We start from the raw sequence: 72,089 nt of genomic DNA on the forward strand, positions 1-72,089 counted from the left end.
TCGTGCTAAAGTAATTAACGCATATTTTCAGATGGCAGAAAGTTGATGTTTTACTTTGGCCATCAAGAAGACCAGACTTCAACCCAATTGAAAATATATGGGACATCTTCTCAAGAAGTGTTTACAGTCGTCGGAAAGTGTGAATCAGAAAATATTTTAAACTTACGTAAAAGAAGAGGTGCTTGCGTGCCTTCAAGTTCTGAAGATGAAAACGAAAGTATTCAAGATATATCAAAATGAGATTGCCGCAGCCGGAATAAGTTGGGAACAAAATAAATGAAGGGTTTTTTAAAAATCGTATTCGTCCCCATATTCCTTTTCCAAGATAGTAATAAATCGATAAATATAAAAATATTCTATATTGTTACGTATTTTTTAAAGACCAATCATTTCGACTGGTTTTGGTAGAAATACATAGCTTCGTCTTAACTGTCGGTAGTTCTACTGTCGATTGTTAATTCTGTTTTGTTAATTGTTGGTAGTTTTACTGTAATCTGGAAAGGGTTAATACATACGCTGAATCGAATACACCGATGCTCTTAAGTTCTTTTAATCTGACTGCTGCTTCACATGTGTTCTCACTGTTCTCATAAAATTTCATTCTCCGAGTTGAAGGAAGGTTCTCTAGATGAGAATTACATTGAAGTCTAATGCCATGAAGTTTCTTGAAAATCTGATGCCGCAAATTTTCTTCGTCTTCCTCTTCGTAAGAAGAAAAAAATGCCGATTGGTATCTCGGTTCTTCTCCACCCTTTCTTCAAGAACTTCTTTTTCTTCCTTCCTTCCTTCCTTCGTTTTAGATCGCCCGGACTTGGCCTCTTCTCACTTCTCTTCCTATAGATTATCCTCTTCTTCCTCTTCCTCTTCTTCTGTTCTCTCGGGCGCCGTCAGATTTACTCGCCTTCGCAACTTGCTTCTTTCATTCTCCGGATCAGTGTAGTACTCACTCGAGGCAACGTATTCACGACTGCATTCTACACGCGTCCCTTTCCGTTGTTCCCCATCCACGATGAGATATCTGCGTCTTCACTAGAAGGCTTCGTACAGCTTCAAACTGTTCTCCAAACATGTATCGAGACTCCCACTGGAAATTTTCCTCACTCATTTGTCTCGCGAAAATGTACGAAGTACAAACAGAGTGTGTTTACAATCACTTCGTACACGTTACAAGTTTGTAAAATATCACTTGTTTACGAGTGGGAACTAGGGCTGTTACTTTCCCAAAGCTTCTTCGACTCTTCGAAGATTCGAAGGATTCGAACGAACGAAGGGAACTTCGAAGTGTCCGAAGTTTCGAAATCGTCGGAGTGCACGAAGCTTTGAAGCCTCCGAATCGTATGAAGTTCTACCGATATAAACATTAGGTATGTGTCATAAAATATTCGGGTATTTGTTTAAAATGCCCGACTTGAACCTTTTAGCTATGGTGGCGTATTTTTTTCGAAATGTAAGCGCGTCCAATCACTGTAATTGTATCAATTGTACTGTAATTGTATCAGTTGTACTTTGTAATGGAATAAAAATATAATCAATCACTTTTCAAATAAATAATGTGTTTAATTCAAAAACTAAATCCGGCGCTCTTATTGGGACACCGTTTATAATAAACAAAGGACAGCATTTTTCCTTGCACCTAATACAGGTGGAGTCTAAGAAAATGGAGGTCCACCCTGCGTAGAGGGGAACGTGTCCCCGAGTATTATTATAATTTCTATCGGAGAAACGTCGCGTCGTGTTGTCGCGTTTCTCCAGAAAGTGGAGTGAAATGAAAGAGGCCGGTCGACCCAAAACCGTAGAAGACGCCGAAAAGAGGGACGGACGGCGCGCGGCGCGGCGCGGCGGCACGCGCGTTACAGCATTCTCTGTCGGGATCGCAAAAAAGTATCGAGGAAAGGCTACCGTACTTGGCGGCGGACTCGAAACGAGTCGCTTACTCGTACTTACAACGATTACAACGGTACCAAGAGTACTACGACTCCTGTACATCGGGCTCGTGGCTACTTCGAAACCATTGGAACGTGGTGAAAACGAAGAAGAACCGGTGTATACCGTGTTCGGTAGGTAACTGTTACCTTCTCGTGGCACGATTTATCGGCTAATCGTCACCTACGTGTCACACAGTGCGACGAATCAACTTGACGCCGATCAAAAATCGATTTTCCTATACATGTATTGGGAAATGGACAAAACCGGGGCTAATTCATGTCATACGATGCTGTAATATCACCTCATGTGTGGAATTGAGAAGTGAAAATTATTCGACCAAGTTTTAAATAATTTCTATCGGATAAACAATGTGTTTCAGACTTGCTTTTACACCTAATCTTATTTATTACCTCGTTACAGCCATACTGATAATATCATATTGTATAACAAGATACTAACACAATTTATGCACACTTCAAGAAAGAACTCGATATTTTGATGTTATCATTTGTAGCAATTGACTAACGCAGAGAAAGAAAATGTGGTTACTGGAATGTTGACAGTCTTGCCAACAATAATACGGTGATATGTGATTTACTAATTTTGCTTTTGTTATTGTAGTATACATATCAAACTATTATACAATTATAAATTTTAACAGATTTACGTTAGTTGGTATTTTTAATTTATACACACACGTGTATAAAATTATTAATATACGAAATGTGTTATGTACCAGTATTTATCATCATAAATAAGTTACCGATCCTAAATCGTTCACAATGTTGACACCTTACGATTCTTCCAAGATATAAATCATCACTGGAAACTTTATTAAAAGGAGAACATATTTTATGATTCATATACAATATAAGAATCTACAAAAAATTAATTTCCAAACAGATGATCGACGAATGGAAACCATTTTAAGAGAAGATCGCGAAGATTACCCACTTTCACAAGATCCAGCCCAAGCACGGACATTACTCTGAAACGGTTATAACGATATCCCCTTTTTTCGTAGAAAAGAGAAAAAATCATTGTTACCACTACAAGGTGTCTTTAAAAGGATGAGCTCTCTATGGAATCCAGTGAAACAGATGGAACTGATTAAAAATTATAAAATTAATAACCTCATGGATTTCAGTCACTCCTTATGCTACAAACAATATAGTATTTTGCTGATTTTTATTTGAAAAATGTAATAAGAGGGTAGATTTTGCAAATTGTAGCCAACTGTGTGATGAAATAGCAAATTGTAGCGAACAGTAAACTTAAATTATTCACAAGGAAAAATAGTAAACATATATGTACCATTGATTAAGGCAATAATGCAATAATGCCACAAAAAAAGTGTGCTTTATTTATACATTTTGCTCCTCTCTTGTAACTGGACAGCGGATCTTTATGCAAAATAAAATGTTTATACATACATCGTTTATATGGAAACGAAACTAAATAAAGATTTATTCGTTGCGTAAATAAGTTTAATTGATTGAAAATAATGTGATCGTATTTGTGCATTTCATAAATGTTTTCACTGATTAAGTTTCTCGCCTATTGATTTTTGTCATAAATGGATAAAATCCGCTGTCTACTTATAGCTGAGACAAAAAATTTTTATTGGTATTTGTTTTTCCAAAGAAATCGAAAGAATCTGGCCGTGAATAAGTCTGATTATTGGCCAGGATTCGGCGTTTTGTGGTAGATGTGACGACGCCCTCTGTGGTTAGGGTCCTTGTTACAGGATCACCGAAGGTATTGTTTATTATCACACGTGCTCGGAGCTCGGCCGCACGATGGCAATCACGAGGTAAAAAGAGAACAGGGTACGGGTATATATTCGAGTTGATCACGGTTCGGTTTGATCTGGTCAGGCCCAAAAGGACCGAGAACGCTGGAATCGGTTTGTAGGTTCGTATGCCACGGGGCCAGTGGGCCCGCTCGCTGGAAAGTGTATCTACCATGTGCGCGCACGCGCATATACGCGCGCCGCGCCGGTCCACGCGTAAATTCACACGCGCGAATCGCATGCGCCCGAACCTGTAGTTTCGTTTGTAATTTCGTCCGGTTTCGTGAACGCATTCGAAAAAGATTATACATACAATCTTTTTCGTCGGCCTTTACGAGTACTTTGAGCTACGATCATCCGTGCGCTCGGTCGTTCACGTATTTTGGGACTCATTCCCTCTCCCGAAAAAGTTAACTGCTCTCTGTCAGTAACCCCGGACACACGCACGACCTTCGACCAGTGTTTCCCAAAGTTTCGAGACATCTGTGCACCCCTTCTACAACTGTCGCGACACTGCGTATCCCCCGTTAAGAACAATCAGTATTAAGTAGCAGGCGTGTATAATGTATATCCTTTGTACACAACAGTAGACTCTTGCTGCACTAAGATTGTTGCACTAGAATCAGTAAGTACCCCCTCGAACTTCTTCCTGTACTCCCAGGAGTACGCGTACCACACTTTGGGAAACACTGCCTTAAGAGGCACCTTCTCATTTCTCGATAATACAAACACGGAGTTTTTCAGTAGTCAAAAACGCTAGATAAAAAATCGATCTAGGGCGCTATCTCCCTGAAAGTAATTTGCATTATTCGGAAGCATACAGCTTCGCAGTTCGCTATTTTCATATCAAAAACTATCTAAAATAATAGTATTAACGATACTTAAATTTTGATTTGTTCATACATATCTACTGTAGTGAATCAGATGATGATTTGTAGGCAAATTAGTCAACTAGCCCCGCGGTCTCCCCTACCATAGATATAAATTTTCTCCTTTTTTAAGGAAATTACGATCTACAAGAAAGTTCTACTTACTGAAACGGTAAAAGAAATCGTAGGGCGAGGGGTTAGGTTAAATGAATGTTCGTTGATGGTATTCGCTAAATATTTGTAACTAACTCTGCGTATACATAAGCGCAAATTCTACTCGCGATGAAGAGGATTAAGAAAAAGTGCCTGTGCCCTTCCAGCAGCGGGGACCACCTCCAGCTTCTTCTCTCTCTTTCTTATATTAATAATTGCGCCGCCGAAACCTGTCCGGATTATATACTCGTGCAGAGGAGCAACTGGCTGCTCGTTGCTGCTCGTTCAGGTACTCGTAATTGTCGGAGCCTCTCTTTCGATCCACTCGCTGAATACCACGCACAAATACATTGCAACTTTATCAGTAGACTTTGCTTTTCATCCGAATATCATACACATTGCACAACTATCGCGAAAGGTTAATCAGTTCAATTAATTTGAAACGTTAATTATACGCATCTTCTATCGACCTTGAACGATTGAAAATTATTTAAATAAAAATAAACTTTTAAAAAATACCACGTTTTTAAAACGAATTAAAAAATATAAAATAATTTTTTCTAGTCCCATACAGATAGTCCCGAAAATTTGTGATTGTGAATTTTGAATAGCTATGGAAATACCTGTAAGATTTAAAACGAAAAACGTGGGGCGTATGCAATAGATGAACACCTGAATCACTAACAATTTGATTGTACTGCAAATTATATGAACTGTTGTGCGAGTTTTCTCAACGGCAGCTACTCTCTACACTCCTTACTATGTATTATCTCGCGCCCCACGTTTTTCGTTTTAAATCTTATGGATATTGAAATTTTATGAATATGAAATTGCATACAATACCTAAATGTGTAATAACTGTTTAGATAATGGTACAGCAATTTTTAATGGTGCTTCTCAGAGTCACCATTCGAGTGTGTGTGCTAAGGGTTAAACAATTGTAGAAAATTCAACCTTATTCAAATTCAAATTCAACCTTATTCAAATTCAAATTTAACCTTATTTTCAATTTGAATTTGAAGTGTAAAACCTGTACCAAATTGATCGAAATGCGCAATCGCATTGCGACGGAACCTCTTCACCCCGGGTGTACACGCAAGACCAAAACAAGATTCTGCTAAAGGAGAATTTAACGAGACCGGGTAATCCGTCGCGTAATATGGTTTTCCCGCAACAAAAAGGTCTAGGCTGCACAGAGAGAGAGAGAGAGAGAGAGAGAGAGAGAGAGAGAGAGAGAGAGAGAGAGAGAGGAGCGAAAGAAAAAACGAGGGAAAAGAGAAGAAAGACAAGACAGACAGAACACATTCATACCGTGTCCCCACTACCCAGACCTTACTAGCAACGAAATGAAAGGGAAACCATAGTAATTGAAGTTAAACGAGATAGCCAGCCATTCATGGTTACGGGGATCGTGACAATGAAACTTGCTCTTCGTTGAACGGTCGCCTCGGGCGACAGACAATGGCTCTGCTGGAGTTTATACCGTGTCGAGGAGTTATGCCGTAACATGCTGGTCATCCTGCTAGTTTTCTACGAGTAGCATGCAGAGAGTCTGCGCGAACTACGCTTCCGTTCGTTCACGAAATCCGTCGCCTTTCTCCGATCCATCCCCTTGTTCCACAAAGGTCAATTGTTCCGACTTCCTCGCCCCTCTCTGCCTCCCCCTCAATCCTCTCACCAACTTCTGGGGAACTTGGTGTACCGCACTCCTTGTCGACTATTTAACAATGACAATCGGACTCCTGCGAGTTCTAGGCCTGTCATTTCTGATCCAAACTGATATCTCACTATTTGTTAGATAGCTTTGAATTAGACGGGGATGAACTATAGGTAGGTATTAGAAATTTTTGAAAAAAATGTTATAAAAGGCTACATCAACATTGAAGACAAACAAGTCCCTAATTAGCAACTTTCAGAGAGTTAAGATAAAATGTTGAATTCTGCCCAGAAAAAGCAGGTTCCCAGACCACATCAACTAGTAAACTAATGTAACAGAGTAAGAGTATTAATCGTTTTTTCAAGCTAAAAAACTGGGTGTAAAATGAGTGCTGTATGTCTTGATAAATTTTGGGAAAACAGTTTCATTGGTTCAATGTCGCTGCACACCTGATGCGTCGCATAACTCGCATACCGTCATCCGAGTTAATAAAATCGTCGGCTGGACGGCCGGAAGTGGTCGTGTGAAGCATCCCTTGGAGAAAGAAGTAGAAGAAGGATCGTGACACAGAGGACGTTTTATAAGCGATCATCGCGGGCGGTCGTCGTTCCTTTGCAGTTCGATTCTATTTAACGGAGTTTTCCAGCGAGACGACGATGAAAGGGGGCGTGAAACGATGGGGAGGGGGAGGAAGAAGAGGGGGGAGGACAGATAGAAGGTAAGGTAAGGGAAGGGATTGTGAGCTCGTGCTCGTACGTTTTAGAAATTCGCCACGAGTATCGTGGGTGGTCGCAGCTTCCTCGCTTCTGGGGAACACGCCGAGATACTTCTTCTTTCGGGAGGAATCGGACGCGCGACGAACAACCATGCAGGTACCAGATACGATCGCGACGCTGACGATCACCGGGTCCGCCGTCGGCGAACTTGACCGGTCGTTTCACTGCCACGAAGACGTTTACGGTCTTATAGTTAGACGCTGTTGTGTAGACCTACGGATTAACCCCTCAGCGACGGGCTGGCTGGCTCTATACGTCGTCGTACGGACCACTACGCCGCGCCGTTTCATCACTCGCCGCCGATCTCCATGCGTGCCACGGACAATCGTTCTCTCACATGCCACACGGCCTACATGCGTGCTATCAGCTTTTTCCTCTTGCCTGTAGATCTACGCCTAACCCACCGAGAACACTAAAAGCTACTATCCAACAAAAATTAACACTAAACCTACCATCACCGGTCAAAATTACGGTCTATTGGTATCAATGCGATGTTGCAATCTTCTTATCATGAAGGGTTAGCGACTTAAAATTTTAGGGGGTTATCTATCAACCTGAAACCATTGTTTTCCACACAATATCAATAAAAATTGTGGGTGGGGCCGCTGGACCATTCTTAGGCCTGTGGTACTCGCTAATCACATTTTAAGGGCAGCTGTATTATAATTTTACGAAAAATATAGGACATTGCAGTAGTGGCGAGGCGCCTCGAATAGCTCGCGAGCTACAAATTGTCACTACCTGTTGTAAGTAATTAATGCAGTATGGTGATTGAAAGATTTGAATTCATAATTAAATTACAGTTCAGTATCTGCGAGGGCCACGAATTAATTTCTACACCTACTCGTTAATAAGTTAATAATTATAACTAGACAGCGGACATTCATGCAAAATAAAAATTTTGTACCTGAATTGCAACAAACTGGAGTGAAACAGGAGTTTATCTTCTTTCTTGATATGTTTAATAGGTTTGAAAAGAATATAATGGTATTTTCAAATTCTTCTAATGTATTTACAGTTTTAAATTACACCTGCTCGTTTCTGTCATAAAAAATACATCAAATCCGCTGTCTAATTATAACCTTAATACCCAGTTACTTTTAACCCACACCTATTTATGTTTCCTACAGAAAACAGTATCTGGCAGTGATCGCATTCTATCTATGACAATAAAATTAGTAAAAAGTATAAATAAATAAATAGATATTGTATATGTATGGTAGGAGGAGTAGAAGTTACGAAGTGGAACATATGTTTCCACGTGTTTCGTGTTGCAGTATATGTATTATCGAAAAGGTTTTTCTAATCATAGACTCATCTCCTTTTGTGTAAAGATAGGATCGGTTTACAGCCACGGTCATGAGAAAGCTGAGAGAAAACAATAGAGTATCCGGTGGAAGATGAGTAGCCTCCATAGGGGGTCCAATTCGAGGATCAACGAGGTATCGAGGCGTTAAATACTTTCTAATCGTTTGTCGACGTCTGCACGAGAAAAAAGAGAAGGAACAAAGGGGAGAAGCAGCCTAACTCCGCCGAAACTGCTCTTTTTATCATGCCTTTCCTCGTTTTATCGGACGTTCGATCTCGATTATCATTTTTGCCGATGTAAAACCGGCATATCACTGTACGGGATTGAAGAAAGTCAGCCTCGACACTCGGACCACCTGGTTCCCTCCTGGGCGGTCGCAAAAACTGAATATATGAACCATTCGAAAGAGAAGACTCCTCTCGAAGTGAAAAGTTTGATAGTCCTCCGAGTCATTAAACTGAAAATTAAACAAAATTTCCGGACTAAATGGTAGAACGACGGTTTTCTGTGCCTCTTGGCTATGCAAAATTCGTTGAGAGCAGAGTTATCGAAAGAGTTATGGAACTACGTTAATCGGTTCTACTTGAGACGTGGACCCTAGAACTTTTTTAAAAAACGTTTTTATGGCAGAACTTCCAATGAAAACAGCTGAAGAAAAGTACTTGGAAGTAGATGCTTCGAATAGAACGTGTAGACTATAAAAATAAAAATTTTATTGTAACAGCGACTGACGTTTTACTTGTCAATGTCGACAAAGAGTTCCGAATTATTTATGTACAATAGATAATACATAATTAAGAAATTCTTCGAGTTCTCTTACGATTCTATTTTTGATAAACGCTCTAAAATAACTTATTCTTCTAATCATTTAACAACGAATACTTTTTAGAAGAGTTTCTAATGCCAACACTTGTTGCCATAAAATACAAGAGGTATATGTACAGTGGACGAAATTTCTGTAAGAACTGCGAATATTTTGGATCGAGAATGGAATAATATAGCAACACAAGCTTCTGGATAATGCAAATTCCGCCTGGTAAACATAGAAATAAGAGACGCCCCATTTTTTTATTATCGAGAAATGAGAACGCTCATCCCGCACCCTTGCAATCCTGGAGAAACGAGTCTGCTCCCTCAAGAAACTCCCTCTAACTAATGTAACAGAATACACCGTCCGAAATGCAATTAATTGGAAGGGTTGGCCCAAACATGTGTGAGCGGGGATCCCGATCTTAATTTTATTTCGTGAAATTCAGTTATGCTGCTTGTATAATTGCATTCCAAGTACGGAAAGTTGGAAACTGGCCCGCGAGTGAGACGTCACACCTGGTCACACCGTGATGTACCGGAGACCTTCCCGTAGAAGTTGTCGTAAAGCGAGATTACGATGCAGAGTGGGAAGATAACGAGATCGATATACTCTAGTTTCGACCGCATGGATAGAGAGAATCTCCCGCAGTGACCTGGCTACGAGGGTAACTCCTTTCGAAGATGAGATCGAGGCAGGCAACTGGCCTCGCCCGACCATTTTCTCTCGAAACGGAAGACAAAGCTGAAACTTTGTAAACAACGTCCCACTGTGGCCGATCGAATTTCAGAAGATGACCGATCACCCACCCGGTTCGCCATCAGCTATGCCCCGCGCCGAGAGGATTCTCAGGAATCATGACAGAAGTTGGATAACATCTCTAGAATAATGTCCTCAGCCACCCTATGAGCGAAGCGGCCGCCGCGCCGGCTGATGTTTAGATATCAGGATGTTGGTGATTTAGGTAACCAAGATGATGATTATCGTGAATACATATGTCCCGAGTGACAATAAACGTCGTGTTCGCAACGTTATAGTCCTCTGTCGCTACCTAGATGTATGTCTAACAAATGTGTCCACATGAACAGCTTCATCTCAGACTTGTCTCTCATTATCGGTACTTCCTATCAATCATGATCTTCACGTTCTTTCACATTGTTGCGTTTCATAAGCGGTGTTTTCTCGGTCGTTCTCATCAGTAGACAGAGCGGATCTTTATGCAAAATAACAATTTTCCACCTGAATTGTTACAAACTTGAGTGAAATAGAAATTGATTTTCTTTCTTAACCCTCGGACAACGGACGATTTTTATAGCTATTATAATTGGCAATGCTTAGGACCGTTTACAGCTCTAATTAATAATTTTTTTCATTAGTCTTTACGATATCTTCAATGAAACAGCTATTCGGTTAGTTTAATTGCCACAAATTGAGTGGTTAAATAACAATTTGGATGTTCCCGGTCAAAATAGACTCCGGCACAGTATACCGAGGAGGGGTTAATATGTTTAGTGGGTTGAAGAGAATATAATATAGTAGTCTTAAATTTTCTCTCTTCGAATGTGTGTGTACTATTTTAAATTAGAACTACTCATTTTCATCGTAAACGCATAAAATGATTTGATGGGAATCCTATGTTCGATAAAGCCGTGCACTGTTTTTCTTGAAATTTGCGACGACGCGACGGCTTCTTCAAATATTGATTTTTTCGGAATTAGCACGGTACTGCGAACAGCCAGAGCGATGAGAGGGGTTTAATCCGGCTGGGGAAGAATCGTGAAATCCCGGGGATACGTGAAAAACGAGATCGGAAAGCGAATCGGGCGGCTCGAGGCGGGCATATCGAGTTTTCGTAGGCTCCTAGGAAAATATTATCGCAGCTCGAGGAACGAAGGGGAGCGCAGCGCGACTTCCCTGGGGCAGGAACGTTTTTACGAGGTCCCGGAGTCGGGACTGTCGGGACTCCCGACTTCATCCCCGGCGAACATGTCCCCGTTCCCTCCTACAGGTATTCCTAAGGTCGACTAACTTTGCCTCGTTTGGTGCCCATTCTTCCACCCATTCAGTTCTACGTCGTTTTCTCTCGAGGACAATATCCTCGATGTCCTGGGGTCTCACGCCTCGGCATTGACCGCTACCATTCACTGCTTCATTCTCTTGCTTCGACAGCGACGCTTTGTCACCCCACAGTCAGAGATATAGAGGGAGGAGGTGGAGGTACGAGAGAAAACCGTGAAAAATAAAGGTGAGGCGAGTTTTGCGGTGGAAAAATCAGGAGAAAGATGGCTCGAGCCGCGGAATTATGGACCAAGTCTGCCATTGTGTCCGCGCAGAATACGATTCCGGCCGTTCTACCATCATTTTGCTCGGATCACGCCCTCCCGTTGACCTAGACACCGATGATCATTCAGAAACGGACCGTTCGAACTACAGGCGAATTCTTTCGAATTTGATGCATCGAGTTTATCAGTAGGAGTTCGTGCCATCGTGCCATCGGGCCACCCCTAACATGCTCCGTGCAGAGTCATTATCGCCCGACTTCTCATCGAGGCTATTTAACCTTCAGTTTTTTTTACTCGCACTCCGCTTACTTATTATTCAATGAAATAGTAAAAAGCTACAACTAGGTTCATCCAAAGTGATTTTCAAAATTAAATCTGTATACCCAAGTCAGCGTGGAAACTTTTGGTGTACAATAAGTCAGCAAAATACTAATGGTTCATTGGTAAAAATTAAATATGTTAAAAGTTAGTCAACTGGGGCCCCGGTCTCCCCTACTTTCCAGTAGAATACTTTCTAAAATGTCGATTTTTCCGACCCGAGGAGGTGTAATGTCCCCTTAAGAGAATTTATTGCACGAATCGATCTGATATATCAAGCGTTCAATTGTCAACTTATTTCATTTTAAAAATCGACGTTTCTCTGAATCGTTTTAACTGTACATTGCACGGCACAAAGCACGGCACAAAGTACCGGCGCCGCTGAATTTATGCTCGTTTTCGCGCGTATGTTGTCAAGAAAACGTCACTGTCCTTCGACGGGAGACGTCCAACGACTTTGTGAAACGGCCAAAAGTATTCATAACTGAAATACCGTAACTACAATGCTACACTATTATCGAGCAGATGTAAACGAGTTTAACAATGAATATGCGAATATAAAAGTTCGGGGACAGTATCAGATTTTAAGGATTTCATGCAACGACAGGCTCAACATAGCCACCTTCTTCACTATCATCGTACGACCAAATACAACAGGAAGCTTATTCATTTTTGTATACTGTGCGATTGAAGATTTATAATGCTAATGTGCCTTCGAATATTGGTTAGATGATCTAACTTATTAGATATGTCGAATAGTTCATATTAACTTATAGTACATTAATAAATACAAACACAAAAGAAGAGTGTCATGCAGAATGGAATTGTACTACGGCGGAAGAAATGTTTAATTTTCGAGTTAAAATATCTCCAAGTGCAAAGGTTTAATCAAATACTTTCCACGGTATTTTTTCATAATTCACGGTGAAATTTCTCCGTCGGGTTTAACGAAAACCTGCTGCTACTAAAAGTTTAATGAAACTTGATTATGCAAAGATCCCCTCTGATGATTTTGCGCGTGTCTGGCGGTTAGCAGAAAAGGAATAATAAGAGGGAAAAACGATATAAAGGATAGCTTTTGTTACGATACGGGGATCTTCTTAATTCTCGTAGGCAGATTGGCGGGCTTTCGTGTTTTTTTTAATCCACGTGGCCTTTTTAAGGCCTCTCTCAATCTTCCATGCCCGTCGACGTGTATATTTAGGCTGGTATTAGGCTCTGGCTACTTCTATGCGGCTGCTTATTAACTCTGTTCGGGCATAAATTGCCCTTCGTAATGCAACCGATTCGATTGCCTACGTTCTACCACTCTTTTCGCGTCCTCCTTTTCTTTTTCTCGTCGCCTTTAATGGTTTAGGAAGCATGACTAATTCCTGTATATCGGGCCCGATTGATAGAGTAATTACAGCTCGGAATATTAATATTGAATTCGTACCGCGTGCCACACGTACGTTAATTTCGTAAAAGAATTCGTGTTGTTTGTATCATCGTGTAATACTTTATGAAATTGTGTTATAAAGAATCGTCCTTCATAACATAATAATTAAATAACATAATTAAATAACATAAAAGCGTTTTCACTATTGTTTTAGAAAATTGTGAACGGTTCAATTTACTATATACTATACATATATGTACCTTATACACATAGTGAGGATGGAAAAAAAAAAAAAGAGTGACAACAGCACGTGGTGTTCCCAAGCGGTCACCCATCCAAGTACTAACCACGCTCAGCACTGTTTAACTTCGATGATCGGACGAGAATCGGTTTTTTTCAATGCGATGTGGCCGTTGTCCCTGGAATTGCTCCAGCAATGAATGATGTAAGTCGTAAGTACATACAACTTAATTAAAAGCATGTAGAAAAATGTTTAATATTTTCTTTGTAATATGATTGACCATTATCATGAAGTACACAGGATTTTCATTGTTTATTTAAATGTTTAATGATTTTCTTGTACTTTCCTGATAAAAGTAGACACATAAATATGCAACATTAAAACTAATAACCCTTTGAAAGAGAAATATAAATAAAACAGGTTTTTATATGTACTTGGATCATCCTTTACTTATTTAATTGTCTTATTTTCTAATCGAAAACTCGATTAAATAAGTTCCACAAATATAAATTACAACAAAATTGGAGTAATATTTAATATAATTGGTAAACATAATTGTTTGAAATAAGCAGCGGGGTCACGGAACTGTCCTTTGAGGTAAATTTCAAATAAAACACTTGAAATAGTAGGGAGTTCTTGGCAAGAAAATTGAATAATAATTCGGAGTGCAAAGGGTCAATAAAGATTGTAAATACAAAGTTACTTGGATGACCAGAAAATCCATTTTCTACCACAATGAGAAATCGAAAAATTTATAATTATTCGACAAAGTGTGTTGATTAGAAGTTATTTGAGGTAATGAATTTTATTTGGAAAAAAAATCATGTTTGGTTAAAGACACTACAATCAGAAATTTCATATACATATAACAACCCATAATATTTTTAATTAAAGATTTGAATTATCTACGTTGGTAAATATATTTTTTTTTACTTAAAATTGCAGCACTCCCAACGTATATAATACGACTCTTTTGAAAAGAAAGCTAAATATTACTTTTGTTCATTTTTTTTTCATTTCGAGCCACATCCATTACACAGAGGCCTTAGCAAGCACTTTTATGCAAGCGCGTATATCATTTATCATTCAAGAGAGTAAGCGTTCTACATTCATATTAAGTTACGCAAGTGTATTCACGTAATTGAACGCTGTTTAAGTATTCTTCTGCAGGCAAAAGTTATATCGTACTGATTATAGTGAGAAAGAGAAAAGAATATGATTGATACTTATTCTTCCATTACAGTGGATACACTGTTGACGATCTTCTCTTCTCAGATATGTACATACACGTATTTATATTCTACAGTATCTAAGTGGGTTAAGTAACCGAATATTTCCTGTGGACATAGCAACAGCCTGTAATAAATGACAGCAGCCGAAGAAAGTCTTCCGATTTAATAAAGAAAAAGAACATTTGCTATAATCTCGATTTCATTTATTCCTTCATCTCGAGAATTTCCAGTTTTTCCAGTCTGATTTTATCAAATTAATCGAAAAGGCCCGGAAATTTTATATTTCTACAAAGTGTCATTTTTGTTTGGCATACAGGGTGTTCCAGAAATGTTCTACCTCCTTGAAGGGGGTGATTCCGGAGGTTATTTGAAGTTTTTCCTTTGCAAAAATGTTCTCCGCGGCTTTGTTTGAATTTCAAGGTCGAAGTTAATTTTGCGGTTTTAGAGTTTAAGTTTTAAAAAATGCCTTTTTTATTTTTGCACATGTTACCTTGTAAATTGTAATTTCTGGAAAATTCCAAGGTCGTTTGGTACAATTACATAAAATAATTATTCTGTTTTAAAGGGCGTTCGAATACTTTCTCGGACAAAATATACATAACATTAATCTTGTTATTTTTATAATACTGTACACATCACACGCGTCGCTTTTGATGGTCGCTAGGCTTAGTATTTATGGGAGTGAGTGTATATAATATTATTGCGCGAAAATGCATTAAGCTGGTGATAATCGTGCGAACGCATTAGTCGTCGGCGTAACGCGGGCACTGGGCACGCGTTACTCGGAATCCAAGGGGTGGATTGTTTTTCAGGTAGTGAAGTAAATCGTCTTATCCCCATCGATGGAGCCGAACTTGTACAAGGAACAAGAAGAGGAACACGAGTCCGAGAGCATACGAAGACGTACGCAGTGCGCGCGGACCGATCGAATCGCGCTCGAACCAACGAGTTAAAAGGACGAGGGAACATTAACCATACAAACGCAGAGCTCTGTCTTGCCGGTAAGGATCCTTGGAAGGAACAGGCCAGCGACACTCGTTGCATCTTGTTACAAACCATCTCGTCCTCTTAAATTGGATTTAAATTTCAAGATTTATAACACGAGCGCGCGCCCACTTCGGAGAAGTCCGCCAAGCGACGCTTTTAATCTCTTCATCTGCCACGCTTGAAGGACCTGCGCTACGCTTAACCTCTTTAAATTACAACCAATCATATAGGTGCACGACAAAGTGATAGAACATTTTATGCAAAGTGCTTCATTCCTCTCGTAAACCTCAACACGTTCCCACATATTTATAAGTTGATTGTCGACACTTATGCAAATTCATTTGCTATTTGTGTCTTCTTTTGACACATACCAGGCCGCCATTTTTACTGTGCTCATCTTTCCTATGTTTCGATTGTGATTTATATTTAGCTAGACTGCGGATCTTTATGCATTTATGGCTTGTGAAAATTTTCAAGCAGATATTCCTTAATAAAAAACGGTCCCCTGTGAGCCGATCTTCCTGAGATCATTTTCCTGCATATGTACACTCGAATCTCAGACCTATGAGAAAGTTTCAAGGCAGGAAGTGACTACAAATATTTGCCTAGCTAGCCGTCTAACACGATTACACCGCGATCCGACTGGACTGAAGCTCGATTGTATTCATGCGCCGCGATACATATTCAGATATGCTGCCTGCTCGAGGTTAATTCAAGTCGCACCAGAACGATTTGAAATATGGAATTATCAAATCCACTTTACCAAAAAATTCCTGACAAATACCATATCAGCCTTAATAGCGCATGACCACCTGGGAAACACGATAATGGATTGTATGCATTTTCGACAAAAATAACGAGTAGGTGCAACTTAAAACAGTGAAAATATTAAAACACTTTGAAAGTATTGGTATGTTATTTTTACTACATTAAAATTATTAGTGAAACCTATAAATGTGTATTTAGCTCCTTGCAATTAGTACACAAAGTACGAAAGCTACCGCAAAATTAACTTCGACCTTAAATTTCAAGGTCAACAATATTTCACTGCATCGTATTCTATTTGCCACAAGTATAAAATGTGAAGCGAAAAGAAACCAATCGGTCAAAACTCAATCGTTGTCTTAAACAATTATGGTGAAGTTATTAACATTATCAAACTGATTTTATTTATATTATATTTACATTCGTCAGTCGGATGAAGTTTATATGTAACCTATAGCGTGCTATTGATGAAGTTATTGGAAATTCTTTGTACGTGAAATAGTATATGGAAAATGTAATATAAATAACAACCTAATAAATGAGGAAGGTGTACCGCTAAAAAATTTAATTTCTTACCGTAGTATATTCAGAAAACTCATTTTTCGACAGAATATTACAACGATCCTTACTTTAATCAATAATTTTGATATCGAGAAAATAATGTTTGTTTAAACTTACGGTTATGGACATTTCAAATGCAACGACCTAATATGTGAAAAGATTTTGATTTTCCCATTAGCTCATCTCATTTTCCAGGTCTCTGATGGTTAATGGAAATAAAAATTGAATGGGGTTCGTGGTAAGAAAATTCATTTCTGGGAGGAAAAAGGAAATAAATATTTTCGACTAACAAGCTCTTTTCCTTCGGACTGGTATTATCGTGATGGCGTAATGATGGTCGCTGAGCGAAGACCTTTAAAAATTAGAACGATTTTCGTAAACCCGACCTGTGTTTTCCTCGGCGCGAGGGGATATCTGAAAAGCGTTCCGCGAAAGGGCGGAGTCATCCCTCCATTATCCTTGTCAATGTTCTTGCGGTTTCGAGTAAATCGCCGCGCCGCGCCGCGCCGGCGGAATTACAGTAATTTTTCTGTCGAAAGTCTCGATTGCTAATTCTTCGATATTCGTAACCACAATACACACATAAACCAGAAATTGGTCCATCGTAATCATAGGGTGAACGCGTTTATGTGTACGATATGTCGTTAACGATACTCTGTCACTTTGACGCTTCTACTCGTCTGTATCCAGTATAATTTTGACATACCATGGCTCGAATAAGTCATCGCACGCATGCAGCAACTCTTCTTTATACCTCGTAATCACAAATAAACGATTTGTACGACTGCAAGAATAATACAATGTGAGTAAACATATTATCAAGTGAATTTTATTGCAAATTTTTAGTTAGAAATGTTTAAATTCGTAGTATTGGTACATTTCTAATCTGCAGCGGATTAGATTATAAAAATACAAACTTGCATGAATATCAACAGGCCCATATGCTAAACGCAACTGTTCGTATTAGTGGAATACAGAAACTGTTCGTAAAACTGTAATTAAAGGATTTTACCTACCGGAATTAACCCCTTGCCATACAATGTCAAGGCGGACTCGTGACGAAGATTCTGAACAGACTCTCATAAATATAAGTATGTTATTAATTTCTTTTAAACCGAAATAAAATTCTATTTTGTCGTAGTCGATATATGTATATCGGCTTTGAGAAGGAAACATAGGCACATAATAAATATAAACTTTCCGTTTTCTCTTCTATGAAATTCTGAACGATGAAGAATTTCTAATAACTTCAAAATAAATGTAACTTGTGTGACTTATTGTAAATATTATTATTTATTTCTTGTTTGGGCTATATAGAGAGAGCCTGCAAGTAAAATATGTTTCTACAACTCGAAACTTTTGTCGCTTTCGTCGGTTTACGATTCGAACGTACCTGGAAGTGAGATTGGACCTCTGCCTAAGCCAACTAAGACTATCAGGCCCGTTAGGGCAGGTTGGATATTTACCTGGAGATGAGATGACGCTAGTTGAAATTTCATTTGTTAAGGGATCGATTCTACCATCGAGATGCGCTGCAAATCTACCGTTATATACCTACAACAATAACCATTCCTCGAGAACTCTGTCCGGCAAGTAATTACTCTGTACCTGGTTCTAACCGTGAAGTCAGGTGTCTCGAAAATATTTTCCTTTTAGCCCCAGCAGAACCATCCCTCGAGAACGCTAGTACCAATATATCACAATTCGTCCTCTCGTAAATTGAATTGTACGCAATTTGTTTCCGCATCGGCACAGCGAGAATACTTTTTATAATTTTCAGGTAGCGAGGGGCAGTGGAAGGTAACACAAATAAGATCCTTCTATTGTTCATAACGTCGCCCAATATATTTAACGAATTATTTTTCAATATTTACAAAAAAGGCACTGTGTCTCGGTATAAATGTACATTGTTTCATAATTTAACCACTTCCGTTCAACATATATCATTTACAATATCATTACAATCTTTACAATTATATTACAATCAGACGTTTCTTAATTCGCGAGAACAGTATTCGAATACCTCTCCGAATTTACATAAATATTTTCGCGTATATATTGTTCGTAACATTCTTAAAATTTGTAACGATCGATATCTAAACAAATCCGTTAAAAAACTGACAATGGGTTAAGATGTCGGGATGGTCTTTTGTTAACTTTTAAGAGAGAAAAAACCTGCTGCTACTTATTGCGGAGGGTATAGAAGGTTCATAACTGCGGACTGCTGATCTTTGTGCATTTATAACAAAATTGAGTAGATGATATATTGAAAATTGTAAAATTTAAAAACATTCAAGATGTCAATATATGTATATCATTTCTCCTCTGTTAAGATCATCGAGGGAAGAAATAACACTCGATTTAGTTTCTATTTCTTGCAATCGATACATCGATACATCCGCAGTCTAACGATAACTCTAAGGCACTCTGGAATGCTTCGTCCTTCGAGGACGTCTCCTTACAATTAATGTCGATACGACATCATCTTACTACCTCTAACGCGTCTTCATATTTACAATTACAAACAAAAACTTCGTCGGAGATTGCATCGTTAACACATTGACTGCCAAAGGTTTACTGTAATGGAACTTTATGGAAAACTGTTGTCAACATTCTCTACTGGCTATCGTGAGCATCGTGTAACAAATTTCTGTTCTGCGCATACAAACGGTTTGCTGCGGCCAACGTGTTACTAGCAAATTACCATTAAGGTACTGGCAAAAACGACACGCTTTAAAACTATACATATATCTGTACAACAATTAATATGACTAGATCACAGTTGGTGGAACAGCCTGGTCGTCGCCCCTTTCATTTCTTTGTGTCACCCTCCGCCGACTGACTCTCTCTTCTGCAACAAACAATAAAAACCGATTCGTTAGACACACATTTTTCATCAGCATTAGAAGAAAACAATAATCTTCTATGTACTTTATGTGAGTTAATCTTTCTTTGTCTGTTCAGTATGTTCACCAAACTTTATTAGCGAGTTGTAGACACACCAGTTTATAGATTTGTTTCGAAAATGAAATCGTCGAAGGTCGCCGCAGGTGAGAAACAATAAAAACCGATTTGTTAGACGCAAATTTGTCATCAGTAGACTGCGGATGTTTTTTATTCCATTTATTTGAAGAGAAACTCGAATCAAATAAAATCTTATTTTCTGTGGTCGCAGCCTTTTTAGATCTGAAATAAATTAAAATCGTACTAAATTCTGTCACATTTCGTATCCTAGTATTTTTTGAAAATATTCGCAAGCGATAATTGCATAAAGATCTGAATTTATTCGTACATTTATTCATGCATTTGAAAATTTTCAAAAATTGGTAGAATATAAAATTCGACAGAATTTTGTACAATTTTTATTTATTTCAGATCTGCGAAGACTACTACCACTAAAAATAAGAGTTGATTTTATTCCACTGTCTTAGAATCCGTCTACAAAAAGTGAGAATAATTTGTAGGAAATTTGTTTGTTTATTCATCCGATTATCATTCCATTCAGCAAACTTTATTGGGAAGTTGTAGACATTCGCAGCGATGCCAGTTTATAAATTTATTCCTGTCGAAAATGAAACCGTCGAAGGTCGCACCGCAGGTATAGAGGCGAAGCAGGGGATGATTTCAGGTAAGGGCGGTTTTACTGGAAGGGACTCGAACGAAAAAGAAGAAATCGGTAGGGAGAGAGAGATGAAAGAATAGCGCGTACCGGTTCAAAAACCCACAAAAGGGAGACTGAAATATCCTGAAAGATGCATTCAGGTTAAACGCAGCGGGCGAAATCGTCTCTCGTCAGAACGAGACGGAAAAGTAAACGAAAAATGCGGTAAGCGAATAACGACGAGAAATTCGGCGAGGCCGTTACCGTCCATCAATCTTCGAATGAACTCGAACCTGAATGGAAGTTCGATGTTTTATCCTGTAAAATCCACAAAAGTCCGAGAACATTACGTAATCGATCAAAGCTGGAAATCGTATGCGAAGGGAATTATAAGACAATTGAAATACAGCGACAATAAAATATTTGTTGTTTGTGAAATTTTTCGGAAAAATTATTAAAGACGTTTTTAATCCGGTGAAATGTTCGAATGCCGATAGTCGAGAACTGGAGGGATGAAAAAAACGGTAGGAGCGACACTAACACAGAAACTGGTCCGTCTGTGTGCCGCATGCGTGTATGTGAGAGCGAATGGTGAAAGAAATCGGGCACAAAAGCGTCGCTTCTCGAATGTATACCCTCTGAATGGAGTCTGCGATTTGAATGGCTCAAGTTTCAGCGAGGGGTCGCGCGTACCATTGTCACGGGGCAAGGTCACAAATCTGGTCGGAAACTCCTTTGAACTTCCTCGGTAACGCGGATGTTACCTCACGAATAAAATTTACGGTCGTTGAAAAGCGAGGGAGGTGAGAGAAGCTTTCCGAAAATAGTCTGAACGGCTCGAACGTTCAGCAACTTTTTCATAACATTTAATAAAGCGATTCTCCATTGTTCTCAACGAAACAAATTCGAGGGGTTGTGGCGACCTTCGACTCTGTAATCCTCGCTACATTTTGAAAACCGATTAAATTGGTATGAACAATTAATCGAATATCATTCAGAAACAACAGGACTGAAATTTTAATACAAGTCTGTACTTCAGAATGAGTCGATACTACGAAGTTCAACATTTCCATCTGCAATGGATTACTTGATAAAAATACAAACAGGATTGAAATGATAATGCAAGTCTGGAGTTAGAAATGTTGAACATTGCAGTATCGACACAGTCTAATCTGCAGTGGATTTTCTTGAGGAAAAATTTTCTTCGTCAAATGAATCGAAAGGAAACATTGACGAGTAAGAACACAACACCAACCTTGTAGAAAGAAGAAGAAGATGCGACGTTGGGCAGCTCTCATTGACTTTGTTGCCACCAGGAGATAACGTCCAAGAGTTCTTCGTCCTCGGGACTCATGGGCTCGTAATTGTCGTAACCGTCGGAATGGGTGGTGTAGAGGTTGCCGGAAGTTCCGTATCCCTGGCTGCCAGCTGACGAGGTCTCGGAAACAAAACTGGGCGTCGGTGAACTGGAAGCTTCGGAGCATGGCGCTGGTACGAACGTGGGACTGGGATTTTGTCGGAGGTGTCGGTGCATGTCGGTGCTGTGATGTCTGATTTCGTTCATGTTCCCGCGCAGTCTCAATTCGGACGAGTGGTGACTGGACTCGACTCCGATCCCATTACCAGAGCCACACGTGGACGATGAGGTCGAGGAGGGTGGGGAGGAGGTTGGCGAGGAGACACTCGCGTCGGACCCGCTGTCATGCTCCTCGAGAAGACGCTGAAGACTCCTGATGTACTCGACAGCCATTCTGAGGGTCTCGACTTTCGACAACTTTTTGCTACCGGCCCTGGCACCGCCGTGCGTGCCGGCGGTGCTTCCTCCTAGAGCTTGTGCCACGCTCTGAGGAATATGCTGCCTCAAGGTGGCGAACCCGTTGTTCACCTGTTTCACACGATTTCTTTCTCTGGCGTTTCGTCTCGCCACCGAAGCCGGTTGATGAGGTACAGCACCGTACGGTCCAGTCTGCCCGTAGATCTTCGACCGCTTGCAACCGTGTTGCTGGATCTTCATGTCATTGGACGGCATGCTGCTCGTCGAGACGATCACATTGCCGCGGTGAGTTTGAGCACTGGTTGTCGACGACCCATGGAGATTATGGTGATGATGCTGCTGCTGGACGCTCAACATGATGGGCAATACGTTCCCCTCCTTCGATGCCACTAAGGTCATATCACTGATCCCCCACTACAGGAGCGCGGCAGCGCGTGCCAGGTGACCTTGACGAAGAATCCTCCGGCTCGACGGTGGAACAGTTTAACCCCTTTTCAACACCTTGGACGCGAGAGTACACGCAACACGAACCAATGGAGAAATAATCGTGGAAAAAACGTCTGTCGGTCGATTCTCGTTTACGAACGGAGAGTTTCACGAGTTAAGAAGACGACCGCACCCTCAATGCTGATGGTACGGACCTGGCTCCCGAAATGCCTTGCCAAGAAGGGTTCGAGGCCTTATATAGCCAGGGCGGGCACGCGCCTATCCCCTCCACAGGCCCCATACTCGATACCGGGCCCTAAACCCCTGCCAATCCCCCTTCCCTCCGGCCCCGGCGCGGCGCGGCGGCCTGCAGTGCCTCATACCCCTGGAATCCCCACCACCGGCCCTACGACCGAGATTCTCATCTTGAATTGCCCTCGTGCTCTCTGCCGCCGCGCCGTTCGAATCTGTTTGCTGATTTGGATATTTGAAGATGATACCCCGAGGCACATTATCGAGAGCCAGCCGATAATTCGTGCCTCGAGTTTCTTGGAAGTTAGAAAAGCTAACTTTGAAAATCAGCTGCTGCTCGAACGCCTCGGTACGCCCGGCCTCGGGAGTAAACAATTTTTCGTGCATTGCGATTACGTTTCACGGTTATTGCCAACATCATTTGTGTTAGAGCAGAGGCCGTATACAAATTGTTCACCTTCAAAGTAAGAAAAGCTAGAACCACGTTATTTGTTGATCTCAATCATAAATCCGACAACTGAACTATGAACTGTACGTAGCGAATGTAGCTGTGCAATGTGCGCAAGACAACAATTTCAGCAAAAACCGTAACACTAAGCGCGAGAGGATCATTTTTTCAGAACGATCGTTTTCATAACTCGGTATATAAAAATGAAAATTCGTGTAAAAAATTGCAATCAGCCTGTTTTCGATACGCACATCAAATTGATGTAGGCGCGTCGAGTGTCCGAGACGTCAACGTTGCAAAATACCGTGCCTGTCGGATTTGTTGTAATAATGAGTTGGCTGAAATGTGATTTTTAGTTGTAAAATTGAGAAAACGAGATGCGTGCCGCGTGAGAGACACTGGCGCACGCGTAAGGGTCCAATCCCCACCGAGGGGCCACGGATCGAAATTTGAACAGTTACCGGGAGAAAGAAAAGCTGGTCCAGAGATCTGGCCGAGAGAGACATGTGCACGCGTGAGGAACGAGATGAAGCGAGAGGAGATGGACGAGAAGACGTGAACAGACGGAGAAGAAGACGAGAAGCAGAAGAGGAAGAAGAAGAAGAAGAAGAAGAAGAGAAACGGGAGGAGGGGGTGTAGAGAAGCAAAAGTAGTGACTCTACCGGTGGTGGAGTAAAGGGGGTTTCGGAGGATATGTGGGCCCGGCGCAGAGGGAAGTTGGCTGCGGCGATGGGCACATGGGCAGAAAGGCCGAGAGGGGCCAGGGGGTGTAAGACGTGAGCCGTTCTTCCCACCATTGGGCCATGGCGCGCGCCGATCCCCATCCATCGACCCTCTCCCCTCCAGCTGGATTCGCGTGCGTGCTTGGTTGCGTACGTGCGCGTACTAGGGCGCACGCGTGCTCGCCAAGCCGCGTGCTCAAGCGAGCGCGAGCGCGAGCGCACAGAGGCGCGTGGACCCACGGTTGCACGCGTCTGCGTTCCGCGTACGTGTGTGTGTGTGCGCGCGTCCGCCTGGAACAGGTATATGCCGAGGCTCCCTTTTTTTCTTCTTTCACAGCCGCGCGCTCTCCCTCTTTTTTTTTTACCTCTCTCTTTCTACTTATCTTTCTCTTTCCCCGACTATCTTCTTCTGTGAAAAAGCGCCGCGCTCGAGGGCCACTAGACGCTCCCTGATAAATATACGACGGCTGACGGTGGATTTCGAACGATACACAGGACGCTCCCTGGATTTTGATTAATTTCGCGGATAGCAACAAATACACACCGACTCGCGCTCGCACCCCACTGTTCCCCTACGCTACTTCAAAAAGAATACCTTCCTTGCAAGTGGACCAAACCACTTTGGATTTTTCGTTTGAAAAAGTCGGAACAATTAGGATAACTGTTAACCCATGCGCCATTTCACGTATTCTGTTTTCCGAACGTTGCATTTTGATTGTCAATATCGTTTCGTGAAGGTAAATGTTTTGAAACCGTAATCGTACAAAGAAACGTTACTAGTATTATTTTTAAATGTATTTGTATTGGGTTGGCAAATAAGTTCACATTCGGTTTTTGTGATTCATTCCACTCTAAAAACCGAACGAACTTGTTTGCCAGCCCAATACATTTCGAAATGATATAATTCACAAGTTTTTTACACTTTAAAATGTATTCGTGAATTTATTTCTTAATTTACGGAGATCTTATAATATAGGGACATGTGAGGCTACGCATTGGAAATGAGGAATAGGCTGATGATTATGGCCATTCATGTGTATAATAATTTGTTAGTACATAAACACAAAATGCTTAACATTCTACATTTTTCAATTGTGTTGTTGTTAAATTGTTCATTGCTTACAATTATAGTCTCATCAGCAAGAAAAAATTCCATTACTACGATATTCTATTATTATATTTTTCTGTGAACCCCCTTATGATGATATACTGACATACTCACCACTCTGTCACGTGTTCACTGTCTTTTCCTTTCGCTTATCACGATCCTAGTTTTGCATCGCTATTTTAAAGACAAAAAAATGGTCAGGAAATGAACCGATAGTAAAGTTTGGGGGAATAATATGTTAATACGACATACATATTTATATCCATATGACGGGAGTTAGATGTTAATGTAAGATACATATGAATATCCATGTGGAGGGTAATAGTTTTTTTAATACAACACATTATCTATTAGATATACTCAAAATATAGCTTTAGTATATCATACATTCTAATAGTAATGCATACATATATGTATATGTATATAAAATAAAATACTATTTTCAAAAATTACTGCATCAAATAAAATATTTTATTTTCAAAGTTGTACAGACACTGTAAAATAAATGGGATTATATATATATATATAGTTACTATTTACTATTTAAAATACTATTGTCCCCAGCTCTGATCCCGCACCCTTGCAATCCTGGCAAAAGGAGTCTACTCCCTTAACGACATATTCAAAGTTATTGCGTGCAAGTCACAGCGGAGCGATACGAGTCCATAAATATCGATTTAGCAATAAACATGGAAGTGTTTCAGAAAAATGTGAAGAGTAGAATGTTGTTCCAAGTTGTTTTCTAGGGTCAATTACCCTCAGGTAGTTTACCCACTTTACCCTGCCTGCTACTTTCCCCAGATGGGTGTTCCTCTAAGGATCTTAGCTGGAAGACGTAGGTAGGATACCCTCGAAGATTTACAAGTCTGCTCACCATTCTTCGTCTTCACGAATTCTCGCTGTGCGACAAATTCTTGACCGCAAAGTTGCAGGTAGAGGCGGCGCAGTGTTATTATCGTTCGTAGAGCTTCTTTCGGTGCGACAACCTGTTCCAAAGGACATAACGCCCCTGAACCACTCGCAATCCCGTTACACCTACTAATTTCTTTTGGCGCGGCGACCGCTTCGAGGCATTACCATACGCATCCCTCTAGTTCCGTGAATTGAATTTTAAACAGTAGCTGTAACCGCATTTTATTCCTGGCAACAATCGCATGTCATTTAATATACAGTGAACCACAACAAAAGTACTTGAACGCACTTTAAAACGGTATAACTTTTTACGTTCGGACCAAACGATCTGACTTTTTTTCAGCAATTACAGGAATTGATTTACCAAATGGCATGCAACCAGGGCCGCCGCGTGCGGGTGTGCAGGTTGTGCCCCGCACACGGGCACTTCATCGAAGGGGCGCCATGTCGGACGAAAATATTTTGCTTTGCAGTTCGAAAGAAACGTCAAACTTGCAAACTTTAAAGAGTGATTTCTCAAGATGAAAGCCTGCTCTATCGGATGATATAGTTCGATTTTCCGATGGACCCTTATTTTTTGAGATAAATTCAAAAATACCCTGAAAAATTGGTGCAAAGTGGCGTCTCTCCGTCTTTAATGATTGTTTAAACATGTTTAAACATTCATAATGTATTAATATTGGATATCACTATATTCGGGAAAGTCTACAGAATCTTTTTCTGCAAAGAACAATTTAATATCTTTTATAATAACATCAAAATATATGTTTAAAGTTGTAAAATGCAACATTTAGTATTTTGTCTACAATTCCAATGAATTGCAATTTTTGAAAAAATTTCTTTTCACATCTCGTAGTAAACTAATTGCTCTAGCTTCCCAAAAAAATTCACAAATCGTAGTATAGTACAATATTAAAAAAGTTATCGTCTTTGTTTAGAGCGTCCGAATATTAATTCGAGCAACTGTATGTACTTGACTTTCACAAGCACCGGTACATTTGTAGTTTGCACATTTTCATAGAGCAGCTGGTTCCCTATAATAGAAAGTGCTAGGGCTACAAAGGGTTAATTAAAATCGCGACACAGGGGACAAAGTATCGGGCGTGCAGGTACGCTTTGGGAATATCGATTTCCACGTGTTGGCATTTCACCACCGGCTGACATATGTTCTACAATAAAGCACAGGTAGCTGTCCCGCGGACCTAGGGGGTCGAGGGAGAAAATTTATGCGTGTACACACGTAGCTAGCGCGCGCGTTTGCGAGCCATAGCCTAATCGACGACGCATATGGCGCCCTGAGAACGTTAACAGGTACGGATATATATTGTATGTATGTATGTATGTAGGTAACGCAGCAACGTACATCGCATATGCCGTTGCAGGTTCACTGAATTCCTTGCGACGCCAGTGAATTCCTGTTATATTCCCTCCCTTTCGTTAAACCACCAACAGGCGGCCAACTGATTTCTGTCTGCTAAAACTCTGTTCGAAGAATTCTGATCCGCCGATGTGGACTTAATTAAGCAATGAGATACGACGCACAGTGCGTCGGAGAGACCGTTTTCTTGGCAAAATTCCACTACTCGAAAATTATAGCTGATACGAGAAAATGCTTCAGACCAGAGTTGTGCAAAAATTTAATCAACGATTGACGAATAAATTTCCACTTCAATCGTTAATCGTAATTAACAATTAATCTCCTAGTTTAGTCGTTAACTGCGTTAAAATTGCGGTTAACGATTAAATACTTATTAATCGTTAATTGGGAATAACGGTTAAATTTCTACTTTAGTCGATAACTGCGATTAACGGTTACATTCCTTTCGATTGTAAGTAGCTTTTTCCCCTCGTTTCGTGCTCCCTCCCTTCATCCGGCGACTTTGTGTCAATAGGAAAGTAAAAGAATAAGATATAGTGTGAATAGAGCAACGAGAACGAAGTTTATAATTATAATAGTTGTTGTAAATAGTTCTTTTGTTGGAAATTCGTTGAGAAATGTGAGAACGTGTGAAAAACTTTTTAATGTTATGTTAATAAATTATTCAGAGCGAGTCCAGTCTGCCGCTTCATTAACACCGTGTGCAAATCAAGAAATCTCATTTTAATTATATTATTGCGCAGGCTTATTTCAGAGCGGTCGCATTAACAATGAAGTTTACGTTTCATTTTTCCAGGATATGTCATTTGATTCGTACGACTCCCAGAGACAGTCTTTTTGGTTCTTTAGTTATTCGACGACAGTTTCATTAACAGAAACATACATATAGAGGAAATCAGATTCTGATCGACCTCGAGGAGTCTTGTGCCTCCATAAATACTTGCGAACTCATAGTAACACCACCGATAGTACTGATGATTGCGAACTCGTAATAACACAGTCGATCCTGTGTGATGATTGCGAAGCAGTTTTGCTGATTACTTGCAATTATCGTACGCTATTAAACGCGTCAATGAACGGCTCTTCTCCATTTTTGAAAGACTGGATACTTTAAGCTGTTGTATGCTATTCGGAATTATTCAAATTTCAAGAAACATTTTTTGATTTTGTTCTGACATGGTTTCTCAACTTTCCCGAGAACCGTTTGTCCAGATCCACAAGTTTTGTTTAGCATATTTTCGGATACAGTCAATAATTTAAAAGATATTCGAGCAAAACGATTTTACGAGCAGTTAATTAATTAGCTTAATGTTTAAGGTGGGGAGGTTCGTTTTCCCGTTATTATTAAATTACTCGGAACAATTCTGGGGGTGCCATAATAAAAAGTCGAAAGTCGAAAATAAGAGCCTACTGTACACACTTTCAAAATTCTCGTAAAAACTAATTCAAATTTCTCGAATATTTAAGTATTCTCGAAGTACTTTCCAATATAAACTGTATGCTCGGAAACACTGTTCATTGCAAGATCAGTACGTAATGGTTCATATTTTTCTTCCAGGAAACCCAACTCTCAACTGCTACGATCAAAATTTCAAGATAGAGCCGTAAGCTAAAGTTCAAATTAGATATATATATATATATATATATATATATATATATATATATATATATTTGATACGCAGACAGAGGAGGAGTACAATGTAAAAGAAGAAAATTCAAGAGATTACCGCCTTTGGCACAGCCCGACCTTCCACCTGGAGTAGTAATTAATTTCACGGTAATTAGCAGCGGGAGGACCAGATATCGTCGTCTGGACGTCGTGGTTCAAAAATATAATTATGGAATGAATTCTTCAGTCAAGGTTCAAGGTTCAAAGTTCAGTGTCAACATTCTGGTAAATGACTTGTTCCGTATCTCTTCTTCCTTTTCTCTTGCGTCACTGGCATTCACACTTTCTCAGTGCACAATATTGGTCTGCACGACTTTAACACTAAACCTACCAACACCGGTCAAAATGGCCGGTTGGAGGTTTATTATTCTACAATTACAAAAATATTTCAGAGAAACGGTTGTATATGTAGATACCTTTACAGAGGTGTGGAGTGGGGTCAGTGATGCCAGAAATGTGCAACAGATTCTCGATGAAATGGGGTACCTTCAGGGGGTAGGATACCTTCTAACTAGAAAGGAACTAGAAAAAATGGATCGAAACATGGGTCCGCGCCCAGTCAATGATACATATTCTGAAAAATTCATTAGAATCGGCAGATGGAGGAAAGAGTGAAAGAACTGCAATTTTGCAACGTCGACCGATTATGATGAAATTTTCAGAATTTCTATAATTGACACAGATCTACAAAATGTATTTTTAAATTTTTCGATATAAGCAACCATAAAAAAGTTGCGAACCACAACTTCTACTGTTCTCTCTGTAAATCCGACCAATTGCAATTTTTGCAAAAATTTCTTTTCACGTCTTGTAGTAAACTCTAGTTGTTCTAACTTCTCAAAAACATCCAAGTCGTATGATCTGATATTGAGAAAGCTATCGTCCTTTCAAAAATGTCCGAATATTATCGTGATTCACTGTAGGTCTTACGAATAATGTTCTCAGGACTAAATTTCGAATGTTTTAATGTATTTCGAACGTCTGAAAGACATTATTAATAATAAATGGTACTAGTTAAACAACGGATTTTCCTGCAAAATACCTATCTGAATTGCAACAGAGCACCGGGGTACCCATCTTGTATTCACACTGTTTCCATAGAATGTTGATCTTAATTTTACACAAATTACCATGGAAACAAAGATTTTCATCTTTGAACTTCTCATTTATTTATTTCCATCGAAGCTTACGAAGAGAGAACACGTTATTTATAATTTTCAACGGCAAACTATTAAGGCAAGGTTTACAAATGTTCCTGTGAATACGATAGCTGAAGTGGCGAAGCCACATTGTCTCATTGCAACAGGTTCACCTTCGCAGCAAAACAAATCGTGAAGATAAATCCGCGATAACCACGTGCCTCCATCTGCGAGTTGTTCATCTGTTTTGAAAACACATCTCGCAGGTGTAATATACACGTATCGTACCATCGAGGAGACTTTAATTAGCTCGTAAAGTATATTCACGCGAGAATCTTTAATAGATTCCACAGATTTTTCCGCGATGAATAATGGACAAGGTGCGAATCTGACTTGCGTGCATATTCGGCTCCGGTCTGTGTGTGTGTGATTTATTGACAAGCTATGTCGGCCATAGTTTGGTAATATATCGGCACGTCGGGAAGAATTCATTTAGAATCGGCAACTTGTTTCTGAAAGGAAGAGGGGCGCTGCAATTATTTCATTCGGATGTACCACGCGAGTGACCGCGCGCGCCTGTTCCGACACCACCGCACCGGTACAATCTTTCAGTGTAAAAGGACGACAATTTTACGGCTCCATCGCTTCGTTACGCTGATTAATGATCCTGGGCACGTCGTCGTTGCGGTCTGTGGTGCTCTGTCGTTTTCTATATGGTACAAACGCGACCTTGTCCAGTTTATCACTGGGACCAAGTCTTTTCCAGGAACCAGAATCGCGTGGACATTCCTTCACGCGTCTGCCGAATTGTCCGCTACACGTATTACTGCTGTACTAACAAGTAATCTACCACTATCGTCGCGTGTCCGCATCTCACGGGCTGCCCATACAGAGTGAGACCCATACAGACAGTCAAATAAGGCTTCGTGCATCCTCTAAAATGGAATGACACTTTTAACCCTTTGCACTCGGAGCTATTTTAACTCGAAAATTCAAGATTTCTTCCGACTTAGAATGATTCCATTCTCTATTATATGATTCTTTTCTTTATAAAAATATCTCTATAAAAAATAGATATGGAATTTTGATATACTCTGTCCCATAATAGTAGTAGCAAGTGAATATTTAAACGGGAATTATTATTGGCGAATGCTGTACATAAGTTACGTTGTGGCGCAAAATTGCGGAGCCTTCGATCAAAATCATATAACTTACGTGAACTTACGTAAGCGCACTGATGTCCCTTAAGATGGCTTTATTATCATTATCATGTATTCGGCATCTGAACGATGCTGAAGAATTACCATGATTTATCTTCTATCTCCGACCACCGACTCCACAAAGACGCGCGTGAAGAAGACTAGCCAACGGCTTGCCGTCGGGAATTGATCAACAGGAGATGTTCTGTTGTGAAAGATTTACCGAATGATTAATTCGACTGAATTTGGAAGACGATGGCATATGTATACAGCGGGAATGAAAGTTGTCTTTAAAGTGTGCGTGATCAATTATGTTGAGGAACTGTCCCATACTTTTTCAAGATAACGATTAGGTTTTCTTGATGGTATCTTTTGCACTTTTTATCCTTATGATTAGTAGAATACCATGCAATGAAAAAGAAATTGTTTGACCTTTCGACATTGAAATTCAAGGTCAAAGTTAATTTTGCGACACCTTTCTTACATCAATTTCCACCAAACGCTCTGATAGTCGCGACATATAATTTCTTTACACCCTGTACATTTAAAAATTCGACTTTTGGCCAGGTTCTGACGAATTCGGGCCACTGTGAGACAGTCCAGATCGTTTTGTTCAGAGGACCCGGAATGCGAAATTTATTTACACGATATCTACAATTTCACGCGGTTGTAAATCAGGAAAGATAACTGATTATTGTGTCGACTAGATAATAGCGCATCACGGTGAATTCTTGTCACGAGGGTTAGGATCGATCGACGGCGCACGCACACTTACCAGGGTCGGAGATTTATCGTACGAGAGAGACCAGAGGTATCCTTCTGTCCTTCACGTAATTCCGAGGCTCCTTTTCCTGTGGCGGATCATTCGCCGAGTCATTTTTCACGTGAACGAACGAAGCCAATGCCACGAAGGACGTCGAATGCTTCCAGGACTATCTGCCATGATCTATCCAACGGCCGGTATTCGTTAGGAATGCCGGACGAAACTTCAATCTTTGGATTTCTTTACGAATCATTTTTGTTCGATACCGTCGATCCCTTCGGTGGCATTGTGAAGCTTGCATTGACCAACACTTCGTAATCGATACGGCGTCTTTCGCTAAAGAAACGGTTGCGTTGAATGGTCGTATAGACTGCGGTCGTTTATAGAATTTCGAACTGCTGGAAACTTTCTCAGATGAATGTATACATATGTACACAGTGACTCTCATTAATATTCGGACGATCTAAAGAAACGATAACTCTTCGATATAATATCATATTGCGCGAAGCTTTTATTGTACAGATTCTAAAATAATTTAATTATACAATTTACTCAGAACATTTTTGAAAGAAATTTGTATGGATGAGATAATTCCTTGTTGCATCCACCGTCCACAGTCCATACATAGCACCCTCTGACTATCACTTGTTTCGATCTCTGTAGAACTCTCTCAATGGAATTAAGCTGCTTTCAAAAGAAGCCTGTGGAAACCACTGGATTCAGTTTATCAACCAAACACCGCCGAAGAGTTCTTCACCGATGGCATCATGGCTCTACCCGAAAAATGGCGAAACATTGTCGATAATAATGCAGCATATTTGGTTTAAATAAATTCATTTTCACACTATAAGAAAACCAGTTGAATTTTACCAAAAAAACGCCACGAACTTTTTCCCCGACTCAAATATTATTTGCTGCTGCATAGAAATATAGAAAAAGGATAGAAATAAATGCCTATACGTAGTTCCTGTGTCTTGCAGTTAATTGACATAATTTTTATTTTGCACAAAGATCCGTAGTCTAGGTGTCAGAAAGTCCATAGAAAGTTAGAAAGATTTGAGATTTTTCAGCGCGGCAGGCAAGGACAATATTAGATAAGGCTGTCGATAGAACTGTACAGATTCTCCCGGTTGTTGAGCAGAGCCGAGATTTTTCAGAAAGGATCCGCTCCGAACACTCGGAATCCGGGAAGTCGTAAAGCAATCCAAACAGCCTTCGTGTTCGAGCTCGGCAAATCTTGCCGCGGTAAAAATCTGCGAGATCGATTACAGGGAAAAAGGAAAAGAAAAAGGTGACGGGCTTATCTGATTTCTGATACAAAGTTTCTGCCACAGCCCACTCGTTCCCTTATAAAATCGACCGGCAAATTAAATATTTATCATCGACAGTTATTGCATTACGACCAGTGTTTAAATTGCGGAAGAATTATGGGAAGGAATTGTGTGTCGATGATTAAGAGAGAGAGAAAAAGAGAAAGTATAATTTCGCGCAATACAACGTTTTCTCTACCGACAACCGAGTTCGAATTCATAAATCATGAACTGTCAACAATATATTTTTTTGAACAAATATGAATACGTTAAAATGTAATTTAATTGAACATGATTGTGAATACAAAATATGTAACTGCGGGGTGCAAAGAAATTATACATCGCGACTATCATCGCTTGATTTTACACTTCCGGTTTGTGGAAATTGAAAGCTGCCGCAAAATTAATTTCAAGGTTAAAAGTTCAACAATTTGACCTTTTATTTTCGCTAAATAATGCCCGCCTCTGCAATGAACGTACGAAGGTAGAAAAAATTCTGGAATTGTACTTGGAGTTGACCACCCCTGGCCTAGAGTCCCGATTAGTCGAAGGGCCCCCATCACGATCAAAAAGATGAGAACAATTTACATCAAAAACTTGAGAAAAAATAAATTATACAAAACTATTTGGATACACTTGAGTTAATTTGGGTTAATTAGGTGGGTCCCCGAGCAGTGTTAGCCAAGGGCCCCAAACTGAACGGTCCGTCGCTGTCTACGGTCTAACCATCACATCGTATAATCGCTGGACCCTGTGCCGATATCGTTCTAACCATAAGCTCGGCAACCTTTTTCGTGCAGTTTTACGAGTGTTAATGAAACCGATGGGGAAATGATTCGGCCTCATAAGCGCTCGTAACTAATCCAAGAGCTTCGAGAAAAGATCTCCCTTTCTTGAATGACGTTTGAACTTTGAGGTTAAGTGGTCACGGATATCAAGATCTCCCGGACAAGGACGCTCGGTACAAGCGCAACACTTCGATGACCTACGACCTCTGCAGTCCTTCATGGCGACCCATGGCATCTACCTATCGCGAAAAAACAAAATTCTTAAATAACTCTGAACTTGACCAACATGCATGGTTGGAGATAATAAAATATACATGTGAACATGGTGCAGCAACAGCTGGTCAATTCGCGAAAGAAATCGACAAGAATTTAAGGTAGAATTAAATCTCTCTTCAGTTGTGTACTACACCGTATCTTCGGTCAGCTGATTTTTAAGCGGATCGTACGACTCATTCCTTGATTGTATTGTCTTATTTCAACAAGAATATATTATGCTATAAAATCAGACGGTCGGAACCATGGACAACAGCGAGTATTTACAAGTGTTCGCCTGCTCTCGGCCATTGTAATATTGTAAACGTGTCTCATAATCAGAAAATAATACCCATGTACTTGTTATGTTGTTTCCTGCTGTTTTATTTCGACCTACCGCAACAATCATCCAACGCTCTGCGTTTGCGTATCTTGATTTATTGATATGCAACAATGGTCTTCGCGAGGCTTCGTCAAATTCAGAGAAAAAAAGCTCAAGATTCAAAATAGATCATTTAGAATATTTTGTATGTTCGTATGTTGTTACCTATTATTTGCAGTAATAATTACTGGACTTTAATGCGGATTTTAATGCAAAATAAAAATGATTTCAATTGATGAAACAAACAAAGGGCTACATAGAGAATTATTTCTTTTTTCAATCACATTTATTCAGTTGAAAAATAAAGTCTACCGTAGTGCAGAGCAAGTGGGACGAAGTATCATTAACAATAAGTTAGAAAAGAAGAAAGATTATGAAAGGAAGAAAGACATTTTTATTTGGCAACTGTGTCTTTTAATCAATTCGAACATTTGTTATTTTGCACGAAGATACGCGGTCTAATAACAACCAGAGTCTCGTTGAAGGGTTTCGGCCATACATGTACAAATAAAATAAGGTTTAAAAGAGCAACGGGTCATGGGCCCACTTGAGAACGAAAATGGCAAAAATAGAAGGAAGGCAACAGAAAATTCGTTCCTGGTTGAACAGCGTCTTCAGCTCGGCAATAAAACGGTGGTAAAATGAATCTACAAAAGGTATTCAATTATATCAGAAAAATATTCGAGGCATCCCGTTTAAGTGCAACACCGTGTACACGGCTTCTGTTGTACGTTTTTAGCTACGATCCTGTTATTTTCGTAGCTTCGGCAAACAACGGGGTGAATTGTGTCGGCGATGATTAAACTGAAAGACCTTAATGGAAGTTCGTGATAGCCGGTAAACGAAGTTGCCTTATAAGTTTCGTATGCAAATAGATTGCCATTAAAAAGAACTTCTAAAACAAAAGCAGGTTGGCTCTTGATCTGGCCTGATCAAGGATGACGAAGTAGCGGCGACGGCGGCGTAGAAGTTCTTGTGTATTTCTTTTTCTCATCGGAGCCCATCTTTGGTAATCGACCCATTATCCGCCAAGGGATAATTACGATCGGTCGAGGTGTAATTAACAAGATACCGGCGCTAAGAACCTCAAGAGATGCACTATACCGGTGTTATCATGAAAATCTTCGTGTCGACCATTCTCTCCTTCGGCCCGTCTCTCCTCTCTTTTCCTACTTTCGTTGCTCCCTTTCGCTTAACTTGATTCACACTTACATTTCTCCCTCTCCTCTCGCTCTCCCACACAGTCTCTCCTTTTTGTTCCATTCCACCGGCCTCCCTTTCCGGGGGTTTGTTCTTCCTTATTACTATACCGAGATTATCAACGTTTTTAGCACCTTCTAACCGCAATCGTTTTTTACCCCCACCCCGCGCCGCCCCTTTCGTTCTCACACCTAACGTTGCGGACCTCTTATCTCGCTTTATTAAAATGTGAAAGGGCCGTGATTGGAAGTTTCGGTTAATCACTCGTGGCGAGCGAGCCCGTCCACGATATTGAAAATTAGTCGGAAATTGTTCTCCTGCGTTCTTTTTAGTTTTTGGTACCTATGCGCCTAGGACAATGCGATGGTAGAGGAAACGAGTTAAGGGCTAAATCCGGTTGACTTAAATTTCCCGCGTGCCTATACAATCAATTTAAAGGGACATCAAAGGTACCGCCTAGAGTCTAGAGCAGGGATGGAAAAACCTTCTGCATAATAGCCTTTTCACGTGGAAAACAACATAACAATATCCTTAGATTTTCTGTATCTTTCACTGCTTTATATTCCATTCGGTTAATTTCTTTATAAATGCATAAAGGTCCGCAGTCTAGTTACATGTATATGTACTGCACATTTCCCTAGAATCTTCAACTGTAAATTGTATGCGTAATGTGTATATACGAGAACGTAGACGAACTACTATGTCTATGCAACGCTATTTTTTCTACATACGAGACGGTGCCTCGTGACCCAGGTGAAAAGAAGACGATGCAGTAAACAGAGAGACGCAAGAAGCCCGGTTGGAAACAAAACGGCAGGTGGATCCGCTCGAAATTCATTCAGGAAGCAGAAAAAGGATTTTCAAGGTTGGGGGAAAGCAAGTAACGTGAACACTTCGGAAGATGTAAGTCTTACTTCGTGTAAGAATATTCTTTCATGTTTTTCATAATTCGAGCAGCAACTGTACAAAGTTGGGACTATCCAATTTGTTGTATTATAAAACAATTTCACTGTGAAGAAAAATTATAAACGTCACCGTTGTTTAACGAGCGTGGCATTTAATAACATTATTTTTTCACGCTTAGAATGATGACTAGACTGCGGATCTTTATGCAAAATAAAAATTTCTTACCAGAATTGCAACAAACCGGAGTGAAATAGAAATTTATTTACTTTTCTATTTTTCTAACATTTTTGCTATTTTAAACTACACCTATTCATTTTAGTTATAAATACATAAAATCCGCAGTCTAACGATGACAACTTCTTCCTTCTTGATAATTTTCTAGAGTACAAAGGGAAAATTTTATTTTGATTTAAAATTTATTAGATTTAGTATTTAGTAGATTCTGTTTGATTAAAATGTTCAGAACTAGTCTGACTCGTTATTATAGGCAATAGGTTAGAGGAAATGTGTAGAATTCGTTTCTCAGATTAGAAAGAGTTATTTAATTCAGTGGAATTTGCACGTCAGTACGTTTTGGAGGTTATTAGGTGTCTGGCTGTTGACTGCTGTAAGTAAATAGGTTGAAGAAAATCATTCTTTTTCGGATTGAAAGGGATTTCTTGAATCAGTAGAATCTGCACATCATTACCTTCTGGAGATTAGGCCTGGGTGTCGGCTGATAAGAATTAGCTTAACCCTTTCGGTCATGGCGTCCTCATATAAGGGTATACGTAAATTTTATTGTTTGTACACGCTGTCCTTATGTTGAAAAAAAACATAATTCGCGACCGAAAGGGTTAAATAAGGTCTGCAAAATTGCATATGAACAAAGGTCAAGAAATTTGGGACAGATACTGTCGCGATAGGATGACAGAAGGACTCTAAATTGAAATGTACTGCCTATGTATATGCGAACCGCGAGCCAGTAATTTCATTTTCATGAAACCAACCCGTAACTCAAAGCAGCTGGTCCCTGTAATTGCGGGATTCGGAAAAATTTCGCGGGGATCAAAAATGCAATGGTAAATGGCAATTTAATGCAATGCTTGCGGCGACGAGCAGCAAAACTCTATCGATCGTTCCAATTATTCCCTTAGCTGGATATATTTTTAGCCAATATCGGACGTCTCATTACTGACGGCATAGACGGAATACTGCGATACGATTTTCAGATTCGCGGAGATCTCACAGGGAAGAAAAGTAAACCATCTACGAATAGTTTCTCTGCCAGACACGATTTTTCAGAAAGTTTAATTGGCTCGGATAAATGAGACGCATGTTTGTGCTTCTTTCTTTTTCTGATTGGCTTCTTATTTTTGATGCAGAATACTTGTCGACACTTTGAAGATGCGGGCCTCCGAGGGTACCAATTACGATGGCCAGCTGCCGCAACTGAAACCTTCCGTCTGCCAATGCATTTTGATTTCGATGGACTGAAAAATACATACAAGCGTCGAGATATTTGACTATGATTTTTAGCGAATGTCACTTCTTATGGTAATTAACATCGTATATCGTCATAACACCGTGTTATTATACCATAAACGGCATAAACGATGATTAATGGCGAGACATTAAAACGCGTGTTCCTCTGCTCTACAATCATTATACCATAATTATTCATATTAGCACTTTTTTTTGCTGTGTAATTTGTAGGCTCGCAAGAGTTAAGCATCTTGTACCTTTGCATGGAATGGTTGACATTATTACACCATTATTATGGACCATTATTTACACCATTATTTCGTTTTTCGTCCAGAGCTGGCGAAAGTAGTATCTTGAATAGTAAATATAATAAATAATCCTATTTATTTTAAAGTATGTGTACAACTTTGAAAATGAAACATTTTATTTGATGCAGTAATTCTTGAAAATAAAATAATTTATTCGAGGCAGTAATTTCTTTTTTGAAAAAAGTATTTTATTTGAAGAATAGTGGAAATATTTGTATTTTCTATTATTATTATTATATATTATTGCTAAAAGTTCGAATTCAATACATTTATGAGTGTAAACATAAGATAGACTGCATGTTTTTATGCGGTTTCTCAGAGTATTATAAAAATGCAAAAAGTAAAATATTTTATTTCGTGTTTCAGATTGTTAAAATGGAAATATTTAATTTTGTGGATCAAATTGTTGAAATAGAAATATTTTATTTTGAGGTTCTTTCTCTCGATTTCTTGATTTCTTCTTTCTTTGAATTTCTATTTCTTGTAGTTCTATTTCTTTTTTATTTGTAGTTGGGTTTATCTATGTATAATATTATTTCCAACAGTAACGTTATAAACACACATAATCTTCTCGTTCTTGTTGACTCCGGCCGGGGGTCGGTACAGTGAGTGCCGACTATCCCCCCAGGAGGAATGTCTTGATAACGTATCCTGGTGAGATACTATGGGAGGGGAAGAAAGAAAGGGGTACCCAAAATTTTCGGTTCGAATCAGATCGTTATTTACTCGAGATCGGGTTCCGAAAATGTATAAAGTTCGGGTATGAAAAAACTGTACTCGGGTTTGGTCGAGATCCCGAAAGTGATCAATAGACTACGGATGTTTATGCAATTCCCAATTTTTATAGACAAATTTTTAGAAAGTCGAATGAAATAAAATCCTTCTTTTAATGGGATCAGCCTTTGTAAATCCAAAATAAATAAAACTCGTACCGAGTTCCATCGAATTTTCTATTCTAGAATTTTTTGACAAATTCGAGTAAAAGGGTTGAGCGTGAACACATAGTTCGCAAGAAAAATCATTCCTCTCTTATAAAATAGATTCATTCGTATGGTTTCATAGTGTTCCAGTACAGGGTGATTCATTGGTTAGTGGACCGAAAACATGAAGCGCGGGTAACTCGTTGTTAGGTAACACTTCAAGTGTCATTGTAGAGACCGGTGTCGTCTTCCCGTTAGTGGGAGGTTGTCAACAATGACAACTATAAATAAATGTACTCTCCCTCTTCCTCTCCCTCTCCCCCTCTTCCTCTTCCTCTCCCTCTCCCTCTCCCTCTCTCTCCCTCTCTCTCCCTCTCTCTCTCCCTCTCTCTCTCCCTCTCCCTCTCCCTCTCCCTCTCCTCTCTCTCTCTCTCTCTCTCTCTCTCTCTCTCTCTCTCTCTCTCTCTCACAACACTTCTTTACAAATCTCCCGTCCATTTGCTAGCAAATAAAAAGTATTTTTGACCATTTTTTGATCGCGTCATACGGGGGTCTACCTGTGGTACACTGTTGTGGAGTGCGAATTCGCAATGGCGTGCGGTGGTGGGGGAACGTCCGCGGCACGTCACCGCGAGACAATACCATACGATCCGATACGATACGATACGAGACGAAACGAGACGGGGCGAGGAGACGGGGAGGAGGGGGGGCGAGACGGGACGAGACGCGGGAAAGTACGATGACGGAATTTTGCATTAATGAGTGTTGGCGCGCGCCAGCGAGAGTATCAGTCGGTGGCGCACGCGCGTCAAAAGAGGCCAAGAGGGACGAAGAGGTGGCAAAGTAGGGAGCAAGAGGGGAAGAAAGAAACGGCAGCTGCAGCTGCGCTGCCACGCGCCCTCGGATACCATTTTACAGGTTCGCTCCGTGACGTTACTCTATTCTCTCCTCTCTCCTCACCTTTCTTCTTTTCTCCTCTGGCCAGTGCCTCTTTTTCCCCTACTTTATCCGGCCACGGGCTCCATCCTTGTCACGGGACAAGGTGCATGAATTTCGGTGTCCTTGTTCTTGGGGGAACGTGGTGACACGTACGCACACGCATACGCTCTCGCAGGATCGTGCGTCCAACAGGACCACCGGACTCGTCACCTGCACCTCGGCAGTCTCCCAACGGTCCTATGGCCACCGTCGACACCTTGCCTAACTTCTTCGGCCAGCGGAATACGGAGATTGAAATCGAGTCGACGATAGGCTTCTGATAGCCGATTGAGGGATGCGCTACGTCGACCCCTACATTCATCGACGCTCTCGTCCCTTCCGACCAATACACTTCAGCTACCCACCGACCTACTGCCAAATAGCACAAAGAGACATTTCGTGTACGTCCCATTACTTATACGTCCCCCACACGTCCCCCTTACATTCTGTAACCGCGATCGGAAGGTGTTCCTCTTACAAAGCGGGAAATACTCGGGACGTTCTCTGTCGACATCCTCAGAACGTTGTCTGGACGTCCGAAAGAACAAACCTGACGTACCACAACGTCAACGACCAGCAATGTATCAAGGGAAACAAAATTGCTGGCAACTTATATAAAAATTACTGAAGTTGATGCAACTTTAAGACCCTAACACAAGAAAATGCTGCTGAGATGACTGGGGGACTATTCGCGTTGGTTCACAGGACCCCTAATGTGCACGTGGACCCAATCTTACTGGTTAAGGTTACAAGAAAGCACATAGATCCCGTGCCCTCGGATCATGTTCGCAACAAAGGACAAACGTTGCGTAGATCATTTCCTACCAGGAAAGAAAAAAACTAATACGAATTTATTCTTTCTATTTTTCGGTGGTGCAAATGGCTTAATAATATTCTTGACTGTTGTAGCAGCGAAGAGAAAAGATGCGGTTTCTGGTTTGAACATTAAGGTGATCTAAAACGTGCGAGCGGTTGCGATTTTTCTGCCGATTTGAATGCAACACGCAACTTAAATGTGCCTCTGTGCGTAGACGCGCCGGCAGTTATTTTGCCGCGCCGACGATATAAAAACAGCAGGTTCTATTTTTGTTGTGGTGTACCAGTTATGGCACCGAATGAAACAAACATTGTAAAATAAGTCGGTACACACGAGCTGTTTTTGCTCACTGAATTTGCATTACTCCGTCCGATTACATTTATTATTTAATTAATCATATTAATTAGTTTATGTATGTATACATAATTATACAGGGTGAGGCACCTAAGAATTACAACGAAAATATCTCCGTTTTCACCCAACGTTTGGTCCTCAAATATCTGTTTGTTTTTTATTATTTTTTTTAGAGATTTCTCGAGATCACCTTCAGTTTTCTTTCAACGGGAGCAGCTCTTTTTAAACACCCACGATTATAATCCCTTTCATTCGGAATTAAGTGACTATAATTATTCAAGCTCATTCAAGCTCACAGAGTCAGAGGAAACAACGTATATGTATGTGTATATAAATTTTCAGTTGCTTCTCTCACACTCGATATTGATTTTTTGTTATTAAAAAAACATGCTAAAAAGAAAAGCTACATAATAAATCAGCATGATATCGTGATCAAAAACACTCTATCTTGTTTCAACAAACTTGCATCGGCACGCATATTAAATTCCAAGACTTAATGCACGCATATGTACAGAGTTGCATCCACATGTACTCACATATTTGTTATGGAATATTCTCGAATCACATGCACAAGCTTATATTACTCTATAAACAACTTCTTATTACAAGTTCTTCATACACTTGCCTCTCATTTTTTCCCTTCGATACGATTAATCGATATGATCCTATATTTTTCCAGCTGCGCATGGTATTTACACATCATAAAATCTGCCAATAAGGAAGATGAACGCCTGTTTCACTGCTCGTGTACTTGAATGACATGCCTGGCGCTCATTCAACCCCTTAATTAATTAATAGACAGCGGATTTCATGCATTCATGACAAAAATGAGTAGGTGTAATTTAAAGTAGTAAACACATTACTAGAATTTGAACATCCTTTCAACCTATTAAACATATTAGGAAAGAAAATCAATTTCTATTTCATTCCAGTTTGGGTAGAACATTTTTGTTTTGCATAAAGATCTATTAATTCTGTATGATTAAAAATTAGAAATCATATAGGTGACGTGTTTGAACACATATTTATTACGACAAAATGCCGATACACATTTTCAGGCAGATGTAGTGGAAAATATGAAAGCTGAAATTTTTATTGGTGTATGACTCATACGGAGACCTTACATGGCTGCTCGATTTTTGATCGTGGCACCTGAAGTGTGAGGAAAGATTGCTTTGTCTTCCTTTCGTAGTCAATCATGCGTGAAAACGATCGATCAAACAACTATAGCCGGTCGCCACAGGTAAGGGGTTAATCGACACGAGGTCGAGAAACCTGCCGCGCTAAATACGTGAAAGAAAGGTGTAACACATAGTAGTACGCCTCATTTTTCCCCCAGAAAGTCGGTAAGTATACTAACAATAAGACTTACTTATTTCTAGACAGCGAATATCTTTATGCAATGTAATAAAAATTTATATTTTTCGCTAAGAATTTTAACGTGGTAAAAATGATATCTTAGTGCTCTTAAAGTTTTCTAATTTTTTCATTGGAATTGCACCTATTAATTTTAGTTATAAATGCAGAAAATCCGGAGTTCGCTAATAACTCTTGAGCCTAATCTCTCTGTTCGGATATGATAATAAGAATCGGTAAATTTCAAGAACGTTTACCGAAGCAACATGGCAGCGGTATCCCGAGGATGTTCGCAGGCACGCTCGCGTATTTTTGGGGTCTTAACACACAGGCTCTGATGTAACGACACTAAACGAGCTCCCAAGCCAAAGACAGGTGCATGGGCAAAGATGAATTCTGATGCACGATATTTCTTTGCCGCGCGTGTATACATACATATATGCGATCGCGATCGAGCACGCGCCTGTGCGTTCTCTTCTCTCGGTGAAAATGCGCGCCCGGCTAATGTGTCTACCTTCCGGGAAATGTTTAAGCAGTTGTAAAGTACTCTTGGACACGCTATCGATCACAAGTTATTTCCTTCTCCAGAATCGACTTGCTAACTTTAGCCGAAAGTAACTCGTTTCGTTAATTCTTCCGTTGCTGCTGTGGTTTCGACGAGCTATTCCATTATCTCGTTTCCTCTCGAAATTTATTCCTTGTATACTTCTCTTAAGCGAGCACTTTGTTTCTTGTAATTCGGTCTTACTTATTTCAATCTCTCCGGACGAAATTTTCCCCCTCCCTTTTTTTTAAGTCGTCCGTCTGATTAAAGGTTCCTTCAAATTGACCATTGCATCGAAACATGTGCGGTTATTGGTACGATACTTGCACGAACAGACATCGTTGGGTTCTTTCCAACCGACTTTTTTGAATCGTGATGCATACATTATAATACCGATTAACATCTTCCTCTCTTTAATTTTCTCTTAAAATGATTCCTGTAAAAACGAGAAGTGTATTTTGAGAATGCCAATCGTGCTTAATAGAATTTTAGCTTCAGAATAATTGACTAGCGAGCACGTAGCAGGGACCGTAACTGTTACAACTAATATAGACTGCGGATCTTTATGCAAAATAAAAATTGTCTGCATCGATTGCAAGAAATGGAAACTACATTGAACATTTCACATGCAACAACCTAATATTTTGCAGTTAAGTTTCTGGTCAGTTTTTCATCTTGTTTGGCTAGGAATTTCTTGATGAAAAACAAAACTGTGTTGCCACTACTCAGAGTCCGTTCTCCAATCGATGATTTAATTAAATGATTCACGACATATTTTGAACATCGTTCGCGGTTCAGAGGCCTTGCGATTAACCTTCGAACGTTCCACGAAAGTACTAAAATTTATTAGAATACGAGCATCGTTCAAAATCGTGGGAATGCAGGTTCGAACTCACCGACTTCCGAGCCACTGTAAACGTCGTCTCTGGTGTGGCCGATAATAAACTCTTTTCTTTACATTTAGTACTGTGCTGATACTTTCGCGACGAAACTTCGAAATCAGAGGAATTGACGTCCCGCAGCGACCAGCGCTCATTTTAGCGCTCACCGGGCTGTTCGAGGTTCAGTTAATTAAATTAATGAATATTTACAATGCTCTCAGTTGCGCGTGATCTTTATACCTGTGTTCGACTGTGCTGGTCGCGGATCAACTTCATCTTTCGGTTTTACAGTACACGTGAAGGAAGATATTGTTCGACAATTTTTATTGTATAAATTACACAGTATATCGGGAAAATAACGGAACTTCTTTAATTTAAAGTGAAACAACTAACGTCATCTATTGAAAGAATATATAATCTGAAAGCTGTAAATTTCCTCTACAAGACGAGACCACTATCACTAAGATCGATCAACGGATTATCAAGTTATAGCGCATAAAGTGATTGCAGTAAATACGAGAAAGAGCCCAACGATGTCCCAAAAATCTAATATTTTCCCCACTTTGTTACTGTGTCCTAACCCCTTAATTCTATTAATTCACAATTGCTAGCTGAGAACAATTTAACTTGTACAGCTCGTGCCTGATTGCCTTCAACGTACTGCGACCGTCAACACCAATGAGAAGCAATTACTACCACTTGTGAAGAAAAATTGTTCTTATCATAGATTAACGAAAAGTCATTCGCAATAATCGAGAATAGATTAATGATTACGTCGAGAAATGACAAGAGTCACCTGGCTACGTTAAACCTGTTTATAAATAGATTAAACCGATTTAAGAGAAGATTAATTGCCTCGCATGAAAGCTCATATAGCTACGCATAATTTTGCACTATCACCATGTAATTATGAATTATCGCGTGACGATAAGTACGAGGGATTTCAGTCAATTATTCAACGATTGATTTCGAAACTTGTTATGCGAAAGATGCGTACGCAATAATCTGCTTTGACATTGATACATCAATTTATAATATACATATACCCAATCTATTTTGCATAAATTAGCGTGCAACAAATATTTTGCAATAAACGTCCAATCGAATTATCGATGAGTAACGCAAGTGATATAAGTGACGAGACCGCGAACATTATACAATTATATTCTAGCAAAAATATCTTTAAAAAAATTAACGAATTCTTTAGTTTGTTGAGATGAATTATTTAAACAATCAAATGTGTTGGCTGGTGCCAACCTTCCGTGTTCTAATAATTTCAATTTAAGCAAATGCTGCTCGGAATCAGCTCAAGATTTCCAAGGAATTACATTTTTGGGACACCTTGTATATCTACACATTTTCAATTGTACAGTTATTTCAGAAATGTAATTAAATTCATTCAAAAGCAATACACATTGTTGTGAGTACATAATTTAATACATCGTAACTCTTTCAGATATGCAAATTTTACAAAATCGCTTCACTGTTACCTTCGATCTCACTTGGCTCGTGTAGACATTTAGACATGCATTATTAATAGGGCAATGAATTAAACGTGAAAACAGTATATCTTGCAAATCCTGGCATATTCTTTGTCCAGTTTCCAGTATTGCAATTTTGTTTCTTTGTTACCAGCCCGTTGCAACCAAGTGCTGAATTTATTACGGAGTGCAAAGGGTTAATCCTTGATTTATGAACACGGGAGAACCTCATGTACCGAGCGCAATATTACCGGTCGTTCGAAAAGCGGAATACGTAAAATAGTTCGAAAATACACGGGCGCATGGCAGAAATCACGTTACACATACGATTATAGCGTTTTCCATACTCTTCGGTGTCGAAATTTTTGCACGAAGTGTGCAAGTACCTTTTATGCTGCCTACGCCGTACCGTGTTACAGTTTATTGTTTCTTTTGCGAAATGTAGAACACGTTATGGGACGTAAAAACAGCCGTGTATCCTTAAATCACTAACTGTTATAAATAACTTGCATACACACACAAACTTGTATGTTTCTTTATTCCAGCGGCGAAACCACGTGAGACCCATTTTACACCTGCCTTCGACCAGTGGTTCGACGGAACATTAAACGTACCGACATAGTCGTATCGTCGTATCCAATTCAATCTGCGCCACAGACAGCGACAAAAAATATTTCAATTTCCAATCTGGGACAGATGTGTGTAATTGATGTCCTCGACAGTTATTCGACATTTACGCGACACCTGATAATGACCTTTTCATAACTCTTCTGCTTGAAATCTGTATGTTGTTCTATTAAATAAGCATGGAAGAAGCTAGAGTAGCCACTTTATCAATAACGTTTTGCAATGAATGTTTGCTCTTCAGTAACTCCTGCACAACTGACAAATGTAAAACCCGCTTGTGGGCCCCAATATTTACGTTTCCATTTCGAAAATTCTATTGAAGTGAATATGGCGGATGATATTCAGTGCATGGTACGTACAGGCATGTCAGAATATGTGTTGACATATTAAAATATTAATTTTCTTCAGTTTAATGTACCAAATGAGGAAAAATAGATGATGTGCTATCTTTTTGTCCCGTAGTGTAGCACATGTGCACGCGCGCGCGCGCGCGCTCAAGTCTACGAGGATCTGAACGAGTGGATAAGAAGTAGACGTTGGGAGACAAAGCGACGCGTCGCGTCGCCGCAGAGAAATCGCAAACGCCAGTGAAACCGTAGAAATTAAGTTAAAAGGGCTTCCAGAAGTGGACGGGCGTCGGTCATATCCGGCTGATTGTAACGTCGCCGTCCATTTTCTGTATTGTTCACTGTGACGCGTCGGCGATCATTTATCAATGCGAATAATAACGAATAATAAAGACTTTGTACGCATACATATCCTGCGTCTGCGAGCGTATGTTCCGCGTATAACCGCGCTATATACTTATAATAAAAGCCGATTCCGAGCGCGGCGCAAGGAATAGCGATTCCGGAGGCGCAGTTCAATGCTTGAATGCATGGAATTGAAAATAATGGCCGAGTGGGCGTGCATTGTGCTCCTCGCCGAGCTTTTTGTTGATTTTCACGTGGCCACTACACGTCCTTTTCGTCGCGAAATTTCGAGACGCTCAACTGAAACCAGATGAAAGAAGAGGAAGGACACGAGATACCTCGATGCGCGCAGAGACACTTCCGCCCGAGAAAACGGAAACGGAGGATAGTTCGTAGTATGTAGTGGTATGTAGTACGGACACAGTTAGGTCCAGATTTCAAGGGCAGAATGTGAGCTGTTTCTTCTTAAAATGTTCATTCACGATAATGCCGTCTTATGCAAATTAAAATATCTGTTAAACTAATCATTTTTCGACGTACATAGGTCAATACTTTTTTATAGAAAATGTCGAACTCTGCATCACTATTTAAATAAGCGAAGGTGCCCTTGAAATCTCCGAAAATTCTCTAGCTGCAAAAAAATTATCACCGTCATGTTATAGATCGACCTGACCGGAACAACTTTTGTTAATAATTTGTTCCAATATCTCCGAAAGTAACAAAGATATTCAAGTGCTAATTTTTACGTACCTATACATATATGTAAACATGAGCAGTCATTGATTTTGGAAATTCATAAGCAAACAAAATTAATTTTCTTGAATAATGTGAAATAACACAATTTCTTTCAATATTAAAAATTATGTCTTCGTTCTATATTATATAATTGCTAATTACAATCCTTGAAGATTTGAAAAGAGTTGAAAGAATCGTAAATCGAGCATCGGAACCACAAATAAATTGTAGAACAATGAATATTTTATGAAACAAAACTGTAATGCTATCGTGAATTACATTGCTTATGCATCCACTAAAACGAAATTACTTTTGTGTCGAGCTAATATACTTAATTAGTTAAAGTATATCATGGATTTCAATATAAAAGAATTGTCGTCTTCGGTATCACAAGAAAAACATTAATTCAATGTAGTGAGTTTTGGAATTACAAATGTTAAAACACGTGGCTACATATCTGAAGAATGTGTTAAATCGTAAGTTTTTCTTCACTCGACATTTTAACTGATTATCAAGTTACATCAATGAATGTTATTATTGCTTACTATTATTGCTTACGAGCTTTTTAATTTGCACGATGAAAAATTGTTGTATAGTGTCTATAATAAATTTTCTTCTGTATTGTTCATTTACGGAATTTTTCAGCATCTCAGTGGCACTTCGATTGTAAAGATAGTATTAAGAGCTTAACCTTGATTCGTACGAAAGTGGTTCATTAGTCGAACCACGATTATCTTAATCAGAACGTGGTATCGCGAGCACCACGGCTGTTCTGGATATGTCAATTATAGCTTAAACAAGTTCGAAGCTGATATAAAGTCGATCAGATACTGACAAGAATTGCAATTAGTGTAGATTGCGCGTATTTCAGGATTTAAATTTTACATTAAGCTATCGAAATCATCGTTTGCATTTTGCAAGGATAAATAATGAAGTGATGGTTCGATATGCTAGATCAGGCCCGGGCAACTTCTTCCCTGCTGTTGCTTTACGACTCCCACCACCAGTGTACCACTTCTTCCCCATTATCAACTATTTCCTATTACCCCTACCGTGCTCTGCCTCGGTGCAATGCACCAAATATCACCAGAACAATGTTCAGCTGCAATTTATCAAGTCAGTGCTAGATGTAATGCTCGTATTGCTGCAAGAGGGCAACATTTTCAACAATATCTGCATTAAATAGATGATAACGTGATTAAAATGTAAATAAATAAGTACAAAAATGAAAACTTGTTTTGCGATTTTCTCCAAAACGAAGCGAAAACGAGCAAATCTCTAAAAGACTTTTTGTCTTGGTTTTTCGGTCCCCTACACGCTCTTGAAGTTTTGCCATTTAAATTCGGGACACCCTGTATAAAGAATTTAGTGAACCCATTTAAATAAATTACAAAATGATTTAACTAATAAACTGAGAATTGAAATTATCAAAAAATAATTGATAAGTTAATTGTTTCTTGTAGAATAATTTGACGGAAATTATTTAGAATTTTACGAAACCCGTGGAAAAACATTGAAATGTTTGAAAAACTGCATGAACGATTTCCAGTTTTACAGAATGGAATACGACACCATGTATGTTCACGCATAGAACCGAGTAAGGTGGTCGAAAGTGTAAGGGCGCGTGCGGGGGTGGCCAGGTGCGTACTCCTGCATCATAAGTGATTGCCAGGAAAGCGAGGGTGGTTCGAAAAAAAATATGTTCCGACACGCAGTTGGCATAACTGTGCTCGGTGATAAAAGCAGATCAAACAAGCCGAAATGATACTAGAACTTCTGATAATGGAGAATTTGCTCGGTTCGATCCATTTGTTTCCTTTGCCTCGAAGAATTCTTCAAGTTAATACTGTCGATTATTTATTATTCATATATTATTAACATGTTCGTTTAATGCTTGTGCAAACTCTACATGCTTTATCGTTTTTACAAATCTTTTCGCTTGTATGTCTTTGACGATATTTGCAGGCGCGTTTTTACCTAATAAAAATGTTTATGTGTACAATACTTATTAAAAATGTATTAATACTGGATATTACTGTATTCGGGAAAGTCTACAGAATCTTTTGCTGCAAAGAACAATTCAATATCTTTTATAATAACATCACAATATTTGTTTAAAGTTGAAAAATATGTTTTTTTTCCAAAGCCATGTTCGTGAAAAACTGTGCGCATAGGGAAAAAATTAAAAACAGATTCGGAATCAGCGCAAAAAACTCTATAAGAAGGTCCCAACAGTGATTAGGGAATATGAAACAAGTAATAAATATTTTGGGCACTGTCATAGTGCTTGACACTGTCCACATTTCCCGGGCAACGTAAAAAAACGGTGATTTCGTACGTTCGTATGCCGGTAAATCCAGTCGATTGCGACAATCGGACCAGAACGAGATCAGTATTTCGCAGTTCCGCTCGTAGGGCATTTATCGTGGCCGATCAAAGGGTGTTAGGAACGATTACGGGGGTGTATCGACGTTATCTTTCATGGGGTTGTCGAGCGGCTGGTCGGTGGTCAGCTATCGATCGTCCACGAGGATAAATACTTGCGTGTATCGTGGGATAGCCAACCACCTGCAGGGGGCAGGTGATGTCGGACATAATCAGAACGGGGCAACAATCCGCGTCACCCTCGCCTCGACAACATTTGTTTCTCCGGTGCGTCGCAATGTGGTACGGTGACTCATGGAACGTGAAGCCAGAGAGATGAATTAACTGATAAGTGGAAACGCGGTAGCAATGAAAAGCATGCCGTTGCTACTTGCTGGTGCTATGATACCCCCTAAAACTTCAGGGTGCCACTTATAATCCGAGGTCGCCGTTTTTAGCAAGTGCGGGCTCGTAAGATCATTCTTAACGTCGAAGGACGTCCAAGACTTGCTATATGTATATTCGGACCATTTCATCCGAGAAATGTGTGAATAAATCTTTTAGCGGTAAGGAGGTAAAGTCCTTCTCCGAACATCCCGATTTTACGGATTTAAGGTAAAGTGAATAATTTATGAACCGTAGTGTCTTTCGTTGTATACAATAGAATATTTGATAATTGACAGCATAACTCGAGAAAATATGATTTCTCATGCGAAAAGTTACAAACACCTGATTCGAAATAATCATGTTTGAAAATTGATGCATCTAGGTACTTGCGTGTGATAAAAGTAAAGAAAAGTCCTTTTCTGAAGATCCCGATTTTACGAAAGTTGATACTTTCGTAAATCGCTCTATTGTGCTGCACATTTTGAAATAATTTTAAACGTACTGGAACGAAAACTGCTGTACATGTTTTTACAGAGAAAATTAATAATTTATAAACCGTAGTATCTTTCGTTGTATCGAATATTTTATGATTGACAGCCTAATTCGAAAAAATACGATTTATTATGCGGAAAGTTACGAACACCTGATTGAGAATGATCATGTTTAAAAATTGATGCATCTACTTGTGGGTTATGCGCAGTAAACATCGATCATGAAATGACATTATCCGTTCGATCCATTTGACCACCTTTTATCTTTTATTTTACATTAACATATTGTTAAAGTATGTATCGCTAACAATGTGACAACGTCCGTAAAACGGATATAGTACACAAAATGAAAAAGAGTCGCATTAATAATTAACGTGCTTGGCCGTATTTTCTTTGATCTCACAACTTTTTACCAGGGACTTGGCTCCTGTTTACAGGATGTTTTTGTTGGGATTTGTTAGATAAATTTTAACAGACTTACGTTAGTTGGTATTTTTAATTTATTCGCGCTAGAACTGACGTTTTTTAGACGACAGTGAGACTGTTGGAAAATTGCCGATAAGTATAGTGTTAGAAACCCCATGGAATCAATGCGAATGCAACAAGCCGAGTTCCAGTCGATAGAGTTACGCTTATTACAGTTACCCCAGAATCCTCGGCGTGCTGAATGAAAGTAGAAATCTCTCGCGTCCTTCGCAAGGACTATTTCTTGTCTGGTCCCCACTCTATGACGCGTTAATATCATAAGAAAGGGGAAATCCGCGTGCGGCTAGCAGACTAGCGCTAGACGCCGAGCCGCGCCGCGCCGCTAGACCGGTCCTCGATAAAAAGCTACCGGATACATGAACACAGCACCGTGCAGGCTCCACCAGTTATTGGGTGTCGCATTCACTAGGTTAGTACTGTCGATCAATGTAGGCGAGTCTCTTTAGCGTTATCCCATCCTCCTTCCCCCCTCCTCAACCCACCTTTCACGGCTCATACTATTTCTTCATTTTGATGATGCGGGTCCGCTGGGCGGCATGCCGTAGATATATGCATACAACTCTCGTACCCACTGGCCTACACCAGGGCTGGCCTGGCAACCTGCTTCGATTCTCTCTTCTCTTCCTCCTCCTCTTCTTCTTCCTCTTTCGAGGCTATAAACGCAGCTTGTATCCTCTGACTTTTTCCATCTACCCGGGGATCGTTGTCCCTTGATCCACGTGATCCACGTGATCCACACGATATACCATTGCGATCGGCAAACGAGCTGATAGCAACCGACGATATGTATCCTTCTGCTAGCGTACGACACACGTGCTCTACTGTGCTGCTGTGATCGGCAACCTTTGTCCTCGGACACAAACTTGAATATTAGAGGTGTACGGTAATGCCTCGATACATGTGAAACGGATGTCCACGATATTTATGAAACATGATTCTCTCGAGATAATACTAGTTCAGTGACGAAACAATTTGTCTTCTATCTCTATCTGTATATGTATACTATATTATATTTACATATGTACAGGGTGGCGCAAAATGACCTTCCTGGTTTGAATTCGAAATAACTTTTTTAATTTTAGAGTGAAATACATACGCGTATTGGAAAAAAATATAGCGTACAGAAGAGGAATTTTATTGAACTAGACGTGAAAGATTACATCTCGCAAATGGCGGCCATTTTCTGCTTGACACATTCGTGCTCGTTCCAACACATTTCCATGACTTTTCGCAAAATTTCAGGTGTTATTGCACGCATTTCATTGCGAATATTGGGGAATGGTCGCGCTAGCTTATTGACGTACGCTCGCTCTTTCAAATACGCCCAAAGAAAACAGTCGGGAGCGGTTGAGTCTGGTGAACGCGGTGGCCAGTTGAAGTCACTATTGCGCGAAATAATGCGTTCGCCAAAGACGTCTCGTAACGAAGCCATTGTTTCCCTTGCAGTATCTGTTGTGTATCTTTCTATATTAAATTCTAGAAACCTTGTTTACAAAATTCTGAAAAGAAATTGAAAAAATGTTGAAATAAAGAAGTTATGAAGAATTCAAACCAGAAACATCATTTTGCGCCACTAATGGGACGATTCTAAATTTTTAAATGCTTTCGGTGCAACAGTTCAATCGTTTATTACGAATTATAAAGCAATTTTGCTAATTGTCAAATAAAATCAACGTTTCGATCCTAGTTTGGGTCTTTTTCAAGATTTATTTGAATCGCGTCTGTAAAGTATAAATATATTATAATAATTTAAAAAAAGCTATTGAATGATTTAATATAAGGAATATTGTTCATAAAAACACACTCACTTGCTTTGGGGAAAATAAATTTATAATAAATGTGTGACACGTGTGTTACGCGCGTCGTCGGATATGCTTGTTGTCAAGATACTGATGTAAGAACGTATTTGAAACCGATCGAACCGTTGCGCCGAAAGAATTAAAAAATTTAACAGCAAATACGATCGATAGAAGAAACACAACATATTTATAAGATGATACGTTTGTACGGGCGTTAAAACGAGAAACGACTGGTCGACGATGAAAATTTCTACAATGGTAATCCGAAGCGGATCCGTTCAGGGTCCGCGAATTCAGTTTCGCCCGTTACGAGCGCAGAAGAATCGGCGAACGTCTTGGGGAAGGGGCGGTAGAGGGAAGGCTAGTTAATGACGCGACTACTTTATGCGACAGGCACGCGTGAGTTCTCTCTTTCTCTGTCCGATGATTTTTCGCGGTGGGTAGATGTGGGCATAGGGGTAGTCAGTCCAGTCGAGGCATCCAAGGAGGCAGGCGAGCAGTCAAGTTAGGTGCTATGAACGCTATATTCGTGTTCGAGGAGCCGAGTGACCCGACACCATGCGCCTACGGCAGGTGCTTGCCTCTTACAGCCTTCTCACCGGTGTCGGCTCCTCTCGTGCCTTGGTAAGAGCCAGACCCGAAGGAAGTAAGCATCTGCTTCTCTCTCTAGACGGTCGCGCGAGTTTCAGATCGTCGGAGGTACAACCGAGTGGGGGAGAGGATTCAGCCACGCGCCAACCATCCCCTCCAATCTTCCCTCTTCACCTTTCACAGCACTTCGTACTTCGTGTCCATTGTACTACCTATATGTACCAGGCCTGTGCACTCTCATATACAGGGTGTGCTTGGACACAGCGCGCCAGGCCCGGCACTCTCCCAATTCGAGATGTGGAAAATCATATTTCTAATCAGTAGACTGCGGATCTTTATGCAAAACAAACATTTTCTTCGTCAATTAGAAAACACAGTGTTAACAGGTCTTAACAGTCAGACAGTGAGGTTTGAGTTGTTGATATTGGTCAAGGTATATGTATAATAAATAGGCAACGAATTTTATCCATTTATGACAAAAATGAATAGGTGTAATTTAAGACAGTAAAAATATCGGAAGAATTTGAAAATGGTAATGTAATTCTTAGCAATCGCAATTTTGTCAAAATCTCTTTTGCACGTCATTTGGTAAATCAACTCTTCTATCAGGTCGTTAAATATGAAGCTTGACAAATGTGTTTGAAAAATGTGTTTTATTTGTCAAGTTTCATACTTAATGACCGGATAATTGTTCTAAGAAAGTCAGGTCGTTTGGTCCGATCCTGAAAAAGTTATACTGTTTTAAAGTGCGTTCAAATACTTTCGTGGTTCAGTGTATACGTATAACCATAACCACATGATTCATATTCATAAAGATCAGCAAACGAGAAGGATAATGAAAGATTTTCCTGAGCACGATGCGGTAATGTCTTCATAGATCATTTGGTATAGAGTTTTGGTGCCTGTGTTGAGTTACTTTGGGGGAAACACCATATGGCGAAGGTAATGGCATCGCGGACGTCGTCGTTGTTGTTATTGCCAGGTTCTCTTTCAGTAATTACGCAACGAGGTCCCCTGCAAGCACAATTTGAAGGAGTTTTTTTTCACATTGAAGGGGTAGCTTTGGGCTAGGGTGGACTGTTATGGGTTGTGGGTACCAGACTGTGCCACGCAACCCAAAATGCGTGGGAATCAAATGTTTTACGATATATCATGTCATCGTCCAGTATTTTGTACGTTAAAAACGAAAACGAGTGAATCATCGCGTAAGCATACATGCGATATCGTGACGACCCCCGTGCGACTACCCCAATCATGACATTTTTATGATCTGACGTTAGATTAATGAATAGTTCTACGATAAATACAAAATTTCATAGGATCTTCCTTTATTTATTTAAATTCTTATTTTTTAGTTGAAAACAAATATAAGTTTCAGAAATGTAAATTACAATGCAAATTTGCGAGATTTAATGCTATATTTAATATAATTGGTGAACAAAATTGTTTAAAATAAGTAGCGGTCAGGGAACTGTCCTTTAAAAATAAATTTCAGTAAAATACATAAAATCTAGGGAGTTGTTGGCAATCAAAATTGAAAAATAATTCGGAGTGTAAAGGGTTGATATTGAAAATATTAGCCCTCCTTAACCATTTAATTTAAAGAAACATTAATTCGGTATCTTCACGAGGTTCTGAGAAAACGTGTTATACATATGTATATGTGTTTTCTATAATATATGCAAGAAGATGTGTTTCGAAAAGAACGAGAAAACTGAAAAATTGAAAAATACTAATAAACTGTCTCTCCACCGTGCGAACATACCTAAATGTATTTAAGTGACGTTTGAATGAAAAAGTGAAGTATAACAGCGGAAGAAGAAGCCCAGAGGATTATCCTGTTTTGACATGTACACAGTTGGCGGTGGTGCGTTTTTCAATCAGGAAACCCGAGCATCTGCCAGTTGGTTCTCTTTCACTCTTTTACCTCTTTCGGTGTCGCTCCGTTCCGTCCCGGAGCATCGAGATCCTCGTAACTCACGGTGGACAGTTCCCGAAAGGGTTTCTGCGGGTATCCGGGAAAAGAGGGAGAACAAGTAGAGAAAAGGGTCGAGAAGAAGGGTGGTCGCGTGCCCGCATCATCTGCGCCATGCAAAAATCACTGGAAAACTCGAAAAACGCTGAGCCAGCCTCGCGCAGCAGCAGCAGCGGCAGCTGTCCAGTCGTCTAGATGTCTTATTCAAATAATCTCGCTGAAACTTCCCGTAGGTGGTTTCCATGGGCTCGAAAAGGGTTGCAGGCCCCAATGAAAGTATTATCGAAGATTATGCGTGATTCGTATTCGAGAAAAGACTCTCGTAGGTGTGGAAGCGAGATTCACCTATGTCTCCGAGCATCTGCCGCCGCGCCGATCGTTGTCCGGCTCGATCTTCTCTTTTTGCGAGTCGCGATTGTTCGCAGCGCAATACGTATACTGTATTTTGTACACCGTTGTAACGACGACGCGGCGCGGCGCGGCGGCGGACACGATGCCAAAGATCACGGGAATCGCTGACGGCCCGAAACCAGTTGCGAACTTTTATTGTCTGTATAAGCACATGCGCGTCTGTCCTCCCAATCAGCACTAATGAACTGTGTTATTTTCTTTCTACCAGATTTTACTTACAAATCGGTGACAATAAATGTACACTCTCTTTTGTCCTTGTGATCGTTCTTTACACTTTGTTTGTACCCTGGCTTTCAAGTTACTAACAAGTCATTTTATTTTTATTTTATCGTATGTAAGTGTTCAATGATATACGGTACATGAGAACGTCAAGATTTTCGTAAAATTTCGGTTTATTACCACGTTTTTATTAGCTCGCTTTCTTGTCTGTTTGTTTGTCTGTTCTCCGATTTAAAAGAGTGTTCAAATGTGAGTCACTGTATGTCGAATTTTGGATATTGTAAACATAGAACTTTTGAGGAACTGGTTGGTTCAGAAGCTTGTGTCAATAACGTTCGCAGTACGTATGTGCCGGTAAAGGATAGACAGGATCATAAACGATCGTCTGACCGCCAGAGCCACATGTCATCGACATGGTTACGATGAAATGCAAAACGTTCGGTTATCGTGAGATAGTAAGTGGTTACCGCAAACAATAATAAGTGGTCACCGCAAACGAACAGCGAGCACTGGTTTCAGCAGCTTCGCTGCTCGTGAAAGCTGCGTTCGGAGGAACACTACTACCAACAGAGAGGAAAAAGAAGGAGGTAAGTACCTATTGAGTAACATTTCTGCCGTTTACGATCTTTTTGAACGCGAGGAAGAAGTCGAAAGCAAGAAAAAAAAGCCGCGAAGAAGAAGGCACGAGTGTAAAACCGTTGCGGTTTACGGGGGTTTTTATGGTGTAATCCACGGACACACCGCTGTTATTATCTACCCCGGCGATAGAAAGCGGTTGCGTTTTAATAGATCATTTTCATCACCCTTCGTTCTGGAGAGGTTTAACGATAGCCAAAATTAAATAACACCTTTATAGACATACTGCCAAGAAGAACGATGCAATCATACGAATCCGCGATGTTTATTTCGAACGTTTAGATTTCGTCACTAACTATTATCTGCGTTTTTATCATGCATATGACTTCGAAATCAGGTATACTCTCTGAAATCAATCAAATATTAACCCCTTGCCGTATTTTAACGAGTCACACTCGTCACGAAGATTTTAACCAAGCCGAACAAATATGAATGTTACACGTTTCTGTTTAGAAAAAAATAGAATTTGATTCGTTTGTAATTAATATTTGGGCATTAAAATAAATGTTCAGGGCCATACAGAAAATATAAATGTTCTTTTCCCTTCTACGACAATTTTGGGGATAAAGGAATTTTAATCACTGTAACTGTAAAGAAAATGGTACGGCAACGCGTTAATGTACCATTTTTTAATTTTCACTTCCTTTGTGTCGAAAGTTTGCCACGGAAATAACTACAGGTTGCAGAATATATGCACTTCTAACCTTTTGCACTCGTAGCTATTTTAATTCGAAAATGATTACTATCTTATATTTGTAAGTTAGTTCGATACTATCTTATGTTTGTAAGTTAGTCTATGAAATACATAGTTTGTGTATAGTTCTTGGTTATGGCTACCTTATATTTGTAACGAAAATTCCATGAAGATTGAATTAATGTTTAAATGGGTCAACACTTCGTGCACGCTAACACTAAGTTATGATTTTCAGAGCTTGCAAGCGTTGATTAAACAAGCTGAGATAATCGTTTACGTTTTCCTCCGCGAGAAGGAAGTGAACAAGCGAACATTCTACTTATTTCTGTGGGATGCAATTGGATAGACAAAAGAAGAGACTCGTTTCGTGCACGCAGAATTTATTTCGCGAGCAATTCGGGCCCTGAAACAATGCGAAAGTTCGGCATCAGATGGTAAACCAGACGATCGTGGACCATCTGGTGGTCCACCCTGGCATACGGCGAGCATCCGACATATAAGCACGCAAAAAAAGTCCAAAACCCGATACTCTGAACGCAAGCCTATAGGATCATTAAGATAGCTAAGCCGAGCAAGTCAGCTGTAAAGGATAATCCCGATTAAATCGAACGAAAACAATGCCGATACTTCAATAAACAATATCGAAGCATTTCTACGGAGAAAGTGGAAGTCCCTTAATCCAAGAACTTCCTTCGTCTCGGTCGAGATTTCATTCTTTCATTCGTTAATAGGATTCAGTTCTCGTCTTTATAAATAGATCGCGAATTTTAATGAAATTTACAGTTTTATTAACAGTAGAACTATCGAGCACTGAACGTGACTAATAAATGTATGTGGAAGCTGTAGTATGTTTTAATCATTCAAGCAAAATGAATTATAATTATAATTAGACAGCGGATCTCTCTTTTTATGCAAAATAAAAACGTTCTACCTGAAGTACAACAGACTTTCATATATTTAATAGGTTGAAAATGACATGACAGCATTTTCAAATTCTTCTAATATTTTTACTGTTTTACATTGCATCCACCCATTGTTTTCATAAATGCATCAAAATCCGCAGTCTAATAATCAACTTCGTCATCGACTGGTATCATACAAAATAATAAAATATCGTTCAAATTAAAATAGGAACTAAGTTGAACGCAATTGACAATTTTTAAAATTGTCCAACAATGTTGCTATAAATGCACACACAGATAAAAAAAGATCCGCACAGTCTACTCATAAATAATAAATAAAGTTGAAAGAAAAACTAAAACTTTTGCATGCACTTACTACTTATACTGCTTGTGTTTAGGAAATTGTATAGACTCTTCCAATGTTGTGTACACGAATCTTTATTGAGAAACAATGGAGGAATAATTACGGCCAGGAATCGTCCTTGAGACTAACAAGTCGAATTATATTTTCGTAATGGTACGAGCCTGATTGCGCGCAGAACGGTGGTGTTGCACACCCGCAATTCTTTCGCCGGTGTACAAAGTCGAAGCACGCGTGCTGCACGTGCCCTCTCCCAAACGTGACTCGGTCACCATATCGCCTTATATTTAGTTAACCGTCTTATTTTACCCTTGACAAACAAAGCGGTCACTCTCCTGTCGGCTCGAGCTTGCTCCACCTTCAAATTGCATTGAACATCGTAAAACTCTGACCTGAATATCTTGTTTCACACCGATTACCTTGCCGGCTGCACATGTGTACATTACCTAACTTACAAAACATTTACACCACAGATTCTGTTTATTATAGTATTCTTTACAATTAGTATCTACTTTACAGAATCGTTTAAGATACACATAAATTCCTAATCCCTAAGATTCACTAAAAACGTTAACGTTGAATTTAAGGGTTTGGACACAGAAATAATTTGAGAATATCGAAAATTCCTTTTGATAGAAAAATTACATTCGTAAAGTTTAAACGCGTTTTTCTCAGAGTTGCGTTTTTCAATACGATGCACAAGATATCTCGAGTTCTGCCTTAGCAATTACGTTAAAATTTTACACAGTTATCTTCATTATATCATAATATCTATTAGGCACTGATGATCGTTTTTTTTTTCATTTTCATCACTGATTTCGTTGGATCACTGCACCGAATTAATGGCATCATGAATCAGTACATCTACAAGGATATTTTACAAGATCATCTCAAAGATGCTGTTGAAAATATGCCTTTTGAAGGAAAAAATGTAATTTTCATGCATGACCGAGACCCAAAGCACACTGCTAAAAGTGTAAAAAGTTGGCACAGTACTAAAAAATTTTCTGTTCTGGATTGGCTGGCACAGAGGCCCCAATCCCGACCTCAACCCCATAGAGAATCTATGGTTTATGCTTCTCGCAATCAATGCAGAACATATTTATTTCGCATAAAGATCCGCAGTCCGGTAATTATTAAAGCCTACACACATCGCATCGGTGGTGGGACGTTTTCTTTTCCATTTTCTACACCGGTTTTTTCCGAGACGTTTCTTTGTCTACCGTGGCGGCACGTACCCCAGTTTAGCCGGAATGATTTACAAGTTAGTCCAGCGTGAAGGCAGGTGACCGTGCCGGTCGAACGCTACTTAAACACTTGCACGAGCCACGAGCGTGGACACGGCTTCACCAGGAAACGCATGCCGCAGCCGATAATCATTATAATTCGGCATCCGTCCACCGCTTTTGATCAGCATACCACAATGTATTATGGAAATCGGCCGAATGCCTCGAAATCTTAACAGTAAGTAATAATTTGACGATCAAGGTTACATGCGCATAAAGGTTCCACGGCGAACATCGCCGAGTTAACGAGCTTGCAGATATTTCAGACTCTACCATGCGTTCTGGAATCTTAACCCTCGGCGAGCCGCCGCGCGTCGCGTCGTTTCGCCGTTCCAGGAGCGATCACCGATCAAGATAAGGATTCGCCTGCTCCCCGAGATGATCCATCCTCGAAATTGAGATCGCTCCGAATCCTTCGAAACCGGGAAAACGAGAACGGGAAGAGGAGGGATCCTCCTCCGACGTTGAACGATCAATTTCCTGGAGCAGGACTTTTTTATTTTGATACCGGGTAAAGGTCGACAATGCATCGGAACGAGTATCGGCCAGTCATTAGACCGTAAAATTATCGTCTGCGGGGGTCGCGGGCAACTCGGAATCCAAGATCACTGTTGAAATCGCTCGATCGTAACACTTCGCGGCAAAAAAGAAAACACACCAGCGTCGAGCGAAAACACAGAGATGAAAATCATTGGGCTGTAACTCGGTAGCCTTTGTCCAATGTTACAGATCTGATTCCAGTTTATTACTACAACTATCAACAATTAAGACGAAGCTATTTTTACGAAAACCAGTCGAAATGACTGATCTGAAAAATTCGTAATAATAGAATATTTTTATATTAATAATTTATTACAATCTTACAAAAGGAATTCCATGTAATGGAATTACAACTATTGTACTATACTACTATACTATAATTATAACTACTTTTGTAACTACTGTATAATGGCAACTATAATAATATAATTATATCATATAATAATAATAACTACTATAATAACAAATTCACTTTCCGAGGACTCCTGAACATTTTCTTCGCCTATAATCTCATTATCATTATTATCATTATACGGTTCAATTTCACTTTCTTCGTCTATAGTCTCATTATTATCATATTATCACTAGACTGCGGATTTTTACGCGTTTATAGCAAAATTGAGGAGATGAAATTCGAAATTATTAAAAAATTGTTTAAATTGAAAATGTCGATATACGATTTCTCCCTCTTTTAAAATCATTAAGGGAAGAAATACCATTCAATTTGGTTTCTATGTCTTGAAATCTATATAGACAATTTTTATTTTGCAGAAACAGAGAGATCCGCAATCTAATTAAGGTGGAGTGGGGTAAGTGCGTCACAACGGGGCAAGTCTGTTAATTGGTTATTTTTATTATAATATGTACGAAACTTCTCTAGCTTGTATTTATTAATTTGGTATTGGGTACAAAATAGCGTCTGTTTAATGTCGTTGCTAAAAATCGGACATTTCATATGCAACAACCTCTAACAATTTTTTTATACACTCTGTACATACTCATATGATCCTTCCTTTGTTTCTCGTGCTTCTTTCGACTGTATTCCACTTTTGCGTTACGAGCAGCAGTAAGAATCACTTATTTCGTACGTATAAAAAGGTCAAATAGGTGGTAAAAGTAACGAGGAAAGAACGAAAGAAAGTAACGGAACGATTTTACAGCTCGCGGAATTGCCGCGGTGCAGACGAGTTAATATGTCAAGGTCCTCTTCCGAAAGAGCGCTTCAATTTCACGTTCCGCGAAGCTAGCAACGTGGCTTTTAATATTTGCCCGGCGAACCGTTAACACGGCTGACCCGTGCGCAACTCGCGACACCCTTCAATTACTTCTCACGTACCAAACCGACTCGTTTTTCGATAGATTATGGTTTTCGCTCACGCACAGCACGAGACCATGAGGGTACCATAAATATCAGTTTGTACGAGAAACCGAACGGTCGAGTATTGTTACGCGAACGGTTCCGCTCTCGGATCCACGGATTTTCTCGGACGAACGTATCGCGTGCTGTACAAATTCATTATAATTTCATATAATTATGTTGACGTGAAAGCTTCGCCGTTCATCGACAATCATTTGATCCTTCTGCTTCGTGAAAACGGATACCGTGTTCGATATGATCCTTTTTATAAAACGATCATTCGACGTTCACACGTTCGTCTGACCAGTTCGAATTCAGTTTTATGATTACAATGTGGCTATAATTTACACTTATGCTCACAATGGGATGTTTAATTTAAAAGTATACGTACAGCGAGAGTCAAAAGTGAGTACATATACACCTCGAGAACACGGCATTTATTTAACAACTAGAGGGTTATTGTTGCTCGCTCGCTTCGCTCGCTCGCGAGTAGGGTTGTTTTTGCTCGCTCGCTTCGCGAGCTCGCGGATAGGACTGCTCTTGCGAAAGGGTTAGTGGTACGCATGGCTAGTAGTACCTATAGCTATTAATGTTTTTTTGATTTGGTGTGTGACTCTCCACGAGCCACACAAAGAACTTCCCGATTCGTTAGTTGCAGTATATTATTATCATTATTTTTAGTACGTTTTAAGAAGATTATACGTTTTCAGGGAAATTCAATAGTTTTCTACTTATCAAGATGTTTGCTATATGGCGTCGCCTTAAACGAACATCGTAGACTCGTTGCTCGCTTGGTTCCTTGTTATAGCGTACTGATGTTGCAAAATAAATTGTCTTAATTATTATAGTTTTTCGCAAACGATACGACTCCTCATTATCCGGGTTAGCAGTATTGACCTTGGTTTTCTTCGATACTGTTAATTTAAATTGTCCCAAAATATATAAACCGCTCAATTTTGAAACTCTGCTCAGTGCTACATACAACATGTGTAAAGTTCGTTTTTCTGATGTTTTAAAATTCAAACATACTTTTCTCGTATGTTTGTCCCTGACTTTTATGAATCGTAATCGCTTCAGCAGGAACCACTGGAAATTGACTACGTGTGATTTGATATTTTTCCTCACTCGACATATTTACTTGATTCGATATTTTTATTATTGGTGGCAAATTTTGATGAATATTTGCATTTTTCATATAATCACGATAACGAGTTCTTACTTTCACTCCTACTCTGGCCAATTGAAAATCTAACCACAATATAGACGGAATTTTAGTATTTTCTTGAAAAGTAATAAATTTTAATATTCCGCATGTGTGCTCCATTAACCAATCCATTTTCAACATTAATGTTATTAATAATTATCATATTGTTTATATTAATTTTCAATTTAATCTCAGTTAATAATTCGTTTTGAACTGATTGTTTTTTTAAAGATTGTAATATAAATTTTTTTTGTACTTTCATCGATATTCTTTGAAAATGTATTCTCGGGAGTAGAGATGATTAACTCACTCTTGCATTGGGATAATTTTCGATTATTGTAAGCGGAAACATTAGCGTAAGGTACAAAAAAAAAATTTTTTTTTAAATTAAAAAAATTTTTTTTAATTTAAGTAAAATGAAAAAAAATTTTTTTGTGTAATTACGTTTGTTTCTTCGGTGGAAACTTTCCATTCTCCCGTATAAATTGCATTGTAGAATCAACTCCGTTCGAAAAAAACTAAAAATCTAAAAAACTACTTGACCAATATGGACCAAAATCTAATCAGCTCTAAGTTACGACGGGGCACATCGATTGCATCATTCATCATTCTGATCGCGTTGTTACTTTTTCAGAAAACGTTAACGAAAAATTTGATACCATAGAAACAGACATACGCACACACACACACACACACACACACACACACACACACACACACACACACACACACACACACATACGAACATTTTGCTTAAAATAGTCTAGAATGACTGCAATGACCATGAAACGTGAAGATCTGCTAAAAAATCGATTTTCGATTTTCGGGGTCATTACAATAACTTCCCTATAAAATCGGGAAGTTAATTATTAGATGTATGTTACATGAATGGAGAAGTTATTTGCAAAACATAACGTGCGGATTGATGGTAATTCAATGTAGTAAACGTAATTCAATCGAATAAATAATTTTTGAGATACAACATAAAATAGTTGGAAATCTGTAGAAATATGAATCGAAAGTGAGTACATATACACAACTTCAATCTACATTGACAATATTATTGAACGTCTAGGGGCCGCTTAAGGGTCAGGCTGGCCGAAACTGTAGTAGTTTATAGTTGATGGTTGTTACCGAGGTAATTGGGGCAACACATTTAGACAGAAGATAGTAGTACTTCTCTGTGTATGTCAATCGATCAACATCTGTAAATCGAATAGAAAATAATAAATTGTTTTATAAAAGCCCTAGACTTGCGAAGGTTATAAGTCGAAAAATAACTGTTACATCAGAACTAATTGATAATTTTAACAGTTTCCTTGAAGCCCTGACTGTCCTGTTCCAATGATCTGCATTCGCGGTTCCGCGGCAACCTGGAAGACCTGATGCGTATATCGGAGATCCCGAGGAGCGTCAGAGTGTAAGGCCAGTGTGCAAGGTAAGCGTAGAGGCACGTGCTATCTTGTTCGTCTAGCGGCACGGCGCGGCGGCGCGGCGGCGCGGGAGTAGATACCGCTTGGCGCGCGATGTTTGTTCACGAGAGGAAGAAAAAAAAGTGCGAGTTGTGTGTAAAACGCAACGAAGGGACAGGGGAAGTAGGTGTAAGAGCCGGGGCTACGTTTGAATCGGCTCGTTGTTAGCTTTCCCGTTTTCCTTCCTCCTTTTATCTCTACCTTTCCTCTTCTTTCCCTCTTTCCACCGTTTACCATCAACCTCTCGTTCTCTTTCTCTTTCTCCCGGAATCTTTCTCCGCACCGTTCGATCGGCACCTCGTCCAACCATAAGTCCGTCCTTCTTTCTCAGTGCCGCGGCGCAGGAAACTGCTATCTGTCCGAGCTATCTCATAAAATAGAGTACACACGTCGTTGTCGAATCCGGAGACTTTTCAGTAGAATTGTAGCTGGAAGCTGCTAAAAGATTTCATCACTTTTGCCTCTGGACTCCAATTTCAGACCATTACGGTTTCCTCTCTATCAACAGTCCTACGGTAAACCTACTACTTCAGATTTTGATTCTGATAATTAGATTTATTTTCTTTTTTTGTACAGGTTGTGGCCTGTGATTTGAACCTAACGATTTAAAAGACGATAACTCTTTTCGTATTGGATCGTACTATTTGAACATCGTCATTCAAAATACTCTGAATAGACTTTCTTCGAAGTTGTATGTATATGTATTGTTGTATTAAAAAATGTTTATTTCTAATCGATTACTAGATCGAAAGTTTGTATGTAAAATAAAATTTGTTTACGCCACTCGCAAGAAACAGGAGTTGAATAAAAATTCATCTCGACTCTTAACAATTTTACTGAATTGAAAATAATATACTGCTCTGAAATTCTTCTAATACTTTCACAGTTTTATATTTCACCTACCAACTTTGCCATAAGTACATGGGACCTGCTGTTTATTTTAAAACTTAATGGTTTTGCACAATTTATGAACAGATATTTCTCGCATTGTATCTCATTTTTTGGTGACGAGTACAAATTAGAGAAATATTGTCTTTAACGGTGTAAAGTAATCAATAAAAGCAAGTGATGTCTCTATTATTACGTAACAAATAAAAAATACGAAGCTCGTTATGAACCTTCCAACGTTACTTCACAATTTGCGAGTGGATGAACAACACCTAATAATTGATAAAGTATAATTCGGCAACACTCGCGTCCAAGATTTTCTGATTTTGTTCAAGTATTTACTAAATATCTTTGATCGGTATAGTAATCGCGTACTGGCATCTACGTTCCCTTAGTATTCACGTCGATAATTTGCTGAGATTGCATATAATTTCTGTATTAAACGGGCAGATAGAAATCAGCGCCTTTGGCTGTGAATAGTTTATGCAAGGTACGCTCTTTGTATTAGACCCTTCGTTGTCGCCATAATTGGGGCGTCTCGGTTTATGTTATTACATGCGGTTGTTATGCGATTTCGAAGTTCTTGAACATTATTCACTGCTGATTTAAAATACTATTCTCCCCAGCTTTGGCTGTAATCCTGAAAAATAAAGCAATAAAAATAATAATAATAAATAAAAAACTACTAAACCGGTCATTGGACCAGTCATGGTACGGTTAGCGTTGAATAATAATTTGATGGCATCTGTATAGGGGGGGGGGGGCAGAAATTCGGCAGCCTAAATGTTAATTTAGAGCACATGAATATTTCCCCGCTAGATCATTCAGCCGAAAGAGAGGAGTCAAACGAAAATGCAAGAATGTTGAGGGTAGAGCAACGTGTCTGAGAAAATCTGCTTCGAATCCTAAACGCAGGGGTAGCGTTTGAACCGGGCAAAATTGAAATTTCAGTCGGGAGGCCTGTCGATGGGTAGCACCCATGAACAGAGGAGAGTTTGCCGGTTCGCTTGTGCACACAAACAACCGTGCAGCTACCGTGGTTGAGATGCCATCGGACATCCGTGACAAGATCCCCGATAGAGTTCTCGTGACACTCGAGTCCTTCCAGAAATTAGTAAATCCCACACGAATTGCGCGCAGCCTGCGCAACTGGCGTGGCGCTTGGTCAGCTTGTCCTTTCTAGCGGATGCACCGGGAATAAGAAACACGTGCTTGTCAGTACGCCCACGCGCGCATTATCGCTATCTAAAAAAGAAAATATCGATTCTTCGCAAATATTATACTGTAAATACCAACGCGTGTTAACGTCCAACGGCGGAACGGTTCTAACCTATTTACCGTGGGACGGAATATCGGTGGATTATTCTTAAACACACCTCCCACACATATACAGGGGATCCAAAAAGTATTTGAACACCATATTTCCAATTCTTGGAAAAATTGTCGCTACGGTATAGATTTTGCACTCCAAATTCCCTTTTACAAGTTAAATTCAACCTCGTGCAAATCAATTTCACCTTTTTCTAAATCGATTTCACCCATTTTCAAATCAATTTCACTCTATTGCAAATCAATTTCTACCTTTTGCAAATTAATTTCACCCATTACGTATATTTATTTAGTTAGATTGAATTATATGTATACATATTTGTTTAGACACACGTGAACGGGGTAATTACAGCGAGGGAAACATAATAAATACATATGCACCTTTATTTTTAAAATTTGTTAACCAGAAAATGGCTGCAATAAATATAGAGGGTGTCCCACCCGATTTCGACATCTTGATTTTCTCGCTATTGTTACTCGTAAAATGGAAGAATTATTTAGACTTTTCGTAAAATATTGGATCAGATCCATCGTTGTTCCCTTCTTCCGTTATCTCTTCTCCCCCCATCTCGAGGCCAAGGTGGTGACACCTTGCCACGCGCCATCTAATAATAAATGTACGGCGGACGTTTTCCTCTTATCTTCCTCCGCAAACATTTCTCTTTCACGCTTCTTACGTTGACTACATGCGCGTCCACGTCCATAAGTTTTCTCGTCTCTATCTTGTCTCGTCCTGGGTTATATTGTGTGCTCTTTATTAAAATATTGCACTTACACTCCTGTCCGTAAGCCCATATAAGTATCCGTAAGTATGATATCCCCATGGGAGCTGATACACCAATCAATGCGTTAGTATTATTTCCTTCGACTAACTAAGACAAATTCAATATGCGACGGCTTTGCCACTTAAATTTGGTGAATTGATGAATATGATTATTTATATCTTCAGGAGGGACGTGTTTACTACCTACACACAAATTCGAAAAGCCCGTTCTCAAGAGGACTAAAAGGGACACGCAACTAATCGAATATAACTAAATATTAATGAACGAATTATTAACAAGATTCACATTTCTTTTTATAAGTGAATAAATATTACTGTTATCGTGATTTCATTATTGAAAATATGAGTATCAACTTACTTTTGTTATCCACTGTATGCAACAACCTAATATCAGTTAGAATTGTAATGCTCCGGACATCTGTCTCGAGATTGTCCTAAACCGAGAAGGAGCGACGGTACTCGTTTCAATTACGGGCAGTTGGGGCACCTGCCAAGAAATTGTCCAAACCCCACCACTGATATGTCGCAACGGGAATCGTCGAAAGTGTCCACGTGTGGAGCCTGGAGCCGCTCCAAACGCGATCAACACAACGAACCAAGAAATTCATTAATACCAGTATATCGTATCAAATGTTTACATACACGATAATGCGAGATGCTAACAAACAATTTAGTCGTTTATTTTGAAAGTGGCCCAAGTCCATTTGTTAATTGTTTTTCGTTGACTGTAGTAACGTGTACAACTTGAAGTGTTAGCTGTCATAAACAACATTTTGCGGTGCAATATATTTAGAGTATACGATAATTTTCACACAATTGTGACACAATTCTTAAATGTTTAGTAATTGATTGAATCCCAGCATATTTAATAATGTAAACAAAATTTTGAATAATGGCACAGCAATTTTTAGTGGTGACTCTGCTACGAGTTGATAATGCGGTAAAAACATTAGTTATTTTCACTGGAAAAATTAGGTGCCTAAGGAATAAAGTCGTTCCGTTGGTCGTAGAAGTTCCCGAGGCTGGTTCGCCTTTAGGGTCTCCTCTTAGAGTCAGACGCAAATAAATAATTTCGCGCGCGTGCCTCCCTCCCTCGAGATTAGACGATTAACGTCCAGTCCTGTCGACAGCCGACGAGATACTATGCAAAGTTCCTCTGATGCGAAAAAAGGAGAATTCCTCCGAAGCTATCGCGACGGGAATACGAAAACACCTTCTCTCTCGGCTCATTATATTCTTTTCTTCTTTCCCGGGGAAAGACTTCCTAACCTCTCCTTTCTTCAGAATTATGGAAATTGCGGGAATACTTTTTGTTCTGCCCCACCAACCATTTTTCTGCGATGCAGAAAAATTTAGAACGTGATTATTGCATGTTGGTTTGTTGTATTAAGTTTGGGGGGGGTGGGGTTTGAGCTGAAGGAAGTTGAATGTCTTGAGAGACCACACGACGCGTACGCAAATCTTGCAGCGTGACGTTTTCCAGGTATATTTTTCGTGGAGAATGAACTGTTCGTGGGAAAATATGAAATCTACATAGAAGTGGGATTTCTAAGCTTTCCCTCTGGTTTTCGATTTTCCCACGGCCGAAAGATACTTTAAGATTCAGAAGGTGAATGTACAGGGTGGAAAGAAATTATATGTCGGGGACTATCGTAGCGTGATTCTGCAAGCTCGGTAAAATAGCTGCCGCAAAATTAATTTCAAGGTCAAAGGATCAACAATTTTTTATATTTCATCTCTTATTGAAAGGAAATCATGGGTCAAAACTCAACGTAATGAAATAATTTCCAACGGCCTCGTCAATAGTACGCTATATAAATTTTTATTTTGATAGTAATCTTGATAGAGCAATATCACTTTATTTCCTGAAAATTTGACTCGTTAATTATTAGGTTTAAGGCTGATGAAGGTAAATACTTTTTTCACTCAGAATTCGACATTCTTCCATATTTTCGTATAAAAAATACATATAGTATTCCGTTTAAAGAAAACAAAGTCGACCTTCAAATCTCCGAAACGCTTCCACCTGCAAAAAAAATAAATACACTACATAATGTACCCCTTCAGACCATGCAACTTCTGTATACAAAACTATTTCGTGCAACACATAAGTACTTTGGAAGTTATGTAGGTGTGCAACTTGCTTGGACTAGCCTGTATATTGAAAATTTTCAAGACCCATAATTGCATAAAGATCCGCAGCCTAACTCATTAGCAAATTAGCAACGCTATATACAATTGTTCAAGTATAATCTCTCCCGATTTATAAGCACAACGAGTATCGTTGACAGTAAGCTATCAAAGTACAAGCGAATAAAATAGAAAATAGAAATAGAGTTTTTTTATAAATAAATAATAAAAAAAATAAGAGAGAAGATCTATCTAGCGAGTACAGCTGCCTCTAACGTATCAAATTTTCTTACGCCTTCCATTCTCCCTCCATTACCCCTCTTCTCGAGCGCTTTTACCTCTCGCTCGCTTCATTTCACCGACAAATTGTTACGTCACAGTCCTGTCAAAACTCGATCTTCCTCTCCCGATCTCGAGAGATTTCGATCGCGGGGAATAAAAAATTGTGGAACGCCGTTAACGTGTTTTTTTTTTCTCGCGATTCATCCTATTTTCAGATCCTCCATTGTTATCCCGGCTTCCTTCTTTTCCCTTACAACGTTACAACGTTCCACCGACCTCGGAGGCCATTTCTTTTCTGAGAACATTTTGTCGCGAGATGATATCCGTCGGCGTTTATATCGTTGAACAATGGTTGCTGTGTGTACAACGTTTTAAGCGTGGCGAGTAATATGAACCAGTGATTCTGTACTGGCAACGCGTTAAACATCAAAGAAAATCCTTTCTTGAACGAAATGATCATTCTATGAGCATGCACTTTTCCCTGCGCTTCCGTTTCTGTCTTAACAACTAACCAAAGTCTGTATATAGTCATTTTAAAGAAATTTTGGTTAGGTCTGGATTAGGTTTGGTGGAGCGGGGCTTCAGGGGGAGGTGCAGGGGCCCCTCCCTGTCTTAAAGGGGAAATTTGGTGATTAGAAAAAGGTAGAGTTTGTTATATGTAGTCATCCCAACAGTTTCCCGCAAATATCTCGCAAATAAAGGTCATCCGGTGGTAACTTGTATAGGAAAAAGTTGTTCAGAATGATTACCTCAACAACTGTCGATTGATTCAACAATGTTTCCAAATTCCATTACTTTTGATAATTTATATTTACCTATAACACGGATAAAACGTAAAATAAGGATGAATGTCGGAAGGCTACGTATTATACAACTTTCAACGAAAGAAAGAAGTCGTAGAAGTGAATAGGTGGATCAGAGAGATCGCGTGTAGGGAGAAAAGCCTCCACAGGAGGTCGTCGGTCACCGAGTGAAAATAATTAATACAGCTCGTGGAGTAGCCGGCCGTAGCAGTGAGTGTGTGCGCGCGCAAACTGGACAGCATAAAACGGTTCCGACTT

General features: G+C 39.6%; 1 protein-coding gene and 1 non-coding gene across 2 annotated transcripts; both read right to left on the reverse strand.

Moving 5' to 3' along the window:
* Nucleotides 1–13,566: 13,566 nt before the first annotated feature.
* Nucleotides 13,567–13,686, reverse strand: LOC143214714 (5S ribosomal RNA). The gene has a single exon (XR_013010196.1). It is a non-coding gene; the product is annotated as a 5S ribosomal RNA (ribosomal RNA).
* A 3,430-nt stretch (nt 13,687–17,116) lies between these two features.
* On the reverse strand, nt 17,117–23,094 carry LOC143214232 (achaete-scute complex protein T3). Its single transcript, XM_076434983.1, has 2 exons — nt 21,911–23,094; nt 17,117–19,905 (listed from the first exon to the last, which is right to left on the reverse strand). Exon 1 carries the CDS (start codon nt 22,826–22,828, stop codon nt 21,950–21,952), a length of 879 nt encoding a protein of 292 aa, XP_076291098.1. The 5' UTR covers nt 22,829–23,094; the 3' UTR covers nt 17,117–19,905; nt 21,911–21,949.
* Between the last annotated feature and the right edge of the window lie 48,995 nt (nt 23,095–72,089).

The sequence above is a fragment of the Lasioglossum baleicum genome, chromosome 12 (assembly GCF_051020765.1).
Source record: "Lasioglossum baleicum chromosome 12, iyLasBale1, whole genome shotgun sequence".
In the NCBI taxonomy this organism is placed as follows: domain Eukaryota; kingdom Metazoa; phylum Arthropoda; class Insecta; order Hymenoptera; family Halictidae; genus Lasioglossum; species Lasioglossum baleicum.

Coding starts and splice junctions, on each gene's coding strand:
- LOC143214232 (XM_076434983.1), bottom strand. CDS start 22,828: ATGACCTTAGTGGCATCGAAGGAGGGGAACGTATTGCCCATCATGTTG.